We start from the raw sequence: 68,363 nt of genomic DNA, 5'->3' as shown, positions 1-68,363 counted from the left end.
TTGAGGAAGACTTTTTTTTTCAGGATTTACTGCATTTCACAGCCGCCTGTCTGGCCATTTGGTGTTAAGAGGAGATTCAGTGAGAGGCAGAGTGTGTTATCCTTCATTCACAACATACAGTAACAATTAAAGTCAAATCAAGTAGATGCATTTACAATAATAAATCACTGAGAATCTGGATCGTCTAACGTCTCCTGCCAGAGGATCTCAAGGATTAAAGATTCAGATAAACTGAGAGTCAGAGCATTGAGAGTTTTACAAGTCATTTAAAGAAGCTTCAACTGGTTAGAAACTGAGTCAGTGTAAAAGAGGTTAAAACCAGGCCGGGACGTGTTCCAACCTGTTGACTCTGGTTAGAATCCTGGCAGCAGAGTTCATTCTGGTCTGAGGAGGCTCCTTCACTTTCTATAGAGACAAATAAAAGACTGTTGCACTAATTATTCACCTAAATACATCACTTGGTTTTATTATGAAGCTTAAAAAGTTGTTTGCATTGTAACAATAACATAAAGAAGTGTCATGTACTGTGTGAATGAAATGTTTAAATACCCTGAAAACAAGAAATAATTAAAAACAATAAAATGAATTTCTAACTTTATTAAAATCCCAACAAAATTAAAAGAAAAAGAAAAAAGAATTGAGGGAAAGGAATTTAACCTAATGATGAATTCAAATCTGTCATACATGAATCCAAATAGAGGCCACTGCACCTGAACAGTCACTCATGAGTTTGGAGAAGCTCCTGCAATGGCCCATATTGCAAATGACTAAAGGATATAATGGTCTTTGTATCTGGGCAAACACAGAATGTCTTGAAAGGGTACATTACACTCTTTATTACTGTTATAATGTACACTAGATTAATAAACATAAGCTAATGCCTGCACAAAAGTGCAGTTGGTCTGTTGACATAAAGTTGACGCTCTGAGTTCATTGATCATTTCATCAGTAAAGTCTGTTCAGGTGACTCTGTTCAGTGATTTCATGGACACACAATCAGTTTGTTTCACCTCCATCTCACATGAGGAAAGAAAAGAACAAATAATCAGCTCATTGATGAGGATCAGATCAATACAGGCGTTCTAAAACATCACACAACCTGATTTCTACATTGATTTACAAACAACAGCAACATTAGTTCTTTCCAAACACATTCATGTCAGTGTAATTATAGATTTCTGTCTTTACAAAGGAGGAACTAAATACGTGTGATAAAGGAAGGTCAGTGTGTTTGATTGACAGCCGATTCAGGCGAGCAGAACGTCACTAACATGAACTTTGATCAACAAACATGAGACAAAAGAAGTTCAAGATTTAAACACAGAATCTAAATCACTACTTAATGTTCGAGTCTATTTGAGCTACAGAACTCAAATGTGGATCCATAACCAGCCGCAACTCCAGCATAGAGAGGCTGAGTGTGAATGTGGTCTGGACTCTGTGGAGGAGAGTCATGGTGTCAGAGACTCTGTAGAAGGACAGAACACCTGCACGGTGATCCAGGTACATTCCTACTCTGAGACCGAGACCTAACACTGAGAAAGGATGCTGTTGTAATAAAGTTATAACTAGCCTATGACAAACTAACAATCCAAGATTTATCATTGAATCCAAATTCATTCATGTGAACTCCTGCTCTGTTGATGTTCTTTGTATGTGACTCTACACCAACCGCCTTCCTCCCCCACTCCACCTCCCAGTAACAACGGCCCAGTCAGACCTCTCTACTCAGGACCCGAGGCTTATCAGTGAATCTGTCTAAGTGATTAGAATAAGACTGTTCTTCTCATAAATGTTACTTTTCTGTTTCCATCAGATAATAACAGATGTCTGTTTGCTGTGTTTGGACAGAGTCTGATTTCTGTGAATATTTTAAGAAGCTGCCTCTGGTCTTGGCTCTGCTGTGGCAGTAAACATCCACTTGAGACACACCAGGTAACTTGTCCTGTCTCACTCAGAATGTCCTGTAGCGACTCCTGACCTGTGACACAGTTGCTGTCACTGCCCTCAAAGCTCTCAGAGGACGGATCCTGATGCTGGATGAGTGTGATTCACTGAGAGTGGTGACAGTGAGTGGGTAGCTGAACCTGGTTGTGATTCTCTGTGTCTGAGAGCTGTTTGGGTTCATGGTCTTTCTCTTCAGCTCAGTGATGTCCCTGCTCCAGTCTCTCCTGAAGCTCTCTGACTCGACCTCACTTCAAAGCCTCTCAAGTTGATCTGATCTCGCTGCTTCACATCAGAGCTTCTTTCTGTTAAGACTTGATCAGCTCAGCAAAGATCCTTTCTCATCACCCCTCCACTGCTTTATCAGCAGAGCCATTGGACGGGCCTCCTCCTCCTGTTGAAGCAAAGCCACATCTTTCTTCTCTGTCCTGGGAGTCCCTGCTGGATTGTTTGTCTCCTCAGCCTGAGCTCTTCTGCCTCTCAGTCATTTCTATACAGCCGTCACTAAAAATGGCTCCTTATGTTCATCCATAGAAAGCAGAGATAACAGACAATAATTTGTTGATCAGTGTGGCAGAACGGTCTCATCACCTCATTGTGATGAGAGGATGTTCTCCGAGCTCCGAGGGCTCCACCCAGCTTGTGCCACCGAGCTGACTGAAGATGAGGCTGGAGGTGCTTTTTCACAACAAGAGGCCAAACCAAACAGGACTTGAGCTTTCAGCTTTCCCAGTGCAGACATCACAGGCCATCTTCAGGCTGTCCAGCATAAGGCAGTGATCAGCAGGACAGCTTGGAGTCCAGTCTTCTTTCAGCTCCTCCACTAAATCAGCTAACATGGTGCTTTTTCCCAGGACAGGCCTGGTGTGAAGGTCTGTCTGCCACCGAGGGCAGCTGTAGCTTCCTCTCCTCCTCCCTCTTCTTGTCCCAGTGGTGCACACAGCTCACAGTGTGCTGTGTCCACAAGACAGTAGTCACTGGATCCTCAGTAGATCCAGACAGATCGAACAGCAGAATCTTTCTCTGTCCAGCTGAATTCTCTGCTGCGCCATTTCAGCTGGTGCCAGAGACTGTAGAACAGGTGTTCACTCCCCTCTGAGCAGAAATAGACTTGCTCCTCCCTCCCTTTTCATTCACTCCTGCAGTGACTCATCTCCCACAGTTCACAGTTTGTTGTTCACTGGTCCTTACACTGACACGTCTGTGGAAGGGAGGGAGACACAGACACATCCTGACTGGAGGGGAGCTGCCCTGTTTGAGGAAGAAAGCTGAGAGTCTGGCCTTAACACATGTATGTCACATTGATTCAGTGGCTGTGGCAAATACCAATTGGTCAAACTACAACATTTTAACTAGTCAAAGCTCACGCTAAAGTTTATTTGTGCCATGATTCTTTGTGAACCCAGAGTGCAGAACACAAACACAGCATGGAAGATGGTAGTAAAAGTGTTTATTGTTTAATAGCTGGAGCTGGGAGTGGTGGTGGCAGGCAGTGGGTCCAAAGGGTTCCGGCAGGGTGAGGCCGGAGCAGATTAAGAGAACAAAGGAATGGTGCGCAGCTGGTTGTCAATATTACACCTGGAATTCCTGCTCCGTCGGAAATTCTTGACAGATTTGTTGCAAAAACCAATCTGAGAGTTAGTAGTTTCACGTGAACAGAAGCAACGTGAACACGCAGGAGAAGCTGGAAGCTGAGCTGTCATAGCCACAAAATATCTGAGTGCAAGCACATAGTTTGAGCACAAGCAGGGGTCTGCCTGAGAGTGGAATGAGTTTTGAGTGAGCATTATAACATCTGAAACATGAAAGATAAGATGAGTTGCTCTGCCCTCAAACTTCTGAAAGACCATGCTCTGAAAAAAAGCCTGATTCTTTTTGAATTTTTCAGAGGTTTGTGCCTTTCCAGCAATCGACAACCTAGGACCGACGCCTGCAGCACCGACGCTCCAGCACCGACGCCTCCATAGCACCGACAGCCTCCAGCAGCTCTTGCCTGGTCTCAGTGAAGCTGCTGTGTCTGGGTTCTACAATGCTGCTGATGGTGAAGAGTCATGCATTGCTCTGGACTCTCTGATCAACATCCTGAGAACAGGAGAGCGCCCAATCTGCTGCACACAAGACGACGGAGTTTCCTCTCCAGCAGCTTCAATCCTCTCACCGACTCTGTTGAGTTCACCGTGTTTTTCACTTCAAACATTTGTCTGAACGGTAACTTTGCAAAGTATAAAATAAAGTATTTTTATGCTGAAGACATTAAACAAGGAAAATAAAACACATTTCTTACTCTTGCCATCTGATGTGAGCTGACTGCTATGTGCATCAATAATAATTCATGAAAATGATGATTCCATTTACACAGCTGCTCTCTAAATAAATGCTTCACACTGACGCTCTTCCACATTAACCCCTCTGTTGCATGAATTATTACTTAAACATGTTAAAAACATGTTTAATGTGTGTTTACATGCAACAACAAGAAAACAAATGGTTTAAATACAAAGTACAAAAATAACATAACCATGATATAATTATCACACATATTGTTTAATACATACATTTATTTACTAACAGTGAAGCATGTACAGTATTTTATCCTCTAGGACAGAAATTACTCTAACTGAATGAGCTTATTAACAGTAATTTTATACAAAAGCAAGAATTTATTCCTGTTAAAATCCATGATTTCTAGTTGATAAAATTAAAATCAAGATAATGTACAAAAGTAAGAAATATCTGAAACTAAAAACAAATTTTTTTCCGTATAAAACTTGCAGATCATTTCTCAGAGAGCGTGTGCTGTGTACGTCAGTTGCAGTCCAATGGCTGAATAAACACTGATATTCGCTACCAGTTTGATTGAAGAGAAGAAGAAAACACTTTTCTGACGTTGTATTTACTATCGGGGTCTTGGATTTGGTTTCCATGACTTCCAATAAAATGTAAAGTTCACTAACAATCTATTCTTTCTTCCATTTGATTTTTCTTAATGAATAATTTCCTCTTACATGTGGCAGTTTGTAGACCATCTGATCCTTCTGTTTTTAACACTGTATGTTGACTTTGTATGTTGACAGTCTAAATAAAGTTTGTGAAACAAATGAATAATTAAAAGTCTCCACTCTTAAAGAATAAAAACTTCACGAGGGGAGTAGAAACCACAGAAGAAGACCGGACAACCGTTCCTCTCTGTCGAAAGTGGAGCTGGCTGTTGCACATGCTCGCGAGAGGTCCGCCATCTTGTCTGCAGGCATACCAAGTTCAGCTCCTTTTGCTGAACAACACGCAGTCCTGCAGAATTCATCTAAATATCCATCTCACACCTGAATTGAGCAAAATGATGCCGACGGTTTCCTACACTGGCTGGGATCGTGTGTGTGTGTGTGTGTGTGTGTGGTGTGTGGGGTGTATGTGTGTGGAGGACGAAGGTCACTCTGGATTTAATCATGTGAGCTCCTCTTGCAGCCGGCACAGAGGGAGGTGTGAGACACATGGAGGTGGGAAACCAAAGAGCTGATCTCATCCAGAAACACACTCCTGATAGAGCCCTGGACCTTTTGACCTCACTGGATTGCTGCAGAAATCCGTTCATCGTCCTCAGTGTCTCTGAGTTGTCCTCGGTGTCTTGAGCTGTCGACAGATTCCAGCACTTTACAGAGAAACTGACTTCATTTGGAATAATCCAAACACACCGGATCTGCTGAGTGAAGTTTTAATGATTGCTGTGTGGAGATCAAACTCGCAATGGTGAATAAGAAGTATTTGATCTTTCATCACGGCTGAAGGGAAATTGAACATCAGGAGAAAATCTGGAATGACAATGAGAAATGTGCAGTTTTAACAGAGCACTTTATCAGAACTTGAGTATTTTTGTGATTCGGTTTCTGAAAGACAGAGACTAAAATATGAACATTGAGGTTTGTGGAGTTTCAGGAGAACTGGCTCTCAAAGTTATTCTCATGAGTTTCACTTTGTCTCCATCAGCTTTGGAATGAGATCCTTGAATGAAAGACAAAGAAACCACTGGATCTATTTATTTCAACTTTCTGAGCTTTTCAATAATAAATACATTTTTATTATTTGCTACATATATAAGATATTTAAATGTATATAGACACAGTATAAGAAATCACATGTGATGAGAGCTGCAGAACAAACCCTCAAAGGGACTCGATCAGGACACTTCCATCGGAACTGCTAGTTCAGATCAAATTCCAAATCACTGCTCTGCAGCTCCAGTCTATTTGAGTTTGCACAACTCAGCTGTGCTCCATAATAACAAAACCCAAACTCCAGCATAGAGAGGCTTGAGTGAATAGGTCTGACTCTGTGGGAGGAGAGTCATGGTGTCGAGACTCTGTAGAAGGACAGAACACTGCACTGTGATCCAGGTACACTTACTCTGGAGGACCAAGGACCTGACACTGGAGTCCTGATGCTGTTGTGGCTGCATTCATATCTGTTTTCATAACAATATAAATATCCAAGATTTATCATTGTATCCAAATTCTACATTCATCCGAGCTTTTCTGCTCTGCCGATTTGTATGTGACTCTACACCAACTGCCTTCCCCCCACCTCCACCTCCCAGTATCAACGTCCAGTCAGACTCTCTCTACCCCAGGACCTGACGCCAATAAGTGAATCTGTCTGGGTGATTAGAATAAGACTGAAATTTACTCTCATACCTAAGTTACTTTTTCTTGTTTCAGACAATAACAGATCTTGGTATGCTGTGTTAGGATCCAGTGTGATTTCCTCAGAATATTTTAAGAAGTCAGCTCTTGTCTCTGGGCCTGGTTGTGGCAGTAAACATCCACTGAGACACAATCTGTGTAAATCTCTGTCTGTCTCACTTCCAGAATGTCCTGTAGCACTTGACCTGTGACACAGTTGCTGTCACGTCTCAAAGTACCTCGTAGGACGGATCCTGATTGCTTGATGAGTGTGTAGATCTTACCGAGTGGTGACAGCAGGAGTTGCAGAAACTGGGTGTGACTCTCTGTACTCCTGAGAGCTGCTTCAGTTCATGGTCTTTCCTCTTCAGCTCGGGTGATCTCCTTACCCAGTCTCTCCTGGAAGCTCTCTGACCCCGGGATCTCCTACTTCAGTTTCCTGTTGGGATTCGATCTGCTGCTTCACATCAGAGCTTCTTTTCTCCAGCAGACTTGATCAGCTCAGTGAAGATCTTCTCACTGTCCTCCACTGCTTTATCAAAGAGCCATTGACGGCTCTCCTCTCTGTTGAAGTACAGCTTCACATCTTTCTCTGTGTCCTGGTTTCTGCTGGATTGTTTGTCTCCTCAGCCCGAGCTCTCTCTGCCTCTCAGTCCCTTTCTGTTACAGCTGTCACTGTGTCGTGGTCTTTATGTTCATCCATAGAGCAGAGATAACAGATATTACTCTGCTGATCAGTGGGTAGAATATCTTCATCACCTATCGTGACGAGCAGATGTTCTCCTGGAGCTTTCCGAGGGCTCCACCAGCCAGGCTTCCTTCTCAATTGAGCTGACTGAAGATGAGGCTGGAGGAGCTACTAATAAGAGGCCAAACAATCAAACAGACTCTGAGCTTCAGTTTTCTCCCCAGTGCAGAAATCACAGGTCACATCTTCAGGTCCAGCATAGCAGTGATCAGTAGCAGAGAAGCTTGAGTCCAGTCTCTTCAGCTCCTCCACTAAACCAGCTAACATAAAGCCTCAGGACAGGCCCTGCGTGGAAGGTCTGCTCACACTGAGGGTAGCCAGAAGCCTTCCTCCCCATTGTCCCAGTGGGTGTTAATACAGCTCATACAGTAGCTGTGTCCACAGACAGTAGTCACCGATCCTTCAGTAGATCCAGACAGATCATCAGCAGAATTTTTCTGTCCAGTTGGGATTTTCTGCTGTTTACTTGAAGTCAGTGTCAGTGACTGTAGAACAGTTTGACTCCTCTGAGCAGAAATAGACTCCTGCTCCTCCCTCTCATTCACTCCCTGCAGTGATCAGTCTCAGTTCACAGCTTGTTGTTCACTGTTTCTACACTGACACGTCTGTGATGTGAGGAGACACAGACATGTCCCCTGGACTGGGAGGAGCTGGTTGTGTTTGAGGAAGATTCTTTTTTTTTTTTTCAGATTTACTGCATTTCACAAAGGCCTGCCCACACTTTGGTGTTAAAAGGGAGCTTATGGAGGCAGAGTGTGTTCTCCTTCATTCACAACATACAGTAACAACTAAAGTCAAATAAAATAGATGCATTTAATATTATTAAATCAAGATCTTATTTATAAAGCACATCTCAGAACAAATAAAAGAAAAACTCGTGAAAATAAGAAATACAAACTCACTCAGAAGAATGAAAACTAACAAAGTAGAATAAAGTTGTTGCTAAGGTTAAGGTTGTTTTACTTGCCCTGAGTGGGCCATTTACTGGTAAACAGTAGTCACACACAACCCATACACATCATAACAATACATAAATACAGCAAAAAGAGCATTAAGAATCCATTAGTCCTTTGGTAAAATACTAAAATATATTAAATGTGTGTGTGCCATACACCAGGGCTACAGCTGGTTTAAAAGTCTGACCGCTGAGGGACAATGATCTTAAAGATGACAGAAATTGAAGCATGACCACACATTACAATAATAAAATCCAGAATTAGGTAAAATCATGAATGTGCTTTGATAAAAGGAGGTTTTAGGTTTTGGATATAAAGGAAAGTTACCCACTCCAGCCGGCTGCATTTCCTCTCAGGCAGTGTTGTTCCACAGTCTCTGAACCTTATTTCAAAAACTCTGTCTTGTAAGTGCTTTCTAGTTGAGACCTGATCAGTTCAACGTCTCTGCCAGAGGATCTCAAGGACAAAGATCTGTGATGTCCGAGCAGTCAGAGCATTGAGAGCTTAAGGTCATTTAAAGAAGTTTCAACTGGCTAGAAACTGAGAGTCAGTGTAAAGAGTGTTAAAACCAGGCTGACGGTTCCAACCTGTTGACTCTGGTTAGAATCCTGGCAGCAGAGTTCTGTTCTGTCTTGAGGAGGCTCCCTCACTTCCTTTTCTCTATAGAGACAAATAAAAAGATCAGTTGCACTAATTATTCACCTAAATACATCACCTGGTTTTATTATGAAGTTTAAAAAGTTGTTTGCAGAGTAACACAACATTACAGAAGTGTCATGTACTGTGTGAATGAAATGTTTAAATACTCTGAACACATGAAATAATTAAAAATCTGGTTTGGTGATAGCATTAAGCATTCTAAAGTCACTACAAAATCGGAAACTTTGATCTGATTTTGGTACCAACAAGGATGGAGAACTCCACGCACTGGAGCTAGGCACAGCAAATCCATTCTGGAGGAGATACTCAACTTCCTGCTGCATTATCGCTCGTTTGGATAATTCAGGATAGCCAGGGGTCAGACTCTGTGCTAGGGAAGAAACAAACTGTTCTACACAGGGGTTCTCCATTGTTTGGTCTGAAATTGAAAGATTAGATTCAAAAGTTTATAAATCGACAAAGCAGTGTGGTTGGCTTTGGTGTTGCACTGGCAGACACCTTGTAGTGTGGATTTGATCGTACACTAGCCTAACCAAAACTATGGTGGGTGAATCAGATTACCAAAATGTTTAATCACACTAACTGATATGCAGGGCAGTAACAGTTAGGGGTTCTATAAATTCACAGGGCTGGAAGCACGCTGTGGCTCTTTCTCAGGTTCTCTTATCCAACTTCAGCTGAAATGCTTGGCAGTAACAGCCAGGTACAAGCTCTGTTACATAGGGCCGGTGGCACGCTATGTCTTAATTCAAAAGCACTTTACAGTTACAGGAAATTTCACAGCTTGACCAGTTAACATTGAATATGTGATATTCAAATGTTTAACGAAATTCTTAAAATTTTAACAAAGAATATTCAACTGGAGTTATTAGCAACGATAGCAATCTTTAGCATAACACTATCAGGACTTAAAGTGGTAGTTATGAATAATTAATTATTAATAAACATTTAATTTATGAATAAATTAAATTTCACCACAATGCACTTGTTTGTAAATACGGTTGAATGTCTACTCCGGTGGCAGACTAGTGGAATTGAATTCAAACCTTTGGCTTGACTGAAAGTTTAACATTCTACTTATTTCTGGCGTTGGCCAAAAATGAAAAAAAAAATTTAATTAAAATTTAAATTAATATTGCATAATTATGAATTTTTGCCAACTGTACTCTGCCTCACACGGGGCACCATTATGTTGTGCAATAATGTATTTAACGTGATACCATAAAATGGTGTGCCTTTCGGCATTCAATAAATTTGTTTATTAAAATAAAATATTGAATATTAATATTAAAAATATTAATATTAAATAATAACTTTAATTGATTAAAGTTACCTCGGGGCACCACCCTTCAAAGGAAGGGAAAAGATAGCCAATTTATTGATTAAGTCTCATAAAAGTACTAACTACAAATTTGGAACTCTGATTAACAATTAAATTAATAACTATAACCAAAATTACCATATAGATAGTTAGTTAAGTTGAAGGATATAGAGTTCTTGACAGTGTAGAGGTTGGCAAAATTCACCTATGCAACATTAATGAAAAAACATTTGTGAAAGAAAAACATTTATTATGAATATAATAAAGTATAAAAACACAAATTACTAACGGTGTACTTACTAAACAAAGATAGGTATGTGAGTATGCATGTGTTACCGGCGCCAGACCTAGGGGAAATCTGGACCGGCAGCAAGGGTTACACAGGCTAGGGAGCGCTGCATAACCAATAGATACATAGATGTAGTCTCTGTGGATTTAAGAAGGGAGGAGACTAAATTCAGCGTCTTGCTCAGACTGAACTCATTTATTATGAAATATCACAACTTATAGATCTTCACACATCATTCATCTCAATTCTCCATTCGGTTTCACTATCTTGTTAAAGTGCTTTCTGTTATCATTATACCCAAAATAATACAAAAATGAAATGACAAATACATAAATACTAATTAACAAGACTGAAACACATTCACTTAACATCAATTCCTACACTGGCTCATACACACACTACTCTGATTACACACATAGACACACACACACAATGAATCTCTCTCATACACATGCATAACATAAACCAATTCCCGTTTTTAGCACTTCTTTCAATCATACCTATCACCATTTTACACTCTACACACACACACACACTTCACTCATCAGCGGCATCTAACAAAATGGCGTGACCCGGCAATGACCGGTAAAGTGAAGCTAGTTAGCATATAACATTTCACTTGTGAACATGCGCCAAGAGCTGGCTACAAATACTTTTAGCACATTTTAGAACAAATGCTACATTACAGAACCGGAATATCTGTTACACGGACTTATTACACCAGTGGTTGAAACTTAAGTTCAAAGAAAAAGTACGTGTACCTGGCTTACTAAGCACGTCAGACGACGAGTCACCAAACTATATATTTTTGTACTTTAACCACACTTCGCTATCATCAACACTCATCTAACAACCAACATAACATCCACACTTGACTCTGAAACTAAATTAAGTTATAAAACTGAGTTTTGTATTACCTGTGGATTTAAGAAGGGAGGAGACTAAATTCAGCGTCTTGCTCAGACTGAACTCATTTATTATGAGCTGCGCATGCGCTGAGCCTGTGCTTACGGTCTCCCTTCAGGATCCACCGCTGTAACAACAGCACCACCTACTGACGTGGAGTAGAATTCTCATGTGAAACTGTTAGAATAGTTCAGTTGTCTTTCAAAAAATAGGGGGGGTATCTGTTAAAATGAAAACTAAATGCATAGCATTTTCAACCTATTACACATGTGTGTGCGTGTCTGTGTGAGTCAGCGTCCTTCCAAAATGGCGGCTGGCCACTTCGAAGATAACACCCCTCTCCCCCCTATTGGAATGTTTACGACATGTGGCGGGGGTCAGAGAGATTATGTGCGGCGATATGCATGTGTCTGTGTTGGTGCCAAATTCGAGAAAGTTACTGGATACATGCAAGGAAAGACTGAAGAGCATAACTAACATTAACTTTCAAATAACTTGTAACCACAATATCACAGCAACAAAAATCAAACTTATAAACATCACACAGAATCGAATAAACAGTCTTTGCTTAGCCTAGTATAATTATTAAGCCCAGTTGTGTTACCTGTCTGTGGAAAGGGGAAAAAGAGTTGCTCTGCAGTTCGCAGTTCTGTGAAGTCGTCTTGCTGGTTTGTGGCTCCTGCCTTCGTGGTTCTGTTGGGCTGTGCAGCTCAGTTGCTGTTTGAAGTTCTCCTGCAGGACATCGCGTCGCAGCTTAGAGGCTGGTAGAGCTTGGATTGCAAGGAGGTTTCCTTGGTGAGATGAGCTGGAAGCTGCAACTCTCCTCCATGAAGTTGATTTGAGTTGAAAGAGTGAGCTGGACCGTCGCCCTTCTCCTCTGAGAGGATTCGTGGAAGGAGCGGTATGCTCCTCTCGAAAAGGTGAATGGAAAGAGAAAGATGTGAGCTGGAGAAGCCAAACTTCTCCCCTCGATGGGTTGCATGGAAAGAGATTGAAGAAAGGGAGACCTGGCCTTATATTGGCCCGGTGACCTCACAGGTCATGGGGCCCAGAGTGACCAATAGGAGTTGACCCTTGTGTCTCTGGTGGGTTTTCACACCTCTGTGTGACGTTGAGGCACCCTGGGAGACTGAGTTCTGGAGGCTCTGGTTTTCTCCAGAACAAAGGACATGCGGCTTCAGGCTTTTGACTACCCATGTAGGCCCGAACTGTGTTTCACAAAAACCATGTCCCAACACAGTATATCTGAGCCACAGGACGTTTGCTTGAAAAGGGTAGCACACCAGCACGAATGAGAGAATGTTTCGCACCCGTATCTCGTAATATTTTAACGGGCACAGGGCTAGCTCCACCCTCAGGCATAAACACATAACCATCTGAGACGAACGGTTTAAAGTCAGCGTCAATTTCGTCCTCCTGTTCTATCTGAGCTACCATTTGAGCTACCCTAGGCACTGTTTGAATCAGCCCGATAGTGGAGGGACTCTCTGACCTCTTAATCTGGTCCTTCTTCTTTAACACCAGACAATCAGCGATAAAATGTCCACTTTCATGGCAGTAGAAACAAGCACGCTTATCACGGGAAACTGGCGCCTGGGACTCAAGGGTGATTTGTCTTTCACATACAACTGCCCCATCACGGGACACAGATGGGAAAACACATTCTAATGCGTCAAGGCAAATTCGCCAGCCAACACTGCTGCTTGCGATAAGGTCGACACCTTTTGTACAACACAATATTTTCCGACAAGCATTTCTTAAACTCCTCAAAGAAGCACAAGTTCGCAACTGAACAAAATCCTTAGTTTCCAGTAGCCTGACACCATTTATCAAATAATCTGCTCTTTTCACGTGCCAAACTCACCATAACTTTGGTTGACAGTTCTTAGAGTTCCTAAAATTGTGGCGATAAGCCTCAGGAACTAATTCATATACCTGAAGACAGGTAGATTTTACCACCTCATAATCTAGGCTCTGGTCTAGGTAAGACTATTACAGACTTCCTGCACTTTACCTACTAATTTGCATTGCAACAATATTGGCCAAACATCCTTAGGCCAGCGTGAAGCAGATGCAATACGCTCAAATACTACAAAAAGTAGGGAATCAACCTCTGTTTCTCTAAGCGGAGGAACAGAGTGCCACAATGTCTGCTGACATCAAAGCTATCCTGATGGAAGAGGGTGGGTGATGTTACCCGAATGAGGGGGCAGACGCAAATGGGGGTTCCCTCTCCAACTCTTTGTTCTTCAGCTCCACCTCCTTAATACGGGGCACCAAGTGGAGCTCCTCGGCCGTCATGCCAGCCTTAATGATGGGATCCATGTGAGGTGGGGAACGTGGCATCACTTTGTCTCACATCTTCCCAGTAGCCATATGACACTCAGGAAACACACCCTTCTCCCCTAGTTTTTTAACCAACATTCATTTAAAATCTGCTTTTTTTGGATTTAAAGGTACTTGTACCTCGAAAAGAATCGGCCACAATCCATAAATCTGCTTTTTTACATTTATCCCACTTTTTTACAGAGGGATCTGTGGCACAATCATTCAATTGAAACTCCATCCTATCAATATGAACAAAAAAAACTGGCAACCAGAAGAACACATGTATTATCTGCCACCACTTATCAGATAGAAGCAGTACCCAAAAAGACAGGGCCAATCCCAATTCATGTTCGACCCGCTTAGGAAAACCCAGTGTAACAGGATACATGAGTCTCCCCTTTTCTCAGCTCCCAGAACAACCAGCAACAAACAATTTAGACTGGATTTATTCTTTATTTCAACTTTCAGCTTCTTCCACATTACGTTTTATTATTTTATATATATAAGAGATTTAAAAATGTATATAGACATGTATAAAGCACACATGTGATGAGAGTAGCAGAACAAACCCCTTAGAGAGGACTCGATCAGGACACTCTTTCAATGGAACTATGCTAAGTTCAGATCATGAAAATCAAGGAGAACAGAAACCTATACGCAGCAGCAGATAAGTATGCCGTTCACTGGCTTATGCAAACCCAATGAGGCCGAGTGGATTCACACTTTACAGAGATGAGCCGTATTCAAAAGCAGGTTCCACATTTTACAATGTGACCAAACATCCCATAACACTAATTGCTGTAATCCAGCAGGGCGCAGTTGATGTATTTGGACATGTTGGCAGCTCAGGTTCGTGATCATTTCATCAGTAAGTCTGTTCAGTGACTCTTGTTCGAGCAGTTTCTTTGGACACTAATCAGTTTGTTTCCTCACATCTCACATGTGGAAAGGGCAAAACAAATAATCAGCTCATTGATGAGGATCAGGATCGATACAGGTTCTAAAACATCTTGAGACCCTGATTTCATTGATTTAGAAAACAGCAACCTAACATTAGATCTTTCAAACACATTCCATGTCCAGTGTAATTATAGATTTCTGTCTTTACAGAGAACTAAATATGTGTATTAAGAGGTCAGATAATTTTGAGTCATTAGCCCAGTCTCTGTCTGCGAACAGAAAATCTGTGTTCCCCAGTCAACAAAAATGGAGACAAAAGAAGTTAAAGATTTACACACAGAATCTAAATCACTGCTTTTAGCTGACTCAGTATTTGAGTTTACAACTCAGCTGTGGATTCATAATAATAAAACCTAACTCCAGCATAGAGGCTGAGTGAGATGTTGTCTGGACTCTGTGGAGGAGAGTCATGGTGTCAGAGACTCTGTAGAAGGACAGGCACCTGCACTTAGCAGTCCAGGTACACTCTACTCTGGAGGATTAGAGGACCTGACCTGAGTCTTGATGCTGTTGTAATAAAAGTTATAACTGTTTACATCACAATATAATGACCAAGATTTATCATTGAATCCAAATTTACATTCATCTGAGTTTCCTGCTCTGCTGATATTCTTGTATGTGACTGCTACACCAACTGCTGTCCCCCCCACCTCCACCTCCCAGTAACCACGTCCAGTCAGACTCTCTCTACTCAGGACCTGAGGCCAAACAGTGAATCTGTCTGGGTGATTAGAATAAGACTGGTCTTTACTCATAAATGTTACTTTTCTGTTTCCCTCAGATAATAACAGATCTTTGTTGCTGTGTTTGGATCAGTGTGATTTCCTGTGAATATTTTAAGAGATCGCTCTGGTCTCTGACTCACAGCAGTAAAACATCCACTTGAGACACAATCTGCCAAATCTTTGTCTCTGTCTCACTCAGAATGTCCTGTAGTCGACCTCTGACCTGTGACACAGCTGGTGTCACGTCTCAAGAAATACCTCAGAGGACGGATCTGATGCTGGTTGAGTGTGTAGATTCACTGAGTGGTGACAGTGAGGGTAGTTGTGCCAGAAACTGGTTGTGATCCTCTCTGTGTCTGAGAGCTGCTTGGGTTCATGGTCTTTCCTCTTCAGCTCAGTGATCTCCTGCTCAGTCTCTCCTGAAGCTCTCTGACTCGACTCACTTCAGTTTCCTGCTGGGATCTGATCTGCTGCTTCACATCAGAGCTTCTTTTCTCCAGCAGACCCGGATCAGCTCAGTGAAGATCTTCTCACTGTCCTCCATAGCACATCAGCAGAGCCATTGGCGAACTCCTCCTCCTGTTGAAGCAGCTTTCATCTTTTCTCTGTGTCCTGGAGTCTCTGCTGGATTGTTTGTCTCCTCAGCCAGGCTCTCTGCCTCTCAGTCATTTCTGCTGCAGCTGACACTGTGTCGTGGTCTTTATGTTCATCCATAGAGCAGAGATAACAGATACACTGCCTGATCAGTGCGTACAGAACATCTGCATCACCTCGTCGTGACGAGAGCAGATATTCTCTGGAGCTTGTCGAGGCTCCACCAGCTTGTGCTTCTTAAATGGAGCTGACTGAAGATGAGGCTGGAGGTGTTTTCACAATAAGAGGCCAAACAATTCAAACAGGACTTGAGAGCTTTCAGTTTTCTCCCAGTGCAGAAATCACAGAGAGGCCCTCTTCAGGTCCAGCGCCTCAGTGATCAGCAGGAGCAGCTTGGAGTCCAGTCTTCTTCAGCTCCTCCATAATCAGCTAACATGGTGTTTTCCTCAGGACAGGCCTCGGTGTGAAGGTCTGTCACACTGGCAGCTGTAGCTTCCTCTCTCCTCTTTGTCCCAGTGGGTGTTAATACAGCTCATACAGTAGCTGTGTCCACAGACAGTAGTCACCGGATCCTTCAGTGAGTCAGACAGATCGAACAGCAGAATCTTTCTCTGTACAGTTGAATTTCTTGCTGCGCCATTTCAGCTGCTGCCAGAGACTGTAGAACAGGAGTTCACTCCCTCTGAGCAGAAACAGATCTCTGCTCTCTCCCCTCTCGTTCACTCCCTGCAGTGACTCATCTCCCACACAGTTCACAGCTTGTTGTTCACTGGTTCTTACACTTACGTCTGTGAAGGGAGGAGACACAGACATATCCTGACTGGGAGGCTGGTTGTGTTTGAGGGAAGAAGTTGTTGGTTTTTCAGGATTTACTGCATTTCACAGCCGGCCTGTTCACACTTAGTGTTACAGAGGAGGCTTTCAGTGAGAGGCAGAGTGTGATATCCTTCATTGCACAACATACAGTAACAATTAAAGTCAAATAAAATAGATGCATTTAATATTAATAGAAATCCACATCTTTATTTATAAGCACATCTCAGAACAAATAAAGAAAAACTCTACGTAAAAATAAGAAAAACAAACTCCCTCATAGAAGAATGAAAAACTAAAAGTATAATAAATGTGCAGTTAAGGTTAAAATTAGGTCTTTAATGTCCCCAGGGACCATTTGGTTTGCAAAACAGTAGTCACACACAACCCCGCCCACATCATAACAATACATAATCATAAAAGAGCACTAGTCATTAGTCCTTTGTTAAACTACTAATGTTGTGCAATAATGCATTAAGCATTGATACCATTAAATGTATTTAAAATATTAATATTAAATAATAACTTTAATTGATTAAAGTTACCTCAGAATACCACCCTTCAAAGAAAGGGAAAGATAGCCAATTTATTGATTAAGTCTCATAAAAATAGTAACTACAACTTTGGAACTCTGATTAACAATTAAATTCAGAACGATAACCAAAATTACCATATAGATAGTTAGCTAAGTTGAAGGATATAGAGTTCTTGACAGTGTAAGAGGTTGTGAAATTCACTTATGCAACATTAATGAAAAAACATTTGTGAAAAAAACATTTATTATGAATATAATAAAGTGTAAAAACACAAATTACTAACAGTGTACTTACTAAATAAAGATATGTATCTGAGTATGTGTGTGTGTTTGTCTGTGTGAGTCCGTGCTTCCAAAATGGCGGCTGGCCACTCTAAAGATAACGGACTCCCCCCTTTGGAATGTTTACGACATGTAGCGGGGGTCAGAGAGATAGGTGCTGCGATATGCGTCTCTCTGTGTGTGTTGGTGCCAAGTTAGAGAAAGAGTGTAGTGAATGCAAAGAAGAAAGACTGTGAAGAGCATAACAAACTAACATTAACTTTCAAATAAACTTGTAACCAAAATATCACAACAACACAAATCAGGCATAAACATCACGGAATCGAATAAAGCAGTCTTTGCTTAGCCTAGTATAATTATTAAGCCCAAGTTGTGTTACTGCGTCATGGAAGGGAAAAAAGAGTTGCTGTGCTGTTCAGTTCTGTGAAGTCGTCTTGCTGGTTTTGCTGGCTCCTGCCTTTGTGAGTTCTGTTGGGCTGTCAGCTCAGTGGCTGTTCGAAGTTCTCCGGCAGGTTGTAATCGCTGCTTGAGGTTGATAGAGCTAGGGTGGGAGGTTTCTTGTTGAGATGTGCTGCAAGCTGCACCTCTCCTCCATGAGGTGATTTGAGTTGAAAGAGTGAGCTGGACCGCCACCCTTCTCCTCTGAGAGGATTCGTGGAAAAGAGGAATCGGAAAGAGGCTGGACACCCTTCTCCTCTCGAGGATGGCGTAGAAAGAGAAGCGGTGTGCTCCTCTCGAAGAGGTGTATGGAAAGAGAATGAAGAGAGGGTAGACATGGCCTTATATTGGCCTGGTGACCTCACAGGTCATGGGGCCCAGAGTGACCAATAGGAGTTGAAGCTTTTCGTTTCCACACCTCTGTGTGACGTTGCCACACCCTGGGAGACCCTGCTCTGGTTTTCTCCAGAACAAAGGACATGCGGCCTTAGGATTTTGACTACACATGTAGGCCGAACTGTTGTTCACAAATACCATGTCCCAACACTAAAATATATTAAAATGTGGCTATTACTTGCATGCTGGAGCTACAGCTGGATTAAAGTCTGACCGCTGAGGGGACAATGATGTAAAGATGACAGAAATTGACATGACCACACATCACAATAATAAAATAGAATTAGGTAAAATCATGGAATATTAGCACGATAAAAAGTAGGTTTTAGGTTTTTGATTTAAAGGGTTACCGACTCGGCCCGGCTGCATTTTCCTCAGGCAGGTTGTTCCACAGTCTCTGAACCTTATTTCTAAAACTCTGTCTTAGTGTTTAGCTGAGAATCTGGATCAGTTCAGAAGTCTCCTGCCAGAGGATCTCAAAGGATTAAAGATCTGTGATAAACTGAGCAGTCAGAGCATTGAGTTTTACAAGTCATTTAAAGAAGCTTCAACTCATTAGAAACTGAGAGTCAGTGTAAAGAGGCTCAAACAAGGCTGACGTGTTCCAACCTGTTGACTCTGGTTAGAATCCTGGCAGCAGAGTTCTGTTCTGTCACAGGAGGCTCCTCACTTTTCAATGAGACAAATAAAAAGACTGTTGCACTAATTATTCACCTGAATACATCCGCGTGGTTTTATTATAAAGTTTAAAAAGTTGTTTGTAGAGTAACACAATATTTAAAAGTGTCATGTACTGTGTGAATGAAATGTTTAAATACTCTGAAAACACAAAATAATTAAAAAACACATAAAATGAATTTCTTTCTAACTTTTATTAAAATCCCAACAAAATTAAAATAAAAACAAAAACAATAAAGGAAAGGAATTTAATCATAATGATAATTCAAATCAGATGAAAAAACAAAGCAATCGTCCATATGTTAATGATATGTATCCATTCAAATCTAAAGTGATTACATGTGTAATATTCTGACATGACCCCCAACGTTATCCTCTCACACCCACAGGTGGATTAATACATAGATTAGTGATTTATCTTCAGTTTGAGGTCCGTGTACGTGGGAGAATAGACACGTGGAACATGGTGAAGCCAGCAAACACTCACACACACACCGTATCTGGGCGTTTCCCTGCGCTCTCGTTTATTGCTAATATACGCTCCAACGTTAACGCTTGGCTGCCTTATAGAAACTATCCTGTCATACATGAATCCAACAGAGGCCACTGGCACCTGAACAGTCACTCATGAGTTTGGGAAGCTCCTGCACGGTCCATGCTTTACAAATGACTAAAGGATATAATGGTCTTTGGTATCTGGGCAACACAGAATGTTGAAGGTACATTACACGCTACTACTGTTACAATGCTATTAATTAGATTAATAAACATATTATTATTCATAAATGAATGAATCTGATGGACTGTCTGTATCTGACTGATGTTTTCTGTTGGGATCAACTGCTTCTCACCAAAGTCTGTTAACGTCTCTGAGGATTAAAACACTCACACAGCTTCAGTCTCAGGCTCTCCTCGTCTCTTACGTCTGTTCTTTGCAGTTGTATTTTCTAGCGTCATTTAATTATTCCATACATTTTACTGTAAATCACACTGTATGAAAGTGTGTGTGAATGCGTGAAAGGGAAAACTGTGCTGTAAAAGCGCTTTGAGTGGTCAAGAATGAAAAGATCTATATAATTACCATCATTTACTGTTGGACCAAACCTACTTTTACCATTGACTGAGCAACCAGCTTTCTGTCAGTTGGCTTTCTCCTCCTGGCTTCCTAGATCCTTGCAGTACCTGTACATCACCTGTAGGTGTTAATGAGTCAAGGGAGCAGCATCAGTACTTATCTCTGGTACCTGTGAAACTCAAGCTCATTGTTGTTTTGGCAACCTTTTACAGAATCAGTAGGTCAGCCAATCAGAGGTGTAGAGGGTTATAGGTTTGCCTGTGGATGTTGACAAAAATCCTATTGAGTCGTCCAAACTCATGAGCCACACCCCAAACCTGCGTCTGTGTATGATCACTCTTGATCATGAGCACTCTCTGCCCAGTGGTCGTAGCTATTTCCTTTAAATTCCTGAACCTTGTATTTCAGAGTGCAGATGAGGCGGACACGCCCACCAACTCCATCCAAAGACCTCTCTGCCAGTACTCATGAAGAAATGTGGGTTTGTTTTAACAGCAGCTTCTCTACTCTACTCAAACATGTGCCCATCACAACAACACACACACTTCCTGATCTCTGATCTGTTTTTTTATTTTAAGAAAAGTACAGCATGAAACACAACTTCGTCCAGATTTACTTTCTGTTTCGTTGTTGTGCTTCCTTGAACTAAGGTTTGAGCCCAGGACCTCCTGCTGGGGTCTTCACGTGTGAAAGGCGATGTAGAGAAGAGATCCAGTCCCAAGTCTTCTTCTCCTTCTTTATTCGGTTTATTGGCAGAGTGACAATAGCGTCCAAGTGCATTACCGCCCTACTGTGTGTGTCAATATCCTACTTCCTCTTCTTCCCCATTCGATGTGTGTCTCTTATTACCCTTGATATTTGATAGCTTCTCCTTCGTTCTTCAGTTAATTGACGGGTGACAACCTCCTGTGTTGGAGTGTATATCAGAGTTATCTAGCTCATATTAAATCAGTTTGTCCAATCCTGTCTCCTCAGCTAATGGAACATACTCCTATTCCAAAGAGTAACTACTGTTTCCAAGCTTAGTTCTTCCTCTCTGCTTTGCACTTTTCCTCTTGAGCTTTACTGCGTTCTCGAACACACTTATTAAAGTGAAGCATTACATGCTCAACTGACTCTTCTATAAAATATTTTTGTCGCGGGGGGGTTCAACACACAGTGGAAAGTGATAATGCACCTTGGCGTTGGTTGCTACCCGCCAATAAACCAAACAGAGAAGAAGAAGAGGCTCGGACATCCTCCGCCAGACCTGTGACTGAAAACGCCCTTAAAATAACAATGCCTTTGAACAAGAGGCTGAGCTTTCTATTAAGAGTGCAATCTTTGGCCAGCTTTGATCTACAACATTATTTGAGATCTTTAAAAAATTGTCTTTGGTTCTTTATCATGTGTTTGATGTCATGGCCCATGGTTGGAAGAAAGTACCCTTCATGTCCCATATCAAGGGCGTTTTGTACTACCTGGTCAGCAGCTAAGTGGAAAGAAAGCGGATCGAATAGACCTGAACCCAGATATGGAGGAGGAGACTGCAGTACAGACATTTCACCATGGATACATCTGATGCATTGGAGCTTCCCAGCATGACAGTTGAAACTATTCGCATGCAGATTGAGATCTTTATAGCAAGTTGTGCGGGCAGTGGGAACTGTTAAAATCAGAAACACAGACAACATCACAAGGTTTCTGTTGGCAGAACTTTTTTCTGAACATGACTTTGTCTGTCCTCAGACCCTGATCACAGCACATGGACACATGACTTTCCCTTTACTCTGGAAGTATCAGTCAGTCTGGGAGATGCTCCTCCGTCAAATTAACTTTTAGGAGCAGCAAAAGTCTGTGAAGTTTTAGGATCAACTCACTGAGTTGGTTGCAGAGGAGATAACAGAGGTCAATTACCGCGGTCTGAGTGCTCCACCAGCGGGCGGCTCCACGGCGGACGCTCCACCAGACGCTCCACCAGCGGACGCTCCCACCGGACTGCCACAGTGTCCGCAGACCTGGCTTCAACAAACTTGAGAAGAAAATGGTCAAGTGCTTGTTTGCAAAGTGTTGAAGAAATTTGCGGCGACATCGGGCTTGTTCAAGCCGAAACTACGCAGTGAAAAGACATTTGAGCTGATAAACCCGAGTTCCTAGGGGAAGCCAACCTCTTCAAGCACTGACTCTTCATCAAGCAGTTCTCGCTCTGACGACGAACATCCTCAGAATCATCAGTCATAGCAGTGACTATAGGACAAACAGAGCCGTCCAGGAAATCATCGGGAAGGGGTGAGGCATCATCCGAGCCCCTTGTGGGACGAAATGTCAGAATCTGACCTGGTGGAGCTGATATCTGAATCTTCTCTGGAGTTTAAAGCTGCCTGCAGATGAAATCCTATCAGATCATTAGTGAAGAGGAGCGTCAGATCATCTGATTCGATAGAGCTCCAAATCCTCAAAGAGCCACAAATGTTGGAAAGGAGTGGAAGAGGATCAAGAAGCTTTTGCAAAGTTTTTGGCCACAGCATCGATGCTCCAAGATGGGGACACAAGTCAGGAAAAGTTCAGTAAGAGACCCAAGTCCAGAGCCAGTGGTCAGTCAAGTCTCTGATGGATAGTGTGGAGTCTCTGCTTCTGGCGCCAGAGACCAAGGACAGAGTTTCACCTGCAAACGCCCCGTCCTTACCGATGTCCTCTGAGTGCGTCACAACTGACAGTTTAGTGGCGAGTCCAGCTGAAGTGACAAAAGTGTCTGTTCCTAAGTCCCACAAACAGTGTGCGCGGACCGCCGGGAAAGTGATGAATTTCCCCTGTCATTGATGAACTGAGGTGGTTCTCAAAACCGGCCAGTGACTACACCAAGAGGGTGACCTCGGCTGTGGAGATTGAGCCCATCGGGATCTCCGGTCTCAGAGATCAACAGTGCAACGGAGCAGGCAGAGCCCCGCAAAAAGATGTATGTCAATCTGCGTCATTGACCAGTTAGGTCACTCAGTGTTTGCAAGTCCAAAGTGAACTTGTTCTGTGTGAATCAATACACCTCACTCAATACCTGTTTGAAAAACATATGGGCGAAGTCAGGACATTGACTTAGACATGTCCCCAGATGTAATCAATGTCCTCCACAAGTGGTATTCAGGACCTGTGTAGATGTGGGACTGTCCGGAAACACTGCTGCTTTCCATTTTATGGAAAAGAACCAGAGAGTCGAAAAGATAAGCCGCCTCTATGGAAAGCCCATGTCCAAAAAACCGGCAGAATGTCCAGATTCTTCTCTTCTTTGAGCAGATTCTTTAAACGGTAGAAATGCTATCGCTCTAAATGAGGACGAATATCGTGTCTTCTGCTGAAGGTGTGTGGATTCACTCTGGGAGCTCCAGTTCCACCCATCCAAACAAAACAAAAGAATCTGCATGAAATGTTTTCTGTAACCATTTTCTGTCACAACTGTTAAAAAAGAATAAAAAAAATACTCCACTTAGTTGTGTCTGTTCTACGGATGTTTCACTAGATGAACAAATTATTAAGACACTAGTTTGGTTTGTTCCTTTGATGTATCAGCCATCTTTAAGAATATTTGTCATGTGCACAACAGTTACATGCAGATACAAATTCTTGGGTCACAGGCTCCCTTCTAGCCGTGCTCCAAAATATTCAGAAAGAAAACCACACAAGCAAAAATAGAATATAAAAGGTGAGGGGTGTTCAGCTGCATTATGACACTTCACCACTAGTTGTCACTAAATTCTAAACACTGAACCTTTAAGGCTCGTGTGCTGCACCTAAGCCAAAGGAAAAACTTTTTTTTTATAGCATGAGAGCCCTGATATAAACGTGTACGAATAAAGACATGGTAAAATAGAAATTACTTTATTTATAGATGGTAGCAAAACCTTATTTTAAACAGGCCTCAGGGTAAAGACTAGAACGGGAATTGATAAGCTCCACCACCAAATATGTTGCACACACCCACGCATGTTTCTGGAAAATGTCCGAAAAATTTGGTCCAGACACAGTTTGTCTTTTGCCTGTGAAGCAGCAGCAGCAGGTTGTCGGGTCCGACTCGTTCACAACAACAGGAACATGTGGGAACATCCAGGCGAGGGGCGGAGCCTGTAGAGCAGCAGGAGGCCGGACATGACGTATAAACTCTGCTGTGGAAAGATCAGTGTTGTTGTTTACAGCTCATCCACACCGGCGTCGGCCCTCAGCACCAGAAGCTCTGGATCTCCTCGCTCTTCCAAGTTGACGTCTTCGCTTCTACGTGTTAGGCTCCTCTTCTTCTTCCTGAGATATTTGTGTTCTTCCAGTTTCATGTGTAATAATGTACGCAACACGCCCACTTGCTAGCAGCTGTTTTCCTGCTGTATTCTCACATGGACTCACTCTTGACAGTTTTCTAGGGGCTGGCAGGAAAAGTTTCGGGAAATGTCCTCAGCAGCTCACTTGGACATTTGTGCTTTCTTACATTTTTCTTACTGGAAAATGTCGGGGAAATTTCAGTGCATATTTGAAAGCAGCTTTAAAGTGTCAACCAGACAGAATGGTGAAGAATCAGGATGCAGTTTCATAGCTGTGATCTGTGTGTGTCTCTGTGCAGTGCAGAACGAGACGTTCCTGTGTCACCGGTTCACACGCTTCGTCATGATGATACAGACTTACAGCAAAGTTAATGGAGTTCTGAAGAAGAAAAATGACAAAGAGCAAAGGAACCATGTCAACAACTGTTCAGCTTCTATCAAAGAAAGTGATAAACTGCTCAAACTGTTTCTATATAATACAAGTGACACCAAAGTTCTTTCTGTTCTGAAACAGTTGATGAAGTTTGTCTGTGACGGAGCAAAGAATCGATCCCAGTCGTCAGGAACCTGATCCTGAGTGTTTTTACCGTTTACTGCTTTAACTCTGCAGAAATTACGAAACCTCTTCAAGCAGCAAAGTTTGTTTTGTGGGTTAAACCTCGGACAAATTTGGTGTCAAGAAGTTTTGATCAAGTCTGGATTCAAACTGTACGACCCAGGACCGTCTGTCCGTGAGGTGACGACGTGAAACACTGAAGCAACACGACAAACTCGTTGTGAGGTTTCATCCTCATGAAAATCAACAGCACGATAAACGGAACGACCTCAAGGCCACAACATCACAATATCTCCAATATGTGGCTTGTGTGTCAGGACTCAACTCAACGTCTTCACCCTGAAACTTCACCAAACCATTATTTCTCCACTTCTTTAAATCTGTGTGACGAACTCTTTTCATCCACTGAGATCACAAACAAGATCTGGGTTTTGAAAATCAGCCAGTGGAAGAAAACTTTGCTCATTTGTCTGCGATGAAGCTGTTTTAGTGCAGAAAAGCTGCAAAGACAGAGACTGAACATGAAAACTGAGGTTTGTGGAGTTTCAGGAGGAAACTGCCTCAGTTATTCTCTCACAGGAGTTTCACTTTGTCTCCATCAGCTTTGAATGAGATCCTGGAATGAAGACAAAAGAACAGACTGGATCTATTCTTTATTTCAACTTTCAGCTTCTTCACACATTACATTTGTATTGCTTTATACATCTGTTGGACATGTTGACACTCTGAGTTCGTTGATCATTTCATCAGTAAAGTCTGTTCAGTGACTCTTGTTCAGTGATTTCATGGACACACAATCAGTTTGTTTCACCTCCATCTCAAATGTGGAAAAGAAAAGAACAAATAATCAGCTCACTGATGATGATCAGGTTCAACACAGGTTCTAAAACATCACACAACCTGATTTCTACATTGATTTAGAAAACAACAGCAACATTAGTTCTTTCAAACACATTCATGTCAGTGTAATTATAGATTTCTGTCTTTACAAAGTGAGAACTAAATATGTGTGATAAAGGAAGGTCAGTGTTTGATTGACAGCTGATCTCTGTGCGGAGCAGAAACGTCACCATGATGAACTTTGATCAACAAACATGGAGACAAAAGAAGTTCAAGATTTAAACACAGAATCTAAATCACTGCTTTTAATGACTCGAGTCTATTTGAGTTTACACAACTCAGCTGTGTCTCCATAACAATAAAACCTAACTCCAGCATAGGAAGGCTGAGTGAATGTGGTCTGGACTCTGTGGAGGAGAGTCATGGTGTCAGAGACTCTGTTGAAGGACAGAACACCTGCACTGTGATCCAGGTACACTCCTACTCTGGAGGACTGAGGACCTGACACTGGAGTCTCGATGCTGTTGTAATAAAAGTAATAACGTTTTCAAAACAATATAACATCCAAGATTTATCATTGAATCCCAAACTACATTCATCTGGGTTTCCTGCTCTGCTGATATTCTTGTATGTGACTGCTACACCAACTGCTGTCCCCCCCACCTCCACCTCCCAGTAACAACGTCCAGTCAGACTCTCTCTACTCAGGACCTGACACCAACGAGTGAATCTGTCTGGGTGATTAGAATAAGACTGTTCTTTACTCATAAATGTTACTTTTCTGTTTCCCTCAGATAATAACAGATCTTTGTTTGCTGTGTTTGGATCCAGTGTGATTTCCTGTGAATATTTTAAGAAGTCAGCTCTGGTCTCTGGCTCTGGCAGTAAAACATCCACTTGAGACACAATCTGTAAAATCTTTGTCTCTGTCTCACTCAGAATGTCCTGTAGTCGACCTCTGACCTGTGACACAGCTGGTGTCACGTCCTCAAAGTACCTCAGAGGACGGATCCTGATGCTGGATGAGTGTGTAGATTCACTGAGTGGTGACAGTGAGGGGTAGTTGTGTAGAAACTGGTTGTGATCCTCTGTGTCTGAGAGCTGCTTCAGTTCATGGTCTTTCCTCTTCAGCTCAGTGATCTCCTGCTCCAGTCTCTCCTGAAGCTCTCTGACTCGACTCACTTCAGTTTCCTGCTGGGATCTGATCTGCTGCTTCACATCAGAGCTTCTTTTCTCCAGCAGACGGATCAGCTCAGTGAAGATCTTCTCACTGTCCTCCACTGCTTTATCAGCAGAGCCATTGACGGCCTCCTCCTCCTGTTGAAGCAGCTTCACATCTTTCTCTGTGTCCTGGACTCTCTGCTGGATTGTTTGTCTCCTCAGCCCGAGCTCTCTCTGCCTCTCAGTCATTTCTGCTGCAGCTGACACTGTGTCGTGGTCTTTATGTTCATCCATAGAGCAGAGATAACAGATACACTGCTGATCAGTGCGGCAGAACATCTTCATCACCTCGTCGTGACGAGAGCAGATGTTCTCCTGGAGCTTGTCCGAGGGCTCCACCAGCTTGTGCTTCTTAAATGGAGCTGACTGAAGATGAGGCTGGAGGTGTTTTTCACAATAAGAGGCCAAACAATTCAAACAGGACTTGAGAGCTTTCAGTTTTCTCCCAGTGCAGAAATCACAGGCCACATCTTCAGGTCCAGCATAGCAGTGATCAGCAGGAGCAGCTTGGAGTCCAGTCTTCTTCAGCTCCTCTAGTGAATCAGCTAACATGGTGTTTTCCCCAGGACAGGCCTCGTGTGAAGGTCTGTCTACACTGAGGGCAGCTGTAGCTTCCTCTCTCCTCCCCATTGTCCCAGTGGGTGTTAATACAGCTCATACAGTAGCTGTGTCCACAGACAGTAGTCACCGGATCCTTCAGTAGATCCAGACAGATCGAACAGCAGAATCTTTCTCTGTACACTTGATTTTCTTGCTGCGCCATTTCAGCTGGTGCCAGAGACTGTAGAACAGTTTCACTCCTCTGAGCAGAAACAGATCTCTGCTCCTCCCCTCTCGTTCACTCCCTGCAGTGACTCATCTCCCACAGTTCACAGCTTGTTGTTCACTGGTTGTTACACTGACACACCTGTGAAGGGAGGAGACACAGACACATCCTGACTGGGAGGAGCTGGTTGTGTTTGAGGAAGAAGTTGTTGTTTTTTCAGGATTTACTGCATTTCACAGCGGCCTGTTCACACTTGGTGTTAAGAGGAGCTTTCAGTGAGAGGCAGAGTGTGTTATCCTTCATTCACAACATACAGTAACAATTAAAGTCAAATCAAATAGATGCATTTAATATTAATAAATCACATCTTTATTCATAAAGCACATCTCAGAACAAATAAAGAAAATCTATTAAAATAAGAAAAACAAACTCCCTCATAGAAGAATGAAAAACTAACAAAGTAGAATAAAGGTTAAGTTAAGGTTAAGGTCGTCTTTACTGTCCCCGAGGGGCCATTTGGTTTGCAAACAGTAGTCACACACAACCCATACACATCATAACAATACATAAATACATAAAAAGAGCACTAAGAATCCATTAGTACTTTGTTAAAATACTAAAATATATTAAAATGTGTGTGTGCCATACACCAGGGCTACAGCTGGTTTAAAAGTCCGACCGCTGAGGGGACAATGATCTTAAAGATGACAGAAATTGAAGCATGACCACACATTACAATAATAAAACTAGAATTAGGTAAAATCATGGAATGTGCTTTGATAAAAGGAGGTTTTAGGTTTTGATTTAAAGGAAGTTACCGACTCAGCCGGCTGCATTTCCTCAGGCAGGTTGTTCCACAGTCTCTGAACCTTATTTCTAAAACTCTGTCTTAGTGTTTAGCTGAGAATCTGGATCAGTTCAAAGTCTCCTGCCAGAGGATCTCAAGGATTAAAGATCTGTGATAAACTGAGCAGTCAGAGCATTGAGAGTTTTACAAGTCATTTAAAGAAGCTTCAACTGGTTAGAAACTGAGAGTCAGTGTAAAGAGGCTAAAACCAGGCTGACGTGTTCCAACCTGTTGACTCTGGTTAGAATCCTGGCAGCAGAGTTCTGTTCTGTCTGAGGAGGCTCCTCACTTTTCTATAGAGACAAATAAAAAGACTGTTGCACTAATTATTCACCTAAATACAACCTGGTTTTATTATGAAGTTTAAAAAGTTGTTTGCAGAGTAACACAATATTTAAAGAACTGTCATGTACTGTGTGAATGAAATGTTTAAATACTCTGAACACATGAAATAATTAAAAATCTGGTTCGGTGATAGCATTAAGCCTTCTAAAGTCATTACAAAATCGGAAACTTTGATCTGATTTTGGTACCAACAAGGATGGAGAACTCCACGCACTGGAGCTAGGCACAGCAAATCCATTCTGGAGGAGATACTCAACTTCCTGCTGCATTATCGCTCGTTTGGATAATTCAGGATAGCCAGGGGTCAGACTCTGTGCTAGGGAAGAAACAAACTGTTCTACACAGGGGTTCTCCATTGTTTGGTCTGAAATTGAAAGATTAGATTCAAAAGTTTATAAATCGACAAAGCAGTGTGGTTGGCTTTGGTGTTGCACTGGCAGACACCTTGTAGTGTGGGTTTGATCGTACACTAGCCTAACCAAAACTATGGTGGGTAAATCAGATTACCAAAATGTTTAATCACACTAACTGATATGCAGGGCAGTAACAGTTAGGGGTTCTATAAATTCACAGGGCTGGAAGCACGCTGTGGCTCTTTCTCAGGTTCTCTTATCCAACTTTGGCTGAAATGCTTGGCAGTAACAGCCAGGTACAAGCTCTGTTACATAGGGCCGGTGGCACGCTATGTCTTAATTCAAAAGCACTTAACAGTTACAGGAAATTTCACAGCTTGACCAGTTAACATTGAATATGTGATATTCAAATGTTTAACGAAATTCTTAAAATTTTAACAAAGAATATTCAACTGGAGTTATTAGCAACGATAGCAATCTTTAGCATAACACTATCAGGACTTAAAGTGGTAGTTATGAATAATTAATTATTAATAAACATTTAATTTATGAATAAATTAAATTTCACCACAATGCACTTGTTTGTAAGTACGGTTGACTGAAAGTTTAACATTCCACTTATTTCTGGCGTTGGCCAAAATGAAAAAAAAGAAATTTTTATTTTAATTAATATTGCATAATTATGAATTTTTGCCAACTGTACTCTGCCTCACACGGGGCACCATTATGTTGTGCAATAATGTATTAAACGTGATACCATAAAATGGTGTGCCTTTCGGCATTCAATAAATTTGGTTATTAAAATAAAATAATGAATATTAATATTAAAAATATTAATATTAAATAATAACTTTAATTGATTAAAGTTACCTTGGGAACCACCCTTCAAAGGAAGGGAAAAGATAGCCAATTTATTGATTAAGTCTCATAAAAGTACTAACTACAAATTCTGAACTCTGATTAACAATTAAATTAATAACTATAACCAAAATTACCATATAGATAGTTTGTTAAATTGAAGGATATAGAGTTCTTGACAGTGTAGAGGTTGGAAAAATTCACCTATGCAACATTAATGAAAAACATTTGTGAAAGAAAACATTTATTATGAATATAATAAAGTATAAAAACACAAATTAGTTCTGGAGGCTCTGGTTTTCTCCAGAACAAAGGACATGCGGCTTCAGGCTTTTGACTACCCATGTAGGCCCGAACTGTGTTTCACAAAACCATGTCCCAACACATGGATCTGAGCCACAGGACGTTTGCTTCGAAAAGGGTAGCACACCAGCACGAATGAGAGAATGTTTCGCACCCGTATCTCGTAATATTTTAACGGGCACAGGGCTAGCTCCACCCTCAGGCATAAACACATAACCATCTGAGACGAACGGTTTAAAGTCAGCGTCAATTTCGTCCTCCTGTTCTATCCGAGCTACCATTTGAGCTACCCTAGGCACTGTTTGAATCAGCCCGATAGTGGAGGGACTCTCTGACCTCTTAATCTGGTCCTTCTTCTTTAACACCAGACAATCAGCGATAAAATGTCCACTTTCATGGCAGTAGAAACAAGCACGCTTATCACGGGAAACTGGCGCCTGGGACTCAAGGGTGATTTTTGTCTTTCACATACAACTGCCCCATCACGGGACACAGATGAGGAAAACACATTCTAATGCGTCAAGGCAAATTCATCGGCCAACACTGCTGCTTGCGATAAGGTCGACACCTTTTGTACAACACAATATTTTCCGGCAAGCATTTCTTAAACTCCTCAAGAAGCACAAGTTCACGCAACTGAACAAAATCCTTAGTTTCAGTAGCCTGACACCATTTATCAAATAATCTGCTCTTTTCATGTGCAAACTCACCATAACTTTGGTTGACAGTTCTTCTAGAGTTCCTAAAATTGTGGCGATAAGCCTCAGGAACTAATTCATATGCACGAAGAACGGTAGATTTTACCACCTCATAATCTAGGCTCTGGTCTAGAGTAAGACTATTACAGACTTCCTGCGCTTTACCTACTAATTTGCATTGCAACAATATTGGCCAAACATCCTTAGGCCAGCGTGAAGCAGATGCAATACGCTCAAATGCACAAAAGTAGGAATCAACCTCTGTTTCTCTAAACGGAGGAACAAGTGCCACATGTCTGCTGACATCAAAGCTATCCTGATGAAAGAGGGTGGGTGATGTTACCCGAATGGGGGGCAGACGCAAATGGGGGTTCCCTCTCCAACTCTTTGTTCCTCAGCTCCACCTCCTTAATACGGGGCACCAAGTGGAGCTCCTCGGCCGTCATGCCAGCCTTAATGATGGGATCCATGTGAGGTGGGGAACGTGGCATCACTTTGTCCTCCACATCTTCCCCAGTAGCCACATGACACTCAGGAAACACACCCTTCTCCCCTAGTTTTTTAACCAACATTCATTTAAAATCAGCTTTTTGCATTTAAAGGTACTTGTACCTCGAAAAGAATCGGCCACAATCCATAAATCTGCTTTTTACATTTATCCCACTTTTTTACAGAGGGATCTGTGGCACAATCGGCACAAGCGGACGCTCCACCAGCGGATGCTCCACCGGACTGCCACAGTGTCACCAGACCACAGCCAACAAACTTGAGAAAATGGTCAATTGTGTTTGCAAAGTGTTGAAGAAATCTGCCGGCGACATCGAGGGCTCGTTCAAGCCGAAACTACGCAGTGAAAAGACATTTGAGCTGATAAACGAGTTCCCTAGGGGGAAACCAACCTCTTCAAGCACTGACTCTTCATCAAGCAGTTCTCGCTCTGACAGACGAACATCCTCAGAATCATCAGTCCGCAGCAGTGACTATAGGACAAGTGAGGCCGTCCAGGAAATCATCGGGAAGGAGGTGAGCGACATCATCGAGCCCCTTGTGGACGAAATGTCAGAATCTGACCTGAGTGGGCTGATATCTGAATCTTCTCTGGAGTTTAAAGCTGCTGCAGATGAAATCTATCAGATAATTAGTGAAGAGGAGAGCGTCAGATCATCTGATTCGAGTAGAGGCTCCAAATCCTCAAAGAGCCACAAGAAGTGTTGGAAAGGAGTGGGGAAGAGGATCAAGAAGCTTTTTGCAAAGTTTTTGGCCACAGCATCGATGCTCAAGATGGGGACACAAGTCAGGAAGAAGTTCAGTAAGGAGACCCAAGTCCAGAGCAGTGAGTCAGTCAAGTCTCTGATGGATAGTGTGGAGTCTCTGCTTCTGACAGAGACCAAGGACAGAGTTTCACCTGCAAACGCCCCCGTCCTTACCGATGTCCTCTATAGGTACGTCACAACTGACAGTTTAGTGGCGAGTCCAGCTGAAGTGACGAAAGTGTCTGTTCCTAAGTCCCACAAACGGATGTACGCGGACATAAAGGAGAGAGTGATGAATTTCCTGCCATTGATGAACTGGTGGTTCTCAAAACAGGCCGGTGACTACACCAAGAGGGTGACCTCCGCTTTAATGGAGATTGAGCCCATCGTAGGATCTCCGGTCTCAGAGATCAACAGTGCAACGGAACGGGCAGAGCCCCGCAAAAAGATGTATGTCAATCTCGTCATTGACCAGTTCGTCACTCGAGTGTTTGCAAAGTCCAAAGTGAACTTGTTCTGTGACGAATCAATACACCTCACTCAATACCTGTTTGAAAAAACATGGGCCGAAGTCCAGGACATTGACTTAGACATGTCCCCAGATATAATCAATGTCCTCCACAAGGCGGTGTTCAAGGACCTGTGTAAGATGTGGGACTGTCCAGAAACGCTGCTGCTTTCCATTTATGGAAAAGAACCAGAGGTCGAGAAAAGAATCGCCGCCTCTATGGAAAGCCACATGTCCAAAAAACCCGGCAGAATGTCCAGATTCTTCTCCTCTTTGAGCAGATTCTTTAAACGGTAGAAATGCTATTGCTCTAAATGAGGACGAATATACGTGTCTTCTGCTGAAGGGGTGTGGATTCACTCTGGGAGCTCCAGTTTACCACATCCAAACAAAAAAAAAAGTCTGCATGAAATGTTTTCTGTAACCATTTTCTGTCACAACTGTTAAAAAAGAATAAAAAAAATACTCCACTTAGTTGTGTCTGTTCTACGGATGTTTCACTAGATGAACAAATTATTAAGACACTAGTTTGGTTTGTTCCTTTGATGTATCAGCCATCTTTAAGAATATTTGTCATGTGCACAACAGTTACATGCAGATACAAATTCTTGGGTCACAGGCTCCCTTCTAGCCGTGCTCAAAAACATTCAGAAAGAAAACCACACAAGCAAAAATAGAATATAAAAGGTGAGGGTGTTCAGCTGCATTATGACACTTCACCACTAGTTGTCACTAAATTCTAAACACTGAACCTTTAAGGCTCGTGTGCTGCACCTAAGCCAAAGGAAAAACTTTTTTTTTATAGCATGAGAGCCCTGATATAAACGTGTACGAATAAAGACATGGTAAAATAGAAATTACTTTATTTATAGATGGTAGCAAAACCTTATTTTAAACAGGCCTCAGGGTAAAGACTAGAACGGGAATTGATAAGCTCCACCACCAAATATGTTGCACACACCCACGCATGTTTCTGGAAAATGTCCGAAAAATTTGGTCCAGACACAGTTTGTCTTTTGCCTATGAAGCAGCAGCAGCAGGTTGTGGGGTCCGACTTGTTCACAACAACAGGAACATGTGTGAACATCCAGGCGAGGGGCGGAGCCTGTAGAGCAGCAGGAGGCCGGACATGACGTATAAACTCTGCTGTGGAAAGATCAGTGTTGTTGTTTACAGCTCATCCACACCGGCGTCGGCCCTCAGCACCAGAAGCTCTGGATCTCCTCGTCTTTCCAAGTTGACGTCTTCGTCTTCTACGTGTTAGGCTCCTCTTCTTCATCCTGAGATATTTGTGTTCTTCCAGTTTCATGTGTTAATAACGTAAGCAACACGCCCACTTGCTAGCAGCTGTTTTCCTGCTGTATTCTCACATGGACTCACTCTTGACAGTTTTCTAGGGGCTGGCAGGAAAAGTTTCGGGAAATGTCCTCAGCAGCTCACTTGGACATTTGTGCTTTCTTACATTTTTCTTACTGGAAAATGTCGGGGAAATTTCAGTGCATATTTGAAAGCAGCTTTAAAGTGTCAACCAGGCAGAATGGTGAAGAATCAGGATGCAGTTTCATAGCTGTGATCTGTGTGTGTGTTTGTCTCTGTGCAGAACGAGACGTTCCTGTGTCACCGGTTCACACGCTTCGTCATGATGATACAGACTTACAGCAAAGTTAATGGAGTTCTGAAGAAGAAACATGACAAAGAGCAAAGGAACCATGTCAACAACTGTTCAGCTTCTATCAAAGAAAATGATAAACTGCTCAAACTGTTTCTATATAATACAAGTGACACCAAAGTTCTTTCTGTTCTGAAACAGTTGATGAAGTTTGTCTGTGACGGAGCAAAGAATCGATCCCAGTCGTCAGGAACCTGATCCTGAGTGTTTTTACCGTTTACTGCTTTAACTCTGCAGAAATTACGAAACCTCTTCAAGCAGCAAAGTTTGTTTTGTGGGTTAAACCTCGGACAAATTTGGTGTCAAGAAGTTTTGATCAAGTCTGGATTCAAACTGTACGACCCAGGACCGTCTGTCCGTGAGGTGACGACGTGAAACACTGAAGCAACACGACAAACTCGTTGTGAGGTTTCATCCTCATGAAAATCAACAGCACGATAAACGGAACGACCTCAAGTCCACAACATCACAATATCTCCAATATGTGGCTTGTGTGTCAGGACTCAACTCAACGTCTTCACCCTGAAACTTCACCAAACCATTATTTCTCCACTTCTTTAAATCTGTGTGACGAACTCTCTTCATCCACTGAGATCACAAACAAGATCTGGGTTTTGAAAATCAGCCAGTGGAAGAAAACTTTGCTCATTTGTCTGTGATGAAGCTGTTTTAGTGCAGAAAAGCTGCAAAGACAGAGACTGAACATGAAAACTGAGGTTTGTGGAGTTTCAGGAGGAAACTGCCTCAGTTATTCTCTCACAGGAGTTTCACTTTGTCTCCATCAGCTTTGAATGAGATCCTGGAATGAAGACAAAAGAACAGACTGGATCTATTCTTTATTTCAACTTTCAGCTTCTTCACACATTACATTTGTATTGCTTTATACATCTGTTGGACATGTTGACGCTCTGAGTTCATTGATCATTTCATCAGTAAAGTCTGTTCAGTGACTCTTGTTCAGTGATTTCATGGACACACAATCAGTTTGTTTCACCTCCATCTCACATGTGGAAAAGAAAAGAACAAATAATCAGCTCATTGATGAGGATCAGGATCAACACAGGTTCTAAAACATCACACAACCTGATTTCTACATTGATTTAGAAAACAACAGCAACATTAGTTCTTTCAAACACATTCATGTCAGTGTAATTATAGATTTCTGTCTTTACAAAGTGAGAACTAAATATGTGTGATAAAGGAAGGTCAGTGTTTGATTGACAGCTGATCTCTGTGCGGAGCAGAAACGTCACCACGACGAACTTTGATCAACAAACATGGAGACAAAAGAAGTTAAAGATTTAAACACAGAATCTAAATCACTGCTTTTAATGACTCGAGTCTATTTGAGTTTACACAACTCAGCTGTGTCTCCATAACAATAAAACCTAACTCCAGCATAGAGAGGCTGAGTGAATGTGGTCTGGACTCTGTGGAGGCGAGTCATGGTGTCAGAGACTCTGTAGAAGGACAGAACACCTGCACGGTGATCCAGGTACACTCCTACTCTGGAGGACTGAGGACCTGACACTGGAGTCTCGATGCTGTTGTAATAAAAGTAATAACTGTTTCCAAAACAATATAACATCCAAGATTTATCATTGAATCCCAAACTACATTCATCTGGGTTTCCTGCTCTGCTGATATTCTTGTATGTGACTGCTACACCAACTGCTGTCCCCCCCACCTCCACCTCCCAGTAACAATGTCCAGTCAGACTCTCTCTACTCAGGACCTGACACCAACGAGTGAATCTGTCTGGGTGATTAGAATAAGACTGTTCTTTACTCATATCTGTTACTTTTCTGTTTCCCTCAGATAATAACAGATGTTTGTTTGCTGTGTTTGGATCCAGTGTGATTTCCTGTGAATATCTTAAGAAGTCAGCTCTGGTCTCTGGCTCTGGTTGTGGCAGTAAAACATCCACTTGAGACACAATCTGTAAAATCTCTGTCTCTGTCTCACTCAGAATGTCCTGTAGTCGACCTCTGACCTGTGACACAGCTGGTGTCACGTCCTCAAAGTACCTCAGAGGACGGATCCTGATGCTGGATGAGTGTGTAGATTCACTGAGTGGTGACAGTGAGGGGTAGTTGTGTAGAAACTGGTTGTGATCCTCTGTGTCTGAGAGCTGCTTCAGTTCATGGTCTTTCCTCTTCAGCTCAGTGATCTCCTGCTCCAGTCTCTCCTGAAGCTCTCTGACTCGACTCACTTCAGTTTCCTGCTGGGATCTGATCTGCTGCTTCACATCAGAGCTTCTTTTCTCCAGCAGACGGATCAGCTCAGTGAAGATCTTCTCACTGTCCTTCACTGCTTTATCAGCAGAGCCATTGACGGCCTCCTCCTCCTGTTGAAGCAGCTTCACATCTTTCTCTGTGTCCTGGACTCTCTGCTGGATTGTTTGTCTCCTCAGCCCGAGCTCTCTCTGCCTCTCAGTCATTTCTGCTGCAGCTGACACTGTGTCGTGGTCTTTATGTTCATCCATAGAGCAGAGATAACAGATACACTGCTGATCAGTGCGGCAGAACATCTTCATCACCTCGTCGTGACGAGAGCAGATGTTCTCCTGGAGCTTGTCCGAGGGCTCCACCAGCTTGTGCTTCTTAAATGGAGCTGACTGAAGATGAGGCTGGAGGTGTTTTTCACAATAAGAGGCCAAACAATTCAAACAGGACTTGAGAGCTTTCAGTTTTCTCCCAGTGCAGAAATCACAGGCCACATCTTCAGGTCCAGCATAGCAGTGATCAGCAGGAGCAGCTTGGAGTCCAGTCTTCTTCAGCTCCTCTAGTGAATCAGCTAACATGGTGTTTTTCCCCAGGACAGGCCTCGGTGTGAAGGTCTGTCTACACTGAGGGCAGCTGTAGCTTCCTCTCTCCTCCCCATTGTCCCAGTGGGTGTTAATACAGCTCTTACAGTAGCTGTGTCCACAGACAGTAGTCACCGGATCCTTCAGTAGATCCAGACAGATCGAACAGCAGAATCTTTCTCTGTACACTTGATTTTCTTGCTGCGCCATTTCAGCTGGTGCCAGAGACTGTAGAACAGGTTCACTTCCTCTGAGCACAAACAGATCTCTGCTCCTCCCCCTCTCGTTCACTCCCTGCAGTGACTCATCTCCCACAGGTAACAGCTTGTTGTTCACTGGTCCTTACACTGACACACCTGTGAAGGGAGGAGACACAGACACATCCTGACTGGGAGGAGCTGGTTGTGTTTGAGGAAGAAGTTGTTGTTTTTTTCAGGATTTACTGCATTTCACAGCGGCCTGTTCACACTTGGTGTTAAGAGGAGATTCAGTGAGAGGCAGAGTGTGTTCTCCTTCATTCACAACACACAGTAACAATTAAAGTCAAATCAAATAGATGCATTTAATAATAATAAATCACATCTTTATTTATAAAGCACATTTCAAAACTAATTAAGAAAAACTCGTAAAAATAACAAATACAAACTCACTCATACAAGAATGAAAAACTAAAAAAGTAGAATGAAGGTTAAGTTAAGGTTAAGGTCGTCTTTACTGTCTCCGAGGGGCCATTTGGTTTGCAAACAGTAGTCACACACAACCCATACACATCATAACAATACATAAATACATAAAAAGAGCACTAAGAATCCATTAGTACTTTGTTAAAATCAGCTGGTTTAAAAGTCCCGACCGCTGAGGACAATGATCTTAAAGATGACAGAAATTGAAGCATGACCACACATTACAATAATAAAACTAGAATTAGTAAAATCATGGAATGTGCTTTGATAAAAGTAGGTTTTAGGTTTTGATTTAAAAGGAAGTTACTGACTCAGCTGGCTGCATTTCTAGGCAGGTTGTTCCACAGTTCCTGAACCTTATTTCTAAAACTCTGTCTTAGGGTGTTTAGCTGAGAATCTGGATCGTCTAAAGTCTCCTCAGCTAGAGGATCTCAAGGATTAAAGATCTGTGATAACTGAGCAGTCAGAGCATTGAGAGTTTTACAAGTCATTTAAAGAAGCTTCAACTGGTTAGAAACTGAGAGTCAGTGTAAAGAGGCTAAACCAGGCTGACGTGTTCCAACCTGCTGACTCTGGTTAGAATCAGAGTTCTGTTCTGTCTGAGGAGGCTCCTCACTTTCTATAGAGACAAATAAAAAGACTGTTGCACTAATTATTCACCTGAATATATCACACCTGGTTTTAGTTTATGAAGCTCTAAAAGTTGTTTGCAGAGTAACACAATATTTGTGTGAAGTGTCATGTACTGTGTGAATGACATGTTTAAATACTCTGAACACATGAAATAATTAAAAACACAAAAATGAATTTCTTAATAACTTTATTAAATCCCAATAAAATTAAAAGAATAGAAAAGAATTAAGGAAAGGAATTTAAATCCTTAATGATTAATTCAAATCTGTCATACATGAATCCAACAGAGGCCACTGGCACCTGAACAGTCACTCATGAGTTTGGAGAAGCTCCTGCACGGTCCATGCTTACAAAATGACTAAAGGATATAATGGTCTTTGGTATCTGGGCAACACAGAATGTCCTTAATATACATTACACTCCTTTATTACTGTTTATAATGTATTAATTAGATTAATAAACATATTAATGCCTGAAATAAAGTGCAGTTGGTCTGTTGGATATGTTGACGCTTCTGAGTTCATTGATCATTTCATCAGTAAAGTCTGTTCAGTGACTTCTGTTCAGTGATTTCATGGACACACAATCAGTTTGTTTCACCTCCATCTCACATGTGGAAAAGACAAGAACAAATAATCAGCTCATTGATGAGGATCAGATCAACACAGTTCTAAAACATCACAGAACCTGATTTCTACATTGATTTAGAAACAACAGCAGCATTAGTTCATTCAAACACATTCATGTCATGTAATTACAGATTTCTGTCTTTACAAAGTGAGAAACTAAATATGTGTGATAAAGGAAGGTCAGTGTTTGATTGACAGCTGATCTCTGTGCGGAGTAGAAACGTCACTAATGAGAACTTTGATCAACAAACATGGAGATAAAAGAAGTTCAAGATTTAAACAGAGAATCTAAATCACTGTTTTTAATGTTCTCGAGTCTATTTGAGTTTGCACAACTAACTGTGGCTCCATAACCAGCCGCAACTCCAGCATAGAGAGAGGCTGAGTGAATGTGGTCTGACTCTGTAGGAGGCGACTCATGGTGTCAGAGACTCTGTAGAAGGACAGAATACCTGCACTGTGATCCAGGTACACCTCTACTCTGGAGGACTGAGGACCTGACACTGAGTGTTGATGCTGTTGTAATAAAAGTTATAACTGTTTCCATGACAACCAATATCCAAGATTTGTCAGTTGAATCCAAATCTACATTCATGTGAGTCTCCTGCTCTGCTGATATTCTTGTATGTGACTCCTACACCAACTGCTCTCACCCCCACCTCCACCTCCCAGTAACAACGTCCAGTCAGATTCTCTCTACTCAGGACCTGACGCCAATGAGTGAATCTGTCTGGGTGATTAGAATAAGACTGTTCTTTACTCATAAATGTTACTTTTCTTTTTCCCTCAGATAATAACAGATGTTTGTATGCTGTGTTTGGATCCAGTGTGATTTCCTGTGAATATCTTAAGAAGTCAGCTCTGGTCTCTGGCTCTGGTTGTGGCAGTAAAACATCCACTTGAGACACAATCTGTAAAATCTCTGTCTCTGTCTCACTCAGAATGTCCTGTGGTCGACCTCTGACCCGTGACACAGCTGCTGTCACGTCTCTCAAAGGTCCTCGAGGACGATCCCTGATGCTGGATGATAGTGTAGATTCACTGAGTGGGTGACAGTGAGGGGTAGTTGTGTAGAACCTGGTTGTGATCCTCTGTGTGAGAGCTACTTCAGTTCATGGTCTTTCCTCTTCAGCTCTGCGATCTCTGCTCCAGTCTCTCCTGAAGCTCTCTGACTCGACTCACTTCAGTTTCCTGCTGGGATCTGATCTGCTGCCTACATCAGAGCTTCTTTCTCCAGCAGACGGACTGCTCAGTGAAGATCTTCTCACTGTCCTCCACTGCTTTATCAGCAGAGCCATTGACGGCCCTCCTCCTGTTGAAGCAGCTTCACATCTTTCTCTGTGTCCTGACTCTCTGCTGGATTGTTTGTCTCCTCAGCCCGAGCTCTGCCTCTCAGTCATTTCTGCTGCAGCTGTCACTGTGTCGTGGTCTTTATGTTCATCCATAGAGCAGATAATCAGATACACTGCTGATCAGTGCGGCAGAACAACTTCATCACCTCGCCGTGACGAGAGCAGATGTTCTCTGGAGCTTCTCCCAGGGCTCCACCAGCTTGAAGCTTCTTAAATGGAGCTGACTGAAGATGAGGCTGAGGTGTTTTTCAATAAGAGACCAAACAAACCAAACAGGACTTGAGAGCTTTCAGTTTTCTCCCCATGCAGAAATCACAGGCCACACTGTGTCCAGCATAGCAGGATCAGGCAGAGTGAAGCTTGGGAGTCCAGTCTTCTTCAGCTCCTCCACTAAATCAGCACACAGTTTTTCTCAGGACAGGCCTTTGTGTGAAGGTCTGTCTACACTGAGGGGGCAGCTGTAGCTTCCTCTCTCTCCTCCTCTTTGTCCCAGTGGGTGTTAATACAGCCTATACAGTAGCTGTGTCCACAGACAGTAGTCACCGATCCTTCAGTAGATCCAGACAGACTCGAACAGCAGAATCTTTCTCTGTCCAGTTGATTTTCTTGCTGCGCTCATTTCAGCTGGTGTCAGTGATCAGAGAATAGTTTCACTCTGAGCAGAAACAGATCTCTGCTCCCCTCCCCCTCTCGTTCACTCCCTGCAGTGACTATCTCCCACAGTTCAGCTTGTTGTCTACTGTTCTTACACTTACACGTCTGTGAAGAGGAGACACAGACACATCCTGACTGGGAGGAGCTGGTTGTGTTTGGAGGAAGAAGTTGTTGGTTTTTTCAGGTTTTACTGCATTTCACAGCGGCCTGTTCACACTTGGTGTTAAGAGGAGATTCAGTGAGAGGCAGAGTGTGTTATCCTTCATTCACAACATACAGTAATAACTAAAGTCAAATTCAAATAGATGCATTTAATAATAATAAATCACATCTTTATTTATAAAGCACATTTCAAAACTAATTAAGAAAAACTCGTAAAATAACAAATACAAACTACTCATACAAGAATGAAAACTAAAAGTAGAAATGAAGGTTATTAAGGTTAAGGTCGTCTTTACTGTCCCTCGAGGGGCTATTTGGTTTGAAACAGTAGTCACACAACCCATACACATCATAACAATACATAAATACATAAAAAGAGCACTAAAATCCATTAGTACTTGTTAAAATACTAAAATATATTAAAATGTGTGTGTGTGCCATACACTGTGGCTACAGCTGGTTTAAAAGTCCGATCATTGAGGGACAATGATCTTAAAGATGACAGAAATTGAAGCATGACCACACATTACAATACAAACTAGAATTAGGTAAAATCATGGAATGTGCTTTGATAAAAGGGAGGTTTTAGGTTTTGATTTAAAGGAAGTTACCGACTCAGCGGCTGCATTTCTCAGGCAGGTTTTTCCACAGTCTCTAAACCTTATTTCTAAAACTCTGTCTTAGTAAGCTGAGAATCTGGATCAGTTCAAAGTCTCCTGCCAGAGGATCTCAAGGATTAAAGATCTGTGATAAACTGAGCAGTCAGAGCATTGAGAGTTTTACAAGTCATTTAAAGAAGCTTCAATCAAGTTAGAAACTGAGAGTCAGTGTAAAGAGGTTAAACCAGGCTGATTTGTTCCAACCTGTTGACTCTGGTTAGAATCCTGGCAGCAGAGTTCTGTTCTGTCTGAGGAGGCTCTCACTTTTCTATAGAGACAAATAAAAAGACTGTTGCACTAATTATTCACCTAAATACACCTGGTTTTATTATGAAGTTTAAAGTTGTTTGCAGAGTAACACAATATTTAAAGAACTGTCATGTACTGTGTGAATGAAATGTTTAAATACTCTGAACACATGAAATAATTAAAAATCTGGTTCGGTGATAGCATTAAGCCTTCTAAAGTCATTACAAAAATCGAAACTTTGATCTGATTTTGGTACTAACAAGGATGGAGAACTCCACGCACTGGAGCTTAGGCACAGCAAACCATTCCTGGAGGAGATATCAACTTCCTGCTGCATTATCGCCGCTTGGATAATTCAGGATAGCCAGGGTCAGACTCGTGCTAGGGAAGAAACAAACTGTTCTACACAGGGTTCATTGTTTGTCTGAAATTGAAAGATTAGATTCAAAAAGTTTATAAATCGACAAAGCAGTGTGGTTGGCTTTGGTGTTGCACTGGCAGACACCTTGTAGTGTGGATTGATCGTACACTAGCCTAACCAAAACTAAGTGGGTGGGTGAATCAGATTACCAAAATGTTTAATCACACTAACTGATATGCAGGGCAGTAACAGTTAGGTTCTATAAATTCACAGGGCTGGCCACGCTGTGGCTCTTTCTCAGGTTCTCTTTATCCAACTTCAGCTGAAATGCTTGCAGTAACAGCCAGGCACAAGCTCTGTTACATAGGATGGTGGCACGCTATGTCTTAATTCAAAAAGCACTTAACAGTTACAGGAAATTTCACAGCTTGACCAGTTAACATTGAATATGTGATATTCAAATGTTTAACGTAAATTTTAAAATTTTAACAAAGAATATTCAACTGGAGTTATTAGCAACGATAGCAATCTTTAGCATAATAATTATCAGACTTAAAGTGGTAGTTATGAATAATTAATTATTAATAAACATTTAATTTATGAATAAATTAAATTTCACCACAATGCACTTGTTTGTAAATATTGCTGAATGTCTACCTGGTGGCAGACTAGTGGAATTGAATTCAAATCCCTTTGGCTTGACTGAAAGTTTAACATTCTACTTATTTCATGCTAATAAAAATGAAAAAAAATTTAATTAAAATTTTAATTAATATTGCATAATTGGCGAATTTTTGCCAACTGTACTCTGCCTCACACGCACCATTATGTTGTGCAATAATGTATTTAACGATACTAGCCAGTTTTATTCAATACGTTTATTAAAATAAAATATTGGAATATTAATAAAAACATAATATTAATAACTTTAATGATTAGTTACTCAAATGTACCTTCGGGCATGGAAAGATAGCAATTCTATTGATTGGTTCCCAAATAATATTGAACTCTGATTAATTGTAAATTAATAACTATAACCAAAATTACCATAGAGAAGGGGTTAGTTGTTGAAGGATATAGAGTTCTTGACATAGGTAGAGGCTGGGTGACCACCTATGCAAAGACATTAAATGCAAACATTTAGAAGAAAAGATGATAAGTGAATATAAGAAGTATAAAACATAAATTACTAACGTGTGTACTTACTAAACAAAGATAGGTATGTGAGTATGCATGTGTGCGTGTCTGTGTGAGTCAATTCTTCCAAAATGTCGGCGGCCACTAAGATAACACCTCTTTCCCCTATTGGGAATGTTTACGACATGTGGCGGGGTCAGAGAGATTAGGTGCGTTTGTATATGCGTGTGTCGTGTGTGCCAAATTAGAGAAAGTTACTAGATGCATGCAAGGAAAGACTGAAGAGTATAATTCACATTAATCTTTCAAATAACTTGTAACCACAATATCACAGCAACACAAATCAAACTTATAAACATCACACAGAATCGAATAAACAGTCTTGCTTAGCCTAGTATAATTATTAAGCCCAGTTGTGTTACCTGTCTGTGGAAAGGGGAAAAAGAGTTGCTCTGCAGTTCGCAGTTCTGTGAAGTCGTCTTGCTGGTTTGTGGCTCCTGCCTTCGTGGTTCTGTTGGCTGTGTAGCCTAGTTGCTGTTTGAAGTTCTCCTGCAGGACAACACGTCGCAGCTTGTGAGGTTGGTAGAGCTTGGATTGTGAGGAGGTTTCTGGTGAGATGAGCTGGAAGCTGCAACTCTCCTCCATGAAGTTGATTTGAGTTGAAAGAGTGAGCTGGACCGCCGCCTCTTCTCCTGAGAGGATTCGTGGAAGGAGCGTGCGCTCCTCTCAAGACGTGAATGGAAAGAGAAAGATGTGAGCTGGAGAAGCTAAACTTCTCCTCGACGGGTCGCATGGAAAGAGATTGAAGAAAGGGGAGACTCACTTATATTGGCCTGGTGACTCCAGGTCATGGGCTCCAGAGTGACCAATAGAGTTGACCCTTGTGTCTCTGGTGGGTTTTCACACCTCTGTGTGACGTTGAGGCCCCTCTGGGAGACTGAGTTCCCTGAGGCTCTGGTTTTCTCCCAGAACAAAGGACATGCGGCTTCAGGCTTGACTACCCATGTAGGCCCGAACTGTGTTTCACAAAACCATGTCCCAACACATATCTGAGCCACAGGACGTTTGCTTGAAAAGGGTAGCACACCAGCACGAATGAGAGAATGTTTCGCACCGTATCCTCGTAATATTTTAACGGGCACAGGGCTAGCTCCACCCCTCGGGCATAAACACATAACCATCTGAGACGAACGGTTTAAAGTCAAAGGCCAATTTCGTCCTCCTGTTCTATCTGGAGCTACCATTGGAGCTACCTAGGCACTGTTTGAATCAGCCTGATAGTGGAGGGGACTCTGACCCTTAATCTGGTCCTTCTTCAACACCAGACAATCAGCGCTAAAATGTCCACTTTCATGGCAGAAACAAGCACGCCTTATCACGAAACTGGCGCCTGGGACTCAAGGGTGATTTTTGTCTTTCACATACAACTGCCTATCACGGGACACAGATGAGGAAAACACATTCTAATGCGTCAAGGCACCATCGCCAACACTGCTGCTTGCGATAAGGCTCGACACTTTGTACAACACAATATTTTCCGACAAGCATTTCTTAAACTCCTCAAGAAGCTACCAAGTTCACGCAACTGAACAAAACTCTTAGTTTCAGTAGCCTGACACCATTTATCAAATAATCTGCTCTTTCACGTGCAAAACTCACTCATAACTTTGGTTGACAGTTCTTCTAGAGTTCCTAAAATTGTGGCGATAAGCCCCATAGGAACTAATTCACGAAGAACGGTAGATTTTACCACCACACCCAGGCTCTGGTCTAGAGTAAGACTATTACAGACTTCCTGCACTTTACCTACTAATTTGCATTGCAACAATATTGGCCAAACATCCTTAGGCCAGCGTGAAGCAGATGCACACGCTTCAAATGCACAAAAGTAGGAATCAACCTCTGTTTCTCTAAACGGAGGAACAAGTGCCACAATGTCTGCTGACATCAAAGCTATCCTGATGGAAGAGGGTGGGTGATGTTACCCGAATGGGGGTGGCAGACGCAAATGGGGGTTCCCTCTCCAACTCTTTGTTCCTCAGCTCCACCTCCTTAATACGGGGCACCAAGTGGAGCTCCTCGGCCGTCATGCCAGCCTTAATGATGGGATCCATGTGAGGTGGGAACGTGGGGCATCACTTGTCCTCCACATCTCCCCCTAGCCATATGACACTCAGGAAACACACTCTTCTCCCTAGTTTTTTAACCAACATTCATTTAAAATCAGCTTTCTTTTTTGATTTAGCAAAATGGTAATTTAAAAGAATCGGCCACAATCCATAAATCTGCTTTTTTACATTTATCCCACTTTTTTACAGAGGGATCTGTGGCACAATCATTCAATTGAAACTCCATCCTATCAATATGAACAAAAAAAACTGGCAACCAGAAGAACACATGTATTATCTGCCACCACTTATCGAATGAAACGAAAATGCACCCAAAAAGAACTGACGAATTCCCACCCATGTTACGACTCCCGCCTAGAGAAACCTCCAGTCGCACAGGATACATGAGTCTCCTCCTTTCTCAGCTCCCAAGAACAACCAGCAACAAACAATTTACAGACTGATTTCAATTCTTTTGCTCAACTTTCAGCTTCTTCACACATTACATTTTTATTGCTTTATGCATATATAAGAGATTTGGGTACGTATATAGACATGTATAAGAAACACATGTGATGAGAGCTGCAGAACAAACCTTAGAGGGACTGGACTAGACACTTCCAATGGAACTACAGTTCAGACTGCGAAAATCAAAAAGAACAGAAACCTACGCAGCAGCAGATAAATATGCCCGTTCACTAAATATGTAAATACAATGAGGACGAGGATTCACACTTTACAGAGATGAGCCGTGGATAAAACAGGTTCCACATTTACAATGTGACCAAACATCCCGTAACACTGATGCTGTAAATCCAACCAGAGGTAGTTGATGTGTTGGATAATGTTGCTCTGAGTTCATTGACTGGTTTCATCAGTAAAGTCTGTTCAGTGACTTGTTCAGTGATTTCATGGACACACAATCAGTTTGTTTCACCTCCATCTCACATGTGGAAAAGACAAGAACAAATAATCAGCTCATTGATGAGGATCAGGATTGATACAGGTTCTAAAACATCACACAACCTGATTTCTACATTGATTTAGAAAACAACAGCAACATTAGATCTTCAAAACACATTCATGTCATGTAATTATAGATTTCTAGTTCCTTACAAAGTGAGAACTAAATATGTGTGATAAAGGAAGGTCAGTGTTTGATTGACAGCTGATCTCTGAAAGGGAGCAGAAACGCTACCACTTACTTAACTTTGATCAACAAACATGGAGACAATAGAGTCACATTTAAACGCAGAATCTAAATCACTGTTTTAATGACTCGAGTCTATTTGAGTTTACAGAACTCAGCTGTGTCTCCCAGGATAATAAACCCTAACTCCAGCATAGAGAGTTGAGTGAATGTGGACTGGACTCCTGTGGAGGCGAGCCATGGTGTCAGAGACTCTGTAGAAGGACAGAACACCTGCACGGTGATCCAGGCGCCACTCCTACCTGGAGGACAGGAGGACCTGACACTGAGTCTTGATGCTGATGTAATAAAAGTTATAACTGTTTTCATGACAAGATACTGACCAAGATTTATCATTGAATCAACCACATTCACCTGAGTTTCTGCTCTGTTGATATTCTTGGATGTGACTGCTACACCAACTGCTGTCCCCCACCTCCACCTCCACCTCCCAGTAACAACGTCCAGTCAGACTCTCTCTTACTTAGGGATCCTGAGGCCAAACAGTGAATCTGTCTGGGTGATTAGAATAAGACTGATCTTCTCTTCTATAAATGTTACTTTCTGTTTCAGATAATAGCAGACGCCTGTGTGCTGTGTTTGGATCCAGTGTGATTTTCTGTGAATATCTTGGAAGAAGTCAGCTCTGGTCTTCTGGCTCTGGTTGTGGCAGTAAAACATCCACTTGAGACACAATCTGTGTAACCCTGTCTCTGTCTCACTCAGAATGTCCTGTAGTCGACTCCGACCTGTGACACAGTTGCCGTCACGTCCTCAAAGTACCTCAGGAGGACGGATCCTGATGCTGATGAGTGTGTAGATTCACTGAGTGTGACAGTGAGGGTAGTTGTGTAGAAACTGGGTGTGATCCTCTGTGTCTGAGAGCTGCTTCAGGTTCATGGTCTTTCCTCTTCAGCTCAGTGACTTCCTGCTCCAAGTCTCCTGAAGCCTCTGACTCGGACTCACTTAGCTCTGCTGGGATCCATCTGCTGCCTACATCGAGCTTTTCCAGCAGACGGATCAGCTCAGTGAAGATCTTCTCACTGTCCTCCACTGCTTTATCAGCAGAGCCATTGACGGCCTCCTCCTCCTGTTGAAGCAGCTTCACATCTTTCTCTGTGTCCTGGACTCTGCTGGATTGTTTGTCTCCTCAGCCTCGAGCTCTTCTGCCTCTCAGTCCTTTCTGCTGCAGCTGACACTGTGTCGTGGTCTTTATGTTCATCCACAGAGCAGAGATAACAGATACACTGCTGATCAGTGGCAGAACATCTTCATCACCTCATCGTGACGAGGAGCAGTATGTTCTCCTGGAGTTTCTCCGAGGGCTCCACCAGCTTGTGCTTCTTAAATGGAGCTGACTGGAAGATGAGGCTTGAGGTGTTTTTCACAATAAGAGGCCAAACTAAACAGGACTGAGAGAGCTTGAAGTTTTTCCCAGTGCAGAAATCACAGGCTGTACCAGGTCCAGCATAGCAGTGATCAGCAGGAGCAGCTGAGTCCAGTCTCTCTCTTCAGCTCCTCCACTAAATCAGCTAACATGGTAAGTTTTTCCTGTGACAGGCCTCGTGTGAAGGTCTGGTTCACACTGAGGGCAGCTGTAGCTTCCTCTCTCTCCCCATTGTCCCAGTGGGTGTTAATACAGCTCATACAGTAGCTGTGTCCACAGACAGCCACTTGGATCCTTCAGCAGATGCAGACAGATCGAACAGCAGAATCTTTCTCTGTACAGTTGAATTTCTTGGCTGCGCCATTTCAGCTGCTGCCAGAGACTGTAGAACAGGTTCACTCCTCTGAACAGAAACAGATCTCTGCTCCTCCCCTCCTCACTCACTCCTGCAGTGACTCATCTCCCACAGTTCACAGCTTGTTGTTCACTTGTCTCTACACTTACACACCTGTGAAGGGAGGAGACACAGACATGACCTCTGACTGGGAGGAGCTGGTTGTGTTTGAGGAAGATGAAGAGCAGGGAAACAGATACTGCACTTCCATAGCGGCCTGTTCACACTTGGTGTTAAGAGGAGCTTTCAGTGAGAGGCAGAGTGTGTTCTCCTTCATTCACAACACACAGTAAATAATTAAAGTCAAACTGCGAGATGCATTTATTAAGAATAATCACTTTTATTTATGCTAATATTCAGAACAAATAAAGAAAAACTCGTAAAAATAAAAACTCACTCATGTTAAAGAACAAAAGTACCAAAAAGCATAATAAATGTTATTAAGGTTAAGGTCGTCTTTCCTGTCCCCGAGGGGCCATTTGGTTTGCAAACAGTAGTCACACAGAACCCATACACATCATAACAATACATAAATACATAAAAAGAGCACTAAGAATCCAGCTAGTCCAAACTACTAATACAGTAACAATGACAACGTGATACCATTAAATGTATTTAAAATATTAATATTAAATAATAACTTTGACTGATTAAAGTTACTCGGGCATCACCCTTCTAAAGGAAAGGGAAAGATAGCCAATTTATTGATTAAGTCTCATAAAGTACTAACTACAAATTTGAACTCTGAGTTTGAATAATAAATTAATAACTACAACCAAAATTACCATATAGATAGTTAGCTAAGTTGAAGGACAGAGTTCTTGACAGTGTAGAGGTTAAGCAAATTCACTTAAGTGCAACATTAATGGTGTGCATTGTGGAAAAAAACATTTATTATGAATATAATAGCAAAAACACAAATTACTAACAGTGTACTTACTAAATAAAGATATGTATCTGAGTATGTGTGTGTGTTTGTCTGTGGAGCCCGTGCTTCCAAAAATGGCGGCTGGCCACTCTAAAGATAACGGACTCCCCCTTTGGAACACACACATGTAAAGCGGGGGTCAGAGAGATAGGTGCTGCGATATGCGTCTCTCTGTGTGTGTTGGTGCCAAGTTAGGCAGGGAAGAGGTACAGTAAATGCAAAGAAAGACTGTGAAGAGCATAACAAACTAACATTAACTTTCAAAATAAACTTGTAACCAAAGAATACAACAACACAAATCAAACTTTATAAAACATCACACGGAATCGAATAAACAGTCTTTGGTTAGCTAGTAATTACTAAGCCTCAAGTTGTGTTACTCATTCACGGGAAAGGGAAAGAGTTGCTATGCTGTTCAAGTTCTGTAAGTTTGCCTTGCTGGTTTTGTGGCTCCTGCCTTTGTGGTTCTGTTGGGCTGTCCAGTGGCTGTTCGAAGTTCTCCGGCAGGACATCGCGTCGCTGCTTGGAAGGTTGATAAAGCTAGAATTGGGAGGAGGTTTTGTTGAGATGTGCTGCAAGCTGCACCTCTCCTCCATGAAGTTGATTTGAGTTGAAAGAGTGAGTTGGACTCGCCACTCCTTCTCCTCTGAGAGAGAGGATTCGTGGAAAAGAGGAATCGGAAAGAGGCTGGACACCCTTCTCCTCTCGAGAGATGGCGGAAAGAGAAGTGTGTGCCTTCGAAGAGGTGTCTGGAAAGAGAATGAAGAAAGGGTAGGAGATACTGGCCTTATATTGGCCTGGTGACCTCACAGGTCATGGGGCCCAGAGTGACCAATAGGAGTTGAAGCTGTTTCCACACCTCTGTGTGACGCTACACTTGGGGAGACCCTGCTCTGGTTTTCCCCAGAACAAAGACATGTGGCCTAGGATTTTGACTACACATGTAGGCCGAACTGTTGTTCACATAAATACCATGTCCCAACACTAAAAATATATTAAAAATGTGTGTGTGCTATGCACCAGGGCTACAGCTGGTTTAAAAGTCCACCATTTGAGGGGACAATGATCTTAAAGATGACAGAAATAATACATGACCACACATTAAAATAATAAAACTAGAATTAGGTAAAATCATGGAATGCTTGATAAAAGTAGGTTTTAGGTTTTGATTTAAAGGAAGTCACCGACTCAGCCGGCTGCATTTCCTCAGGCAGGTTGTTCCACAGTCTCTGAACCTTATTTCTAAAACTCTGTCTTAGGTGTTTAGCTGAGAATCTGGATTCGTTCAAAGTCTCCTCACAGAGGATCTCAAGGATTAAAGATCTGTGATAAACTGAGCAGCCGGAGCATTGAGAGTTTTACAAGTCATTTAAAGAAGCTTCTTAACTGGTTAGGGAAACTGAGAGTCAGTGTAAAGAGGGCTAAAACCAGGCTGACGTGTTCCAACTCGTTGACTCTGCCAGAACTTGGCAGCAGAGTTCTGTTCTGTCTGAGAGGTCTTCACTTTTCTATAGAGACAAATAAAAGACTGTTGCACTAATTATTCACTCTAAATACATCACGTGGTTTTATTATGAAGTTTAAAAGTTGTTTGGTAGAGTAACACAATATTTAAAGAAGTGTCATGTACTGTGTGAATGAAATGTTTAAATACTCTGAACACATGTGAAATAATTAAAAATACAAAAAAATGAATTTCTTTAATAACTTTATTAAAATCCCAACAAAATTAAAAGAAAAAGAAATAATTAAGGAAAGGAACTTAAATCCTTAGCGATTTCAATTCAAATCTGTCATACATGAATCCAAATGGAGCCACTGGCACCTGAACAGTCACTCATGAGTTTGGAGAAGCTCCTGCACGGTCCATGCTTTGCAAATGACTAAAGGATATAATGGTCTTTGGTATCTGGGCAACACAGAATGTCTGGAAGGTACATTACACTTAATAATGTTATACCGTATTAATTAGATTAATAAACATATTAATGCCTGAAATAAAGTGCAGTTGATCTGTTGGACATGTTGACGCCCTGAGTTCATTGATCATTTCATCAGTAAAAGTCTGTTCAGTGACTCTTGTTCAGTGATTTCATGGACAATCAGTTTGTTTCACCTCCATCTCACATGTAAAAAGAAAAGAACAAAGCTAATCAGCTCATTGATGAGGATCAGGACTGGACACAGTTTCTAAAACATCACACAACCTGATTTCTACTGATTTAGAAAACAACAGCAACATTATTCATTCAAACACATTCATGTCAGTGTAATTATAGATTTCTTTGTCTTTACAAAGAGAGAACTGAATATGTGTGATAAAGGAAGGTCAGTGTTTGATTGACAGCTGATCTCTCTGTGCAGAGCAGAAACGTCACTCACTACTTCACTTTAACTTTGATCATCAAACATGAGACAAAAGAAGTTAAAGATTTAAACACAGAATCTAAATCACGTTTTTAATGTTCTGAAATTCATTCTTTTGAGTTTCTCATAGAACTCAAATGTGATCCATAACCACGTAACTCCAGCAGAGAGGCTGAGTGAATGGGTCTGGACTTGGTGGAGGGAGAGTCATGGTGTCAGAGACTTGTAGAAGGACAGAACACCTGCACTGTGATCCAGCACACCTACCTGGAGGACCGGAGGACCTGACACTGGAGTCTTTGATGCTGTAATAAAAGTATAACTGTTTCATGACAAACCAACATCCAAGATTTATCATTGAATCCAAATCTACATTCATGTGAGTCTCCCTGCTCTGCTGATATTCTTGTTTGTGACTGCTACACCAACTGCTCTCACCCCACCTTCACCTCCCAGCAACAACGTCCCAGCCTGTGACTCTCTCCACTCAGGACCTGACGCCAATGAGTGAATCTGTCTGGGTGATTAGAATAAGACTGATCTTCACTCATATGTATACTTTTGTGTTTCAGATAATAACAGATGTCTGTGTGCTGTGTTTGATCCAGTGTGATTTCCTGTGAACATTTAAGAAGTCAGCTCTGGTCTCTGGCTCTGGTTGTGGCAGTAAAATGACCACTGAGACACAATCTGTAAATTCTGTCTCTGTCTCACTCAGAATGTCCTGTAGTCGACCTCTGACTCCGTGACACAGTTGCTGTCACGTCTCAAAGTACCTCAGAGGACGGATCCTGATGTTGGATGAGGTGTAGGATTCACTGAGTGGCATATGAGGTAGTTGTAGAACCTGGTTGTGATCCTCTGTGTCTGAGAGCTGCTTCAGTTCCGCGGCCCTTCCTCTTCAGCTCAGTGATCTCCTGCCCAGTCTCCTGAAGCTCTCTGACTCGACTCACTTCAGTTTCCTGCTGGGATCTGATCTGCTGCTTCACATCAGAGCTTCTTTCTCCAGCAGACGGATCAGCTCAGTGAAGACTTCTCACTGTCCTCCACTGCTTTATCAGCAGAGCCATTGACGGCCCCCTCCTCCTGTTGAAGCAGCTTCACATCTTTCTGTGTCCTGACTCTGCTGGATTGTTTGTCTCCCTCAGCCCGAGCTCTCTGCCCCCCCCAGTCCTTTCTGCAGCTGACACTCCGTGCCGGTTCTGTGTCTATCCATAGAGTGAGATAACAGATACACTGTTGATCAGTGGCAGAACATCTTTATCACCTCATTGTGATGAGAGTGATGTTCTGGAGCTTCTTCCGAGGGCTCCACCAGCTTGTGTTTCAATGGAGCTGACTGAAGATGAGGCTGGAGGTGTTTTTCATAATAAGAGGCTAAACAAAACCAAACAGGACTTGAGAGTCGCCTTTCTCCCAGTGCAGAAATCAATACAGGCCACATCTTCAGGTCCAGCATAGCAGTGATCAGCAGGAGCAGCTTGGAGTCCAGTCTTCAGCTCCTCCACTAAATCAGCCAACATGGTGCTTTTCCAGGACAGGCCTCGGTGTGGGAAGGTCTGTCTACACTGGAGGGAGCAGCTGTAGCTTCCTCTCCTCCTTGTCCCAGTGGGTGTTAATACAGCTCATATACAGTAGCTGTGTCTACAGACAGTAGTCACCGGATCCTTCAGTAGATCCAGACAGACCGAACAGCAGAATCTTTCTCTGTCCAGTTGATTTTTCTTCTTAAGGTTAGCCTCAGCTGGTGCCAGTGACTGGGTAGAACAGTTTCACTCTGAGCAGAATAGATCTCTGCTCCTCCCCTCTCGTTCACTCCCCTGCAGTGACTCATCATCTCCCAAGAATTCACAGCTTGTTGTTCACTGGGTCCTACACGCCTGTGAAGGGAGGAGACACAGACACATCCTGACTGGAGTGAGCTGGTTGTGTTTGACGGGGGATAGTTGTTGGTGTTTCAGGATTTACTGCTTTTCACTACGATGAGCTGTTGGAGAGCTTATCTGTGTTATCACATTTCCAAAGTGAATAGTTGCTCTGGGAACTGTCACATTCAGCTCACACAGCACAGGCTGTAAGATTCACATTTTTCAAAGTTTCCAGAAAAGTTAACGAATCTTTTCAATGGAATAAAAACAACTTTACAAAGGGCTTCACAAATGAAAACACAAGTAAAAATACATTAAAACACACGTATGAAAGAGTAAAAGTATAAAAACACTATAGGTGATGTAGAAATGTAATCATGACCACACTTTAAAACTAGAATTAGATCAAATCGTGGTACCTATAACAGTACGTTTGAAGGTTGGATTTAAAGGAAGCTTCTGACTCAGCCTGCTATATTTCCTCAGGTTGTTTCAGAGTCTCAGACTCTATTTCTAAAACTCTGTCCCCCTTAGTAAGTTGCTGAGCTGTTACAACAGCACATGCTGGACCTGATGTCCAAGGACAACCTGATCACCTATCCTGGAGGAGGAGGTGCAGAACACGTCATCAGCCGGGGAGAGCGAGGCCTGACATGCAGCCAAGGCCATAAGTGAGACGGTGAAAACAAAATATCTACACACACAGAGGAGACGCATTCACACACACACACACGAATATATATGTGTACACATTACACACACTGCAGTGTATTAAGGCTCCTGTCCAGCAACACTGTTCATGTCCCTCCCTCCCCCGTCACCTGTGTCTATCTCAAAGGACGTGAAGAAGAGCGGAGCAGAGTTCAGTCACTGCAGGACGACATATTTTCAGTTTCACCTCTCTGTTCCTTCAGATTCAGGCCGTGTCTCTGAAAACATCTCCGCTCCAACACCTCTCCTCTGTCTTTATTGTTCTTTAAGCAGCTGGATTTGCAAAAACCAAACTACGTAACCATGGTGACCTGTATTGCTGACGAAGGCACACACCCGACAGCCCCCTTCTGTATAACCCCTCTCTTTCTCTTAATCCACTGTCATATTTTCAGATGGTGTCACTTTCTGTATCTGCTTCTGTTCTGTTTGCTTGTGTTGCCTAACAGCCTGTTTTTGGGGGTGTCCTATGAAACGGATCTCAAATTAGCCGCTCATTTATTAATGTTATTCAAACACTTTGTAGGTGTGTGCTTGTGTGGTAGAACAAAGACAACCTTTCTCTCTCTCTCTCTAGTCAGATTGTACTAGCAGTCAGGTGTTCTGTCTCTCTGCCCACAGATGCCTGAGTGGTAGAGGCTTTTGGCTAACCTCTGATCCTGCTCGTGACATGCCTCGCTAATAATGTAGGTGAAATGTGCCTCTGATACCTCGCTCTCGACTGGGACGCTGCCAAATGCCTTACTCTACCAATCAAATATCTGACCAGTAAATGCCACGAGGAAGTTCTGACTATCGGCAACATTTCTAAGTATCTGTTACCAACCTCCCCGTCTTTTACCCCCTCCCTCATTAAGTTATTTTGTGGGGAGGAGTCTTGTCAGTCCAACCTAATTTTTTTAATGGACTACAACATTTGTTACTGTCATATTTGATGTCTGTTAATAAAAAGACCTATTATTCAGACTGGTGGCTTTTATATTACTGAGGTTACATCCACACTTTATCTCCAAACATTTGTGTGAATGTGTAATGGAAACAAACTGACGCAGAAACTTCTAAAGTTAAACTTGAAAATAAAAGAGGCAAATGTACAAAGTCAACATTAATACTGACATTTATTAAACCTGGATGATGAATACATCATATACATATAACCATGGTCACAAACCACTTTGAACCTGTCACTCACTGGAAAATCTCAAAATATACTTTAACTGACAGAAAATCTAATTATTCTGATTGTAAAATAATCATTTAAAAATTTAAAACCAAAGTAGTTTTTAAATAGATCAATCAGTGTTTTTGGTCACATGATTACCAGTTGATTGAATATCATCGCATGAAACATCTGACGACTTCAATGATGAATTAATAGCTGCAGCTCTCTCAAAAATAAAGTAACGCATCACAATTAGTTCAAACTCAAATTTGCAGTTGAGTGAAAATGTCTTTAGATATTTACAACATTGTCCCTTTCTATAGCATTAAAAGACAAGATTTAACATTTGCTCTCCTGGATATATTGTCAATGATGGATGATTTAATATTTTCTAAACTCGGCTCTGTCTGTTGTCGCATCTATCGGATATTCTCTCATATTTGACAAGTATGAGGTAGGTGTCATTAGAAAAGGCTTCTGTTCGGCTAGTAATGAATGCAGTTTTGGACGGCTGTGGCTGAGGGAGTAAACGGTCAGTCTCTAACCAGAAGGTTGGCGGCTCGATCCTAGTCTTCCCATCTGCATGCCGATATGTTCTTGGGCAAGATGCTGAACCTCAGATTGCTCCCTATAGAATGAAAAGTGCTGCCCAGATGCACTGTATGAATGTGTCTGTGAACGGGGAATGTGAAACTGAACTGTAAAAGCGCTTTGAGTTGTCATCAAGACTAAAAAGCGCTATATAAATACAAACCATTTATTGTGGGGATCATTCTGCCAAGCGAAGTTAATTGTGGGATTTTTTGGTTTTAATTTGCTGATATAGTCCAGTTATAAAACAATTTCACGTTTCCAGACCCTACAGAAAGAGATGATGACAAATCAGACATTCTATTTTTTAATGATATCCCCAAACTTGGGTCTGACAGTTTCTGAGTTTACTTTTCATATATGCAAACACAGCAGGATATTATTCAGGCCAGATGTGTTCACAACAGCAACAGGGACTGTGAAATATTATTGAAAATATCCAGGTGAGTTTGCTCTATGAGAGCAGCAGGAGGCAGGACATGACGGATGACGGTTTTTATGAGCCCATAGACACCGAAGTTGGCCCCTATTGCTAAATGCTCTGAATCTTGTCTTTCTTTTCCAAGTTTACAACTTCGTTTGTGTTTACATGTATGGTTCTCATTTTAATCCTGGGATATTTATATTGTTCCAATTTTACGCCTGTCGCCTGTTACAGACGCCATCAACACGCCACCCGCTATCTTCTCCAGCTGTATTTTCACAAGGACTAACTTGGGGTCTGGGAGGAAAAGTTCCAGAAAATGTCTGGAACAACACCAGTACATTTGCTTTCTCAAACACAGCCCTTGGAAAGATTTCCAGGAAAATGTCTGGATTCCAGTGTATGTCTGAAACACTCGTATGAGTGTTTAGCTGCTTTCACATACAAAAACAGAACTGAAGCAGTTTGTTCAATAAATCTTCATTTTATTCTACTATTAATAGATATTATATGCAGATTTCTTACTTTCATTGAAATGAAGATAAAATCTGCGCTTCTTGTTCGGTTTATTGGTAGGTGTCAGTCAACCAAATGTCAAGGTGCATACTTCATTATTTCTTTCTTGCATTTACCATAGGGCAATAAGATACCATGTGATAAATGCAATAGAATTAGTTGAACCAACAAGGTGGTCAAGGTGCATATTACCACATGGCTTTCAACTAAAGGCTTAGACTAAGGTCAAGTACATGACTCCTTAACATGCCTTTGATGAGTGGTGTGGTAATATCCTAAGATGTTGGTTGCCACTCGCCTAAGCAAACCAAACTAAGAAGAGGATTAATTACAGAAGAGCTGTAAGACTTGCAAATAAATAGATACGATTTTCCAGTTTCTGAGTTTTAGAAGATTCAGTTTCACAATGGATACATCTACTGAATTGGAGCTGGCCTGACATAACAGTCGTGCTTGTCCAGCCGCACATTGATAATGTCTTCAACAAGCTTACTATGGACGAGGAGGCAGTTAAAAATTAGGGCACTGAACATGCCACAAAGTTTCTGTTGGCAGAACTTGTGATGAACATGACATCGACTGGGCCCCTCCAAACTGCCAACGACTCTTGGATATGACGGCATGTCCGTGACTGTAGAAAAGGTCTTGTCTAGGCTCCTGGAGACGACTTGCCAAAGTTTAGCACTGGGCAGCTCAACCAGCTCTGAGAGCTTGGATCAATCTACAGAGTTAAGCAGAGGAGGTGACACAGAGAGGGTCAACGCCAGCCTGCATTCCAACTCCACCAGCACAGAATCCGCTGGACCGCCACAGTAAATACCAGACCACACCCAACAAACTCGAAAATGGTCATTGTCTGCAAAGTGTTGAAGAACGATAGGAGGACCAGGGCTTCGTTTCAAGCCAAGACTGCATAGTCAAAGGACATTTGATCTTTTAAACAAGCTTCCTCGGGTAAACATCCTCAACCTCTTCAGACAGTGACAGAGCATCATCCTCAGAATCACTGGTCTGCAGCAGTGACTATAGGACAAGTGAGGCCGTCCAGGAAATCATCGGGAAGGAGGTGAGCGACATCATCAGCCCCTCAGGACGAAAATGTCAGAATCTGACCTGGAGGGGCTGACATCTGAATCTCTCTGGAGTTTAAAGCTGCAGATGAAATCTATCAGATAATTAGTAAAGAGAGAGCGTCAGATCATCTTGATTCGAGAGGTTCCAACTCAAAGAGCACAAGAAGTGTTGGAAAGGAGGTAGAGGATCAAGAAGCTTTTGCAAGTTTTTGGCCACAGCATCATGCTCTCAAGATGGGGACACAAGCTGTAGTTCAGTAAGTGAGACCTGGAAAGTCCAGAGCAGTGAGTCAGTCAAGTCTCTGATGGATAGTGTGGAGTCTCTGCTTCTGACAGAGACCAAGGACAGAGTTTCACCTGCAAACGCCCTGGCCCTACCGATGTCCTCTATAGGTACGGCTTACAACTATCTCCTTTCAGTGGTGAGTCCAGCTGAAGTGACAAAGTGTCTGGTTCCTAAGTCTCACAAACGGATGTACGCGGACATAAAGGAGAGTGATGAATTTCACATTGATGGAACTGGTGGTTCTCAAACAGGCCGGTGACTACACCAAGAGGGTGACTCTGCTTTAATGGAGATTGAGCCCATCGTAGGGATCTCCGGTCTCAGAGATCAACATTGTAAACGGAACGGCAGAGCCCTCGCAAAAGATGTATGTCAATCTCGTCATTGACCAGTTCGTCACTCGAGTGTTTGCAAAGTCCAGCGTGAAAACTGTTCTGTGACGAATCAATACACCTCACTCAATACCTGTTTGAAAACATACTAAGTCCAGGACATTGACCAGACATGTCCCCAGATATACCCAATGTCCTCCACAAGGCGGTGTCTGGTGACCTGTGTAAGATGTGGGACTGTCCGGGAAACGCTGCTGCTTTCCATTTATCGAAAAGAACCAGGAGGCTTCAGAAAATAATGCCTATGGAAAGCCACATGTCCAAAAACCCGCAGAATGTCCAGATTCTTCTCTCTTGAGCAGATTCTTTAAACGGTGAATGCTATCGCCTCTAAATGAGGACCTAATATACTTGTCTTCTGCTGAAGGGGTGTGGATTCACTCTGGGAGCTCCAGTTTACCACATCCAATGAAAGAAAGTCTGCATGAAATGTTTTCTGTAACATTTTCTGTCACAACTGTTAAAAAGAATTAAAAAATAAGAAGATGAGTCACAGAAGTTGTCCTCTTGGTGTGAAAGCAGCCAGTGTGTGAGGAGGACCATGGCAGGAAAGAGGGGTGTGAGAAGGGGGTAATGGGGGTCTGCTTCATTAGAACTGCCGAGTTTGGTCCCATGAGCCTTTTCGGTGTGTGTGTGTGTGTGTGTGTGTGTGTGTGTGTGTGTGTGTGTGTCAGTACCCTCTGCCCAGTGGTCCTAGCTTATTTCTTTTAAATTCCTGAACCTTGGATTTCAGAGTGTAGATACAAACAGTGTTTTGACGTGGAGCCTGGAACACTGAACTTTCACATACACAATAAGCACAACAACAAAGAGTGAGTGCTGGACACCCACCAACTCCTGCAACAACTCCACACACTGGACCAACAGTAGCTTCATCCACAGACCTCTCTGCCAGTACTCAAGTGAAGAAATGTGGGTTTGTTTAACAGCAGCTTCTCTACTCTACTCAAACATGTGCCCATCACAACAACACACACTTCCTGGATTCTGATCTGTTTTTTATTTTAAGAAAGTACAAGAGGAACACAACTCGGCCCAGATTTACTTTCTGTCTCTCGTTGTGCTTCCTTGAATTTAAGAGTTTGAGCCCAGGACCTCCTGCTGCGTTCTTCACGTGTGAAAAGACGATCGCCAGAGAAAGTCCAGTCCCAAGTCTTCTCCTTCTTTATTCGGTTTTATTGGCAGGTGACAACCAACGCCAAGGTGCATTACCGCTTCTCTACTGTGTGTCAATATCCTACTCTCTTCTTTCCTATCTGTAGCGTATCTCTTATTACCCTTGATATTTGATAGCTTCTCCTTCTGTTCAGTTGAGTGGCGGGGTGACAACCTCTGTGTTGGAGTGTATATCAGAGTTATCTAGCTCATATTAAATCAGTTTGTCCAATCCTGTCTCCCCAGCTAATGGAACATACTCCTATTCCAAAGGTAACTACTATTCAAGCCTAGTTCTCCTGCTTTGCACTTTTCCTCTTTGAGCTTTACTCGTTTCTAACACACTTTATTAAAGTGAAGCATTACATGTGCCTAATTGACTTTCTATAAATATTTTGTGCGGGGGTTCAACACACAGTGGAAGGCGGTAATGCACCTTGACGTTGGCTACGCCATCTCTACGCAATAAAACCAAACAGAGAAGAAGAAGAGGCCTGACATCGTCCGCAATTCATGACTGAAAAAACGCCCTTAAAATAACAATGCTTTGAACAAGAGGCTGGCCATTAGAGTCACAATCTTTTTGGTGGCTTTGATCTACAACATTATTTGAGATCTTTAAAATTGTCTTTGGTTCTTTATCATGTGTTTGATGTGTCTATAAGGACTATGGTTGGAAGAAGATACCTTCATGTCCCATATCAAGGGCGTTTTGTACTACCTGGTCAGCAGCGCTAAGTGGAAAGAAACGGATCGAATAGGACCTGAACCCAGATATGGAGGAGACTGTGTACAGACATTCACCTATGATACATCTGATGCATTGAGCTTCCTCTACATGACAGCCGAAACCACTCCGCATTCAGATTGAGGATCTTTATAGGGCAAGTTGACTGCAGAGCAGTGGGAACTGTTAAAATCAGGAAACACCAGACAACATCACAAGGTTTCTGTTGGCAGAACTTTTCTTGAACATGACTCTTGTCTGTGTCCTCAGACCTGATCACAGCACATGGACACAACGTACCTTCCCTTACTGGCGGAGAGACCAGTCCAGTCTGGGAGACGCCTCCGCCAGAATTCTAGCACCGGCAGCTTAAAAAGTCTGTGAGTTTGGATCAACCCACCAGAGTTGGTTGCAGAGGAGATAACAGAGAGGTCAATTACCGCCGGTCTGGAGTGCTCCACCAGCGGACGCCCACCAGCCATTCCCTCCACCACGGACGCCCACCAGCGACGCTCTCCACCAGCGGACGCTCCACCAGCCGGACGCTCCACCAGCGGATGCTCCACCAGACTGCCACAGTGTCACCAGACTACAGCCAACAAACTTGAGAAAATGGTCAATTGTGTTTGCAAAGTGTTGAAGAAATCTGCCACACATCGAGGGCCTGTTCAAGCCGAAACTACGCAGTGAAAGACATTTGAGCTGATAAATGAAGTTCCCTAGGGGGAAACCAACCTCTTCAAGCACTGACTCTTCATCAAGCAGTTCTCGGCCTTGACAGACCTAACATCCTCAGGAATCATCAGTCCGCAGCAGTGACTATAGGACAAGAGGCCGTCCAGGAAATCATCGGGAAGGAGGTGAGCGACATCATCGAGCCCCCTCTTGTGGACGAATGTCAGAATCTGACTTGAGTGGCCTGATATCTGAATCTTCTCTGAGTTTAAAGCTGCTGCAGATGAAATCTATCAGATCATTAGTGAAGAGGAGAGCGTCAGGATCATCTGATTCGAGTAGAGGCCCAAATCAAAGAGCCACAAGAAGTGTTGAAAGGAGTGGGGAAGAGGATCAAGAAGCTTTTGCAAAGTTTTTGGCCACAGCATCGATGCTCAAGATGGGGACACAAGTCAGAAGAAGTTCAGTAAGGAGACCCAAGTCCAGGAGCAGTGAGTCAAGTCTCTGATGGATAGTGTGGAGTCTCTGCTTCTGACAGAGACCAAGGACAGAGTTTCACCTGCAGCCCTGTCCTACCGATGTCCTCTATAGGTATCAGCCACAACTGACCTCTTTAGTGGCTAAGTCCAGCTGAAGTGACAAAAGTGTCTGTTCCCAAGTCCCACAAACGGATGTACGGGACATAAAGGGAGAGAGGATGAATTTCCTGCCATTGATGAACTGGTGGTTTCAAACAGGCCGGGGGATTATACCAAGAGGGTGACTCTCCGCTAATGGAGATTGAGCTCATCGTGAGATCCTCGGTTTCAGAGGATCGGCCAGTGCAACGGAACGGGCAGAGCCCAGCAAAGATGTATGTCAATCTCTGTCATTGACCAGTTCGTCACTCGAGTGTTTGCAAAGTCCAAAGTGAACTTGTTCTGTGACGAATCAATACACCTCACTCAATACCTGTTTGAAAAAACATGGGCCGAAGTCCAGGACATTGACTTAGACATGTCCCCAGATATAATCAATGTCCTCCACAAGGCGGTGTTCAAGGACCTGTGTAAGATGTGGGACTGTCCGGAAACGCTGCTGCTTTCCATTTATGGAAAAGAACCAGAGGTCGAGAAAAGAATCGCCGCCTATGGAAAGCCACATGTCCAAAAACCCGGCAGAATGTCCAGATTCTTCTCCTCTTGAGCAGACTTTAAACGGTAGAAATGCTATTGCCTAAATGAGGACGAATATACGTGTCTTCTGCTGAAGGGGTGTGGATTCACTCTGGGAGCTCCAGTTTCACTACATCCAAACAAAACAAAAAGTGCATGAAATGTTCTGTAACCATTTTCTGTCACAACTGTTAAAAAGAATTAAAAATACCCACTTAGTTGTGTCTGTTCTATGGATGTTTCACTAGATGAACAAATTATTAAGACACTAGTTTGGTTTGTTCTTTGATGTATCAGCCATCTTTAAGAATATTTGTCATGTGCACAACAGTTACATGCAGATACAAATTCTGTCACAGGCTCCCTTCTGAGCCGTGCTCAAAACATTCAGAAAGAAAACTACATAAGCAAAATAGAATATAAAGGTGAGGGGTGTCTAGCTGCATTATGACACTTCACCACTAGTTGTCACTAAATTCTAAACACTGAACTTTTAAGGCTCGTGTGTGCTGCAATTTGCCAAAGGAAAACTTTTTTTTTTATAGCATGAGAGTCCTGATATAAACGTGTACGAATAAAGACATGGTAACAAAAATAGAAAATTACTTTATTTATAGATGGTGGCAAAACCTTATTTTAAACAGGCCTCAGGTTAAAGCATCAGAACGGGAATTGATAAGCTCCACCACCAAATATGTTGCACACACTCACGCATTTTTCTCTGGGAAAATGTCTGAAAATTTGGTCCAGACAGCCAGTTTGTCTTTTGCCCATGAAGCAGCAGCAGCAGGTTGTCGGGAGTCCGACTGCTCACAACAACAGGAACATGTGTGAACATCCAGGCGAGGGGCGGAGCCTGTAGAGCAGCAGGGGCGTGAGCCTGTAGAGCAGCAGGGAGGCCGACATGACGTGGGAGAAACTGCTGTGGAAAGATCAGTGTTGTTTACAGCTTCATCCACATCGGCGGCCGGCCCTCAGCACCAGGAAGCTCTGGATCTCCCCACTTTCCGGTTGACGCCTTCGCCTTCTACGTGCTAGGCTCCTCTCTCTTCATCCTGAGATATTTGTGTTCTTCCCAGTTTCACAGGCACACTGTAAGCAACATAGCCCACTTCAAGCAGCAGCTGTTTTCCTGCTGTAATTCTCACATGGACTCTTGACAGCTTCTAGGGCTGGCAGGAAAGCTTGGGAAATGTGGTCTCATATTCACTTGACATTTGAGTTTTCTTACATTTTTCTTACTGGAAAATGTCGGGAAATTTCAGTGCATATTTGAAAGCAGCTTTTAAAGTGTCAACCAGACAGAATGGTGAAGAATCAGGATGCAGTTTCATAGCTGTGATCTGTGTGTGTGTTTGTCTCTGTGCAGAACTCCAGACGCTCCTGTGTCATCGGTTCACACGCTTCGTCATGATGATACAGACTTACAGCAAAGTTAGCTGGAGTTCTGAAGAAGAAAATGACAAAGAGCAAAGCGGAACTGCTGTCAACAACTGTTCAGCTTCTAATAAAGAAAAAGGTGATAAACTGCTCAAACTGTTTCTATATAATACAAGTGACACAAAGTTCTTTCTGTTCTGAAACAGTTGGATGAAGTTTGTCTGTGACGGAGCAAAGAATCGATCCGTCGCCAGGAACCTGATCCTGAGTGTTTCTACCGCTTACTGCTTTAACTCTGCAGAAATTACGAAACCTCTTCAAGCAGCAAAGTTTGTTTGTGGTTAAACCCTCGACAAATTTGGTGTCAAGAAGTTTTGACTAAGTCTGGATTCAAACTGGGCGCCCCAGGAGCGTCTGTCCGTGAGGTGACGACGTGAAAACACTGGAAGCAACACGACAAACTCGTTGTGAGGTTTCATCCTCATGAAAATCAACAGCACGTATAAACGGAACGACCTCAAGGCCACAACATCACAATATTCTCCATTATATGGTGTGAAGTCAGGACTCAACTCAACGTCACCTGGAAACTCCCACCAAACCATTATTTCTCCACTTCTTTAAATCTGTGTGACGAACTCTTTTCATCCACTGAGATCACAAACAAGATCTGCATGAAATCAGCCAGTGGAAGAAAACTTGCTCATTTGTCTGTGATGAAGCTGTTCTTAGTGCAGAAAATGCAAAGACAGAGACTGAACATGAAAACTGAGGTTTGTGGGAGAGTTTGTGAGGAAACTGCCTCAGTTATTCTTCTCACAGGAGTTTCACTTTGTCTCCATCAGCTTGGAATGAGATCCTGAATGAAGACAAAAGAACAGACTGGATCTATTCTTTTTATTTCAACTTTCAGCTTCTTCACACATTACATTTGTATTGCTTTATACATCTGTTGGACATGTTGACACTCTGAGTTCGTTGATCATTTCATCAGTAAAGTCTGTTCAGTGACTCTTGTTCAGTGATTTCTATGGACACACAATCAGTTTGTTTCACTCATCTCAAGGGAAAAGAAAGAACAAATAATCACTGGCTGATGAGGATCAGGATCAACACAGGTTCTAAAACATCACACAACCTGATTTCTACATTGATTTAGAAAATAACAGTAACATTAGATCTTTCAAACACATTCATGTCAGTGTAATTATAGATTTCGTCTTTACAAAGTGAGAACTGAATATGTGTGATAAAGGAAGGTCAGTGTTTACTGATAGCTGATCTCTGTGCGGAGCAGAAACGTCACCACGACGAACTTTGATCAACAAACATGGAGACAAAAGAAGTTAAAGATTTTAAAACACAGAATCTAAATCACTGCTTTTAATGACTTGAGTCTATTTGAGTTTACACAACTCAACTGTGTCTCCAGGATAATAAACCCTAACTCCAGCATAGAGAGGCTGAGTGAATGTGGTCTGGACTCTGTGGAGGAGAGTCATGGTGTCAGAGACTCTGTAGAAGGACAGAACACCTGCACGGTGATCCAGGTACACTCCTACTCTGGAGGACAGAGGATCTGACACTGGAGTCTTGATGCTGTTGTAATAAAATTCATATCTGTTTTCATGACAATATAATGACCAAGATTTATCATATGATCCAAATCTACATTCACGTGATTCTCCTGCTCTGCTGATATTCTTGTATGTGACTGCTACATCAACTGCTCCGGTCCCCCCCACCCCCACCTCCACCTCCCAGTAACAACGTCCAGTCAGACTCTCTCTACTCAGGACCTGAGGCCAAACAGTGAATCTGTCTGGGTGATTAGAATAAGACTGATCTTCACTCATATGTGCTACTTTTGTGTTTCCCTCAGATAATAACAGATGTCTGTGTGCTGTGTTTGTATCCAGTGTGATTTTTCTGGGTGAATATTTGAAGTCAGCTCTGGTCTCTGGCTCTGGTTGTGGCAGTAAAACATCCACTTGAGACACAATCTGTAAAATCTCTGTCTCTGTTCCCACTCAGAATGTCCTGTAGTCGACCTCTGAATCGTGACACAGTTAATGTCACGTCCTCAAAGTACCTCAGAGGACGGATCTCTGATGCTGGATGAGCAGTGAGTGCTCATGAGTGACAGAGGGGTAGTTGTAGAAACTGGTTGTGATCCTCTGTGTGTGAGAGCTGCTTCAGTTCATGGTCTTTCCTCTTCAGCTCAGTGATCTCCTGCTCCAGTCTCTCCTTAAAGCTCTCTGACTCGACTCACTTCAGTTTCCTGCTGGGATCTGATCTGCTGCTTCACATCAGAGCTTTTTCTCCAGCAGACGGATCAGCCCAGTGAAGATCTCTCACTGTCCTCCACTGGCTTTGGCTCAGCAGAGCCATTGACGGCCACCTCCTCCTGTTGAAGCAGCTTCTACATCTTTCTCTGTGTCCTGGGAGTCCCTGCTGGATTGTTTGTCTCTCTGGCCCGAGCCTTCTGCCTCTCAGTCCTTTCTGCTACAGCTGACACTCGTGTCGTGGTCTTTATGTTCATCCATAGAGCAGAGATAACAGATACTGCTGGACGGTGGCAGAATATCTTCATGACTCCTCACGGACGAGCAGATGTTCTCCTGGAGCTTCTCCAGGGCTCCACCAGCTTGTGCTTCTTCAATGGAGCTGACTGGAAGATGAGGCTGGAGGTGTTTTTCGCTAACAAGAGGCCAAACAAACCAAACAGGACTTGAGAGCTTTCAGTGTTCCCTCCCAAAGTACATCACAGGCCACATCTTCAGGTCCAGTATAGCAGTGATCAGCAGGAGCAGCTTGGAGTCCAGTCTTCTTCAGCTCCTCCACTAAATCAGCTAACATGGTGTTTTTCCCCAGACAGGCCTCGGTGTGAAGGTCTGTCCACACTAGAGGGCAGCTGTAGCCTTTCTCTCATCCCCATTGTCCCAGTGGTTGTTACCACAGCTCATACAGTAGCTGTGTCCACAGACAGTAGTCACCGGATCCTTCAGTAGATGCAGACAGATCGAATAGCAGAATCTTTCTCTGTCCAGTTGAATTTCTTGGGTTGCTCATTTCAGCTGCTGCCAGAGACTGGTGAACAGTTTCACTCCTCTGGGAGCAGAAGCCGAGACCTCTGCTCCTCCCTCTCGTTCACTCCCTGCAGTGACTCATCTCCCACAGTTCACAGCTTGTTGTTCACTGGTTCTTACACTGACACGTCTGTGAAGGGAGGAGACAGACATATCCTGGACTGGGAGGAGTTGAAGTTAGGTTGTTGTTAGTTTTTCAAGATTTACTGCATTTCACAGCGCCTTTGTCTACACTTGGTGTTAAGAGGAGCTAGTAAGAGGCAGAGGTGTTATCCTTCATTCACAACACACAGTAACAACTAAAGTCAAATAAAATAGATGCATTTTATATTAATAAATCACATCTTTATTTATAAAGCACATCTCAGAACAAATAAAGAAAAACTCTGTAAAAATAAGAAAAATAAACTCCCTGTAGAAGAATGAAAACTAAAAAGTAGAATGAAGGTTAAGTTAAGGTTAAGGTCGCCTTTACTGTCCCCGAGGGCCATTTGGTTTGCAAACAGTAGTCACACAACCCATACACATCATAACAATACATAAATACACAAAAAGAGCATTAAGAATCCATTAGTCCTTTGGTAAACACTAAAATATATTAAAATGTGTGTGCCATACACCAGGGCTACAGCTGGTTTAAAAGT

The 68,363-nt window shown here is 42.5% G+C and overlaps 1 protein-coding gene and 4 pseudogenes across 1 annotated transcript; all 5 read right to left on the bottom strand.

The window, feature by feature from the left end:
* Positions 1 to 15,769: 15,769 nt before the first annotated feature.
* Positions 15,770 to 16,744, bottom strand: LOC118105317 (annotated as a pseudogene).
* A 9,485-nt stretch (positions 16,745 to 26,229) lies between these two features.
* On the bottom strand, positions 26,230 to 27,981 carry LOC118105034 (annotated as a pseudogene).
* Positions 27,982 to 32,764: 4,783 nt separating this feature from the next.
* LOC118105226 (tripartite motif-containing protein 16-like) lies at positions 32,765 to 37,834 on the bottom strand (the record flags this gene model as incomplete). The annotated part of the gene is made up of 2 exons (XM_035152740.2): positions 36,460 to 37,834; positions 32,765 to 32,793 (listed from the first exon to the last, which is right to left on the bottom strand). Coding segments are annotated over exons 1-2 (1,404 nt in total), but the record flags the coding sequence as incomplete, so codon positions are not given.
* A 1,870-nt stretch (positions 37,835 to 39,704) lies between these two features.
* On the bottom strand, positions 39,705 to 46,233 carry LOC118105222 (annotated as a pseudogene).
* A 19,758-nt stretch (positions 46,234 to 65,991) lies between these two features.
* On the bottom strand, positions 65,992 to 68,210 carry LOC118105526 (annotated as a pseudogene).
* Between the last annotated feature and the right edge of the window lie 153 nt (positions 68,211 to 68,363).

Source organism: Hippoglossus stenolepis, chromosome 3 (genome assembly GCF_022539355.2).
Source record: "Hippoglossus stenolepis isolate QCI-W04-F060 chromosome 3, HSTE1.2, whole genome shotgun sequence".
In the NCBI taxonomy this organism is placed as follows: Eukaryota; Metazoa; Chordata; class Actinopteri; order Pleuronectiformes; family Pleuronectidae; genus Hippoglossus; species Hippoglossus stenolepis.
This window is presented reverse-complemented; position numbering and strand designations above follow the sequence as displayed.